Raw genomic sequence first — 56,589 nt, 5'->3', positions numbered from 1 at the left:
GCGGGACGCCGTAGTGAAGGGCTCCTGAAATTTCGACCACCTGGGCGTTCTTCAGGGTGCACTGTCATCGCACAGTACACGGACCTCTAGAAATCCGCCTCCATCGAAATTTGACCGCAGCGGCCAGGATCGAACCCGCGTCTTTCAGGTTAGCAGCTGAGCGCCATAACCACAGAGCCACTGCGGCGGACAACATTATTTATGTAACCGTGAACAGATACATTATGTAGAACTGCGATTGCACGAATTACACAGAGAACCCTTAAAGCTGAACCAAAGAATAGACCTTGCATACAAAGCAATCAGATTTTTTTCACAGGGTCACCTTCCATATACTTGAGACTGTTATCTTTGCATATGAAAAACCAGCAGGTCTAAGTATCCTGAAAGTATACCCTTGGAATGCCGAAATATATGGCAAGCATTCCATTGGTGTTTCGGTGAGGAAGTGATGAACATAGCGCCGATTTCAGATCATGAGCAGTGAGATGTCGCGTTTTACCCCTTATTGTTACCTGCCGGCCTGGGTGAAGAGACCGTTCGAACTTTGTTGTTGAAAATGTTTTGATATTGTTCCCCATGTCTAGACACTTTAAATGTCCCCCACCACTTGTAGTCGACGGATGTGACTGTAACTTCCGGCGGTTGGATGTGACTAAACCTTTCTGATGTGGCAGCTGCGTGCTACGGTGCAATGCACGCTTTGATCAGTTTTTTTTTCTTAGTAACGAGTGGAAAATAGGCGAGAGGGCTTCGAATGGCGTTAATATGCACTAGAGTTTCCAGCGAGTGCGCAGCTTATGTTGTAGCTTATTTTATGGGGACTTCAATAAAAACTAGGCGCATGTGCTCCGCTTTGAAAAGGTTGCGACCGCACGTGTACATGGTTACCTTGCGACGTGCCCCTGTTGCGGGCACAAGAACTAGATTCGTGACGCAGTCAAGCTTACCTCATTTGCCGGCAATGTTATTTTGTTCAGCACTGATGATCACTGACACCGGTGTCATCGCTGCGCTTACGCTGAGCACGGCTCTTTTCCAGTGGTCTCTGTCTAGATGTGCATGTACCAGGGCGCGTCGTCGTCGGTACGAGGCCCGCTTTATCTACTGTCGAGGCATCTGCGCCATTTACACGAAGAAAAGCGTGAATGCCGTCCGATGATATTGAGACTGGTGTTTGTAGCCCGACATTGTGCTGCGTAGCAGTGGCAACGCCTGAACGCCCAGCGGCGGTAAAGTTAACGTAAGTCAGAACTTCTAGCAGCAACATTCGGACGCAGCGACTTTTTGGTTGAAGATTACAGCGAAAACATTAGAGACAGAAAGCACAATTGGTCGATGAAGCAATTTGGAAGAGAATTGGAGCAGAACAGTGACAGTCATTGCTACGAAGACAACGCAAGTAAGGCCTGTTGCAAAAGGTGTTAGTGCCCGACACATTATCCTAGAAAGCTCATGCTCGGGCTGTGAAGAACAGGTGTGGTGGATTTACAGCATTCTTCACTTCTCGTTCGTTGTGACCATCGCCTTGTTCTCTGAAGAAAAAAAAACCATACGGGCGCACCCGGAATGAAGTTGTGAACAGCCAAGGGTCAGCCAAGCACAGAGGTGATAAGAAACGTTGTGGAGGTGTTAAAAAGGACTACAAGCTCCTGCAGCCCGCATATAATTGAACAAACTCTCATCGTGAAGAGGTCTAACCGGTTTTTGTGACAGATCAAAGAACTGAAGCTATTTTAACTCTCCGCTGACTGACAAACTTTAGCCGGACTGCCAAGGAAACGGGTATATATTCTAAAATTGTTAGCGGGCAGAGAATCCCTCCCACCAGCAATGTCAGATCAAGAAACTGGAGGAACCTTGTCTTCACCGCCCAAGAGCCTAGACTCCGTTGACTGCGCCGTGTTTGGGGTGCTCACCACACTTGGATACCTGGTCGGCCTCTATTTCTCCGTGGCTCGTCGGCGGCGGCGGGTATGTTCCGTAATGACCGCATCTATGTCAAGGACGTTATCGTTATGCTGATCGCAGGCCAGCGGTCCAAGCAGATAAAAGCTTACTGCGGCAAATCTTATTTATGTTTGCTGAAAGTTGCCTACCAAGGCGGGCGCAACTCGAAAGACTCACACTGACCGAAGCATGTTCAACAATAGGGCACCAACACAGGGCCAACCTGGTAGTCTTAAACCCATTGAGATAGTTTGAGTCAACACACAAGCAAAAAACAAGGTAAACAAAATCGATGTGGCCCTGTTTTCAACACTCCCACTCCATCACAACGTTATTACTGGAGAATCTGGGTCCAGAAAATACACTTAAGATATGGTCACATCTTCACACTGCGACCCGATGTGCAAATCAACCGCCATAAGACCATTAGTACTGCAGAATTGCATTTCAATCAGCAGTTTTAGCAGACCTGCTCGCGCTGCACAATGACAGTGAAGCTGGGCAAGCTGCTGTAGTATCATTCGTTTTCAACTCATTAGGATCCGAATACGGCTATATACGCAATGTTCATGGAAGACAATATGACACAAAATTGTAAATGTGCTATGACCCTTGAAAAGATCATGCATGAAGGAAGTGTTCTTTTAACACAATTTTTTCATGCTTAAAATAACACTGTATTAACGCATTCTCATGCTTCAATTGAAAATAAAAATATAGTTTACCTTCTTCATGGTACCATACTCATAGGCTTGTCGAATTTTATTCATTTAAAGAGCTGTTACTGCCAGGATATAATTCCGTGCTGAATAAAGTGTCTGAAAGCCGATACAAATGAATAACAACAAAGGCGCACTACGATTGCTTACATCGCATAAAATATTATTAAGAAATGTCTGTTGGCTTTAAGAACTTCTATTTAATACCGTATTAAAAGTGCTAAAGCAAACAATGTTACTGTTGTTGTTGAGAAGTTATTGTGCGGATAAGTGTTCTGGGCGTATCCCTAGCACTGCTTAAGGACGCCAGTCAGAAATATTAAAATCACCATTTAAGGTCCTCTTTCGTGAAGTGAAATGCTGTAATTATGAAACAAACTTGCTGCCACTGTAAAATAATGCAACTGCATCAGCGTGAGAATGGAAGAGGATCCGATTCAAAAATCATTTCAGTGGCGGAGCTTTATTTTATTTATCTATTGATACTTATAGCTTTTAGATTTTATCGCAGGAGTGGAAAGAATGACAATAAGTGCTCATTCATCACCAGTTAAATTCAGCAACCATAGTAATCGGACACAATATACAAAAAATTACACCGGAAAAAATGGAGCAGAAAACTATTAGAGATAAGCTTACCGGCTTTCCATAATAATCAGGGAAATGTGTTGACATTAGAGGTTGAGAAGTCTTGATGTTTCAGTTTTGATGTTTCACAGGTGATTGCTCTGTTGGGCGCCTCACAGGCCCGTTTGTGGCGACTATGCGCTCATTAGCATACTCAGCCTTTTTTCGCTTGCGCTTTTCGATTGCGTCATCAATAGGGACTCCAATGCCCCCTTGCACGAAATAGTGTACTTCCCAGTGTTGTCTTATTCGCGGCCTAAAGCCCCTGTTGGCTTTGAGAAAAGGAAAGGCACGTAACTAGATCCCTGGTTCAGTGGACGCATTAGTTACGTTTTGAGGTACGTGGCAGTAGTAGCCACTTAAAGCGTTACGCGTAACGCGTCACACGGCTGACGTACCCATTAATTTCTTCCTATTGAATGGCTTGTACAAAGCTATTATAGCTCTCGCTGTAAAAAGAACGGAACGCATAAGTTGAGGCATAATCCATACTAGTATTGAAGTGCGGTATGGTAGATACGAATTTCGGCTCTCAAGAAATATATCAGCGTAGACACTTTCCACACGAAATCAGGCAGCGCGTTCCAGTTTTTGATAACTTTAGGAAAAAAGCTGTATTTAAAACAATAATTATGAGAAGGTGGCACTGGAATGTACAGTCAGGGACAAAAGTCTGTGGACTGCGTGTTCCGTAAACAGAGTCGATAGTTCAAGTATTATACGCCAGCAGGAGAGCAAACTTGTGGAGGTTACAGTACATAATTTTGGCTTTCAGCTAGACAAGTGCAGTTTCCTGCCGCCTGCTAATATAAGGGCCATCGGCTTTATTTACGGAGCCCATGGTCCACAGACTTTTGTTCCCGACTGTACATGCTATAACGACGTGTTGATGGTCCATCGGGGAACTCCAAAATACTGTGATGTGTTAATTTTCAAGTGACCATGAATTGGTAGGAAAAGAAGCTTCAACCTTTCTACCTTTGTTCTGCTCAGTTGGTGTAAGTGATAGTACTCAGAACGATGCTGGGCACTTTTATGGCATCTCCATGCAGAGCCCTCCATTCCTCATACAGAGATAGCAGCGGCTCGCATTGGACTACATCGCTCTCCCACAGTGTTTACCATCTAGCTGGCAAGGAGCTTTCTAGCTAGCGCTTGCTGAATAGCCTCTCTGTATGCCCAACCTCTTTCTGAAAGTTAAAATAACGCTTATCTCTGAACCCCGCCGCGGTGGCTCAGTGGTTAGGGCGCTCGACTACTGATCCGGAGTTCCCGGGTTCGAACCCGACCGCGGCGGCTGCGTTTTTATGGAGGAAAAACGCAAAGGCGCCCGTGTGCTGTGCGATGTCAGCGCACGTTAAAGATCCCCAGGTGGTCGAAATTATTCCGGAGCCCTCCACTACGGCACCTATTCTTCCTTTTTTCTTTCACTCCCTCCTTTATCTCTCCCCTTACGGCGCGGTTCAGGTGTCCAAAGATATATGAGACAGATACTGCGCCATTTCCTTTCCTAAAAAAAAACCAATTATTATTATTATTATTATTATTATTATTATTATTATTATTATTATTATTATTATTATTATTATTATTATTATTATTATTATTATTATTATTATTATCTCTGAATGGCTTCGCGCACCACGCACCCTAAGAAAATTTCGCCCTCACAAGCTCGCCCATGCTTCGTGAGATGTTCTACATGTAAAGACCAAGGGGCACAACTGGCACTAGAAGAGCTCCTTTCTGCAGTGGCTGCGGAGGCCTGATAGTACTCAGCATTGGGTTTTTACAGCGTCACTGCTGCAAAGGCTTTCACCTTCAAAGACGTGCAAAGACTTTTCACAGAATGCAATGATATTTTAGCAACGTGGCAAACTATGAATTTCTCTCATAATCCCATTCATGAAAAAACTGACAAAAACTGCTCAGAGCTCCCTTCTACAGCAATTTCTGCAATGTTTCCTAGCTCTTCTTTCAAATTTCTGTGGACGTCAAATTTTTACTCTTTCCTGACTGATGCCGGAAAGTACTTCATGGGAGACAAAGTGTGTTAAAATGTTCCGGTCCACAACAAATTCTCTTGCCAGTTTACCAATGATTGACGTGGAAAGCAGAGCACCTTCCTAGCATGAAGTCTGATTTTATTTAGTTGAGACGATGCACATCGGCTCTCTCCTCTTCCGTTATATTTAGTAGAACACGTTCTGTGGCAAGTTCTGGGGCAGGATAAGAATACTAAACGCGCTAATTCACTTTTGTACCCTTCATTGCATTGTCCTTGTCCTCGGACGTGCCGTTTTTGTATGTTTTTGTATGTTTTTTTTCCTTTTGGCTATACAATAGACCACATCTGGATTCAATAAACAGCTCAAAGTAGCGCCTTTCTTCTGTTATTCTTTGTCTCCGTGCTGTATTTTGAGCGCTTTATCTACTTAGACCGTTCCATGTAAAATGACAGCAGTCTGAAATAAAATTTGGCAGCAGCCTGCAAGCTATGTCTGGAGCATCTGTGCCTCTGCACACAGAAAACTAGATGACCTGCAATGTAGACAAATGTCAGTTAAAGCAAGATCACTGCATTTGTCTTGAGTTCACAGCGAGTAGCCCCTGCAAGAACAAAGCCGCAACATATGGGGCCTCTTTCATTAGGAGAACATCTATTTGTACAGCGTAGGGTACCGTAATGGAAATAAATTTGTTTTGTTGTTTTCTTTGCTGGCACGAACATTGCCCACCGATTTAGACCGGTAATTGAGCGGAAATAATACGCTATATGTCGCGTCTCCGGAAACAGTCCGAGCGCGTGCAGCTCGTTTGAACAATCACTGGCTTTTTCATCAACCTGTTCACGGTCAGTTTTGCAGGTGTTGTACGGAAAAGTACGCTCAATAACTCCTTTACCTTTTCCGGTCCTCGCAAGCGCTGTGCATTGCTGATAAATGTTTTTTTTTTATGCACGCTACAACAGTTGGACCTGAAAGCGAAAAGAGAAAGAATGAGTCAATCGCTCTGTCAATGAACAATATTTCTTGCCTGAAGAGACCGGAAGCTGTATTTTTAGGGATGCTTGTACACTTGCACTCTTTTTTATCGCGGCGCTAGCCTTTGATAATGGACAGGAGAGTAGTCACAGGCGGCAGATAGAGAATGTGGAAGAGCCATAGACTGACTTAGCAAACGAACTTAACATACGGCTCCTGAAATCGACTGTCGTAATTGGCGAACATTGTTCATACAGAACTCTACATTTACTGCATTGATGACGTCGAAATGAACAAAAAAAGACCAGTAATACCCAGTATCTTGAAATGCCTTCCCCAAAACGTGTATTTTAGCTTTAGAGGAGCTTCAGGTGAGGTGGAACTACAAAACATTGCACTTAATACGTACATCTTGCTGCCGTTCACATTCCTGTAGTACATCAAGATGTGCTCTTGTCGTAGCACTCTATGAATGTGCCGGTGGAAAAATAATAGAAACACTGCTTAAGTGCTGAACTGACGTTTAAAGTTACGTTTTTTTTTCGCTCCTTGAGGAACCACTGTAAAAATAGAGCTAAGAATATATCTCCTTTTTATATTTAGGGGGCAGATGGTAGCGGTGGCAACGGTGCCGTGGTAGAAGCATTCCTCGGGGGCCGCAGTCTTCCCGAGTTCGCGCTCACAATCTCCGTCTTGGGTTCCGTGGTGAATGCGGTGTCTGTGGTGGGCTTCCTCGGCCACTACTACGCCTACGGGTTCCACGTGTTGTGGCCGCTAACCTCGATACCTTTGGCGGTGATCGTCACGTCGACTGTCCTGGTGCCCCTGCTGTAAGACCTGCGCGCGGCGTCTGTCTTCCAGGTAACTCCTTGAAGGCCGTAGTGGAATGTCAGTGATATACAACGGCACTATAAGATGCTATAAGTTCCAGGAGAGAAAGGCACACTGACTTTCATGAAGGGCTAACTCTTTAAGTGCATTTGTCTTGGGTAAACAACATCAGAGTGAAATATTCCTTGACCAAAGACTACCGCGGTCGCCGCCTGCTGGATAAAGAGCGTGTTGCCCAGGCGTTGTCTGAGCCATAAGGAACGTGTGGGTCGGACCGTGAGCGATCCCGAATCAATCAATCAATCAATCAATCAATCAGTCAATCAATCAATCAATCAATCAAATTTATTTCCACCAAATAGAGATACGCGTGGAAAAAATGCGAGAAAAGCTGCAAAATAGCAGCTCGACAAGAGTCCAACCACCCGGGCAATGATGAAAGCATTGTATTGATTTAAAGTTGCATTCTAATTACTATGCACAGTACGTAAAACGACAGAGGAAACCGGCATTCAAAACATAATAAAAAAAGCTGTATGTAGCCTCAACTAAAGGTCGTAGCAGAAATAACTCCATAATGCCGCTTTTGTTCAGTGCTATTGCATCTGTATTCTGCTTCACGAAATCATTATGTGTAGACAGGAGCATGTAATAAACGCGAAGGTGGTCAGATCTTGTGCGTGTGAAAGGAATTTTCCATGGCAGTTGAATTTGATGAGGGTAGATGTACTTTTTTTGCGGAGATTAGCAAGTAATACAATAGAATCTAACTACCCCTTATCGCTCCAGGGTAACATTTGATTAGTTTGTACTTGTATATATTAGCAGCGTTTATTTCGTATTTGTGAAAAAGACTTTCAGCATGCACATTAAATAGAACATTTCTTATTGCTCGAACTGCCTTCTGTTAAAGAATCCCAGGTGGTCTAAATTATTCCACAACCCTCCACTGCGGCATCCCCTTCTTCCTTTCTTCTTTAACTCTCTCCTTTATCCCTTTACTTACGGCGCGGTTCAGGTGTCCGCCGAGATGTGAGACATATACTGCGCCATTTCGTTTCCCCGAAATACTATTTTCATAATATTTTCAAGATCGGTTTATCTTTTGTGGACTAGTATTTGGTCGCACCAGTGCACAGTATTAGAACACTGAATGAAACAAAGAATTAAAAAATAGCTGTTTAGCTTCGGCAGGGAATGAATGGCGATTTGTATTGAGCATACCCACCACTTTTGACGCCTGTGATCAATATTAATGGACATTACCATCTTTATCCCCTGTGTCGATTTTCTCCACCTGGGGCAGGACGTTGGTGCATTGATTGGGGGAGATATGAACTGCGCGATTACTATTGTTATTTCTAAACCCAGAGGGTAGCGAAAATATTTCGATATCCTCGTGGTCGCAGCTGTATAAGGCAGACAATAGGCGAAAGAAAACGTGTACAATCCAAAAATAAGGTCCTACTTGGACTTCAGCACTGCTGTGATGGGCTTAATTTGTGCGGTCTGGTATGTACGGAGAATCAGGCAATTTTAAGATTAGAGGATTAGGTGCAACATTTATGCGGCATCGTTTACTTTCGAGGGAACTGCACAGTTCCCACGACGACAGCTAGGAGTGCCTGTGCTGACACATACGAGACAGAAGAGGTCGATGAGCGTGGCCGGCTTTTTTAAACTATCTGTTTTACCTTAAAGTAGGGCCAAGGTAAAGCAAATGCCGGAACTAATTGCAAGGGTAGCCCCACTTGTAAGCCAACACCAACCTAATCTAACGCTGTAATCATGGGAGTTTGCAAACGCAGATAATGGCAAAGCGCGATTGCAAAGTGACGTCAGAAGTGCGTAACTTCCAATTTACAGGTAGTACAGTAGACCCCGTCACTCGCACGTCGCAAAGCATTCTGTTTATGATTGTTCTCTTCTTTTTCATGACAAAGTACTTGCGTCTGCGCTTCGACAACAAGGTCGGAATCACAGCTTGCGTCGTCTACTTTGTACTCAGCGTAAGTGATTGACGTTTATGTGGATGAAACAATGGTGTGCGATACTGGTCGGGTAAACAGTTAACGGCTCTTTGCTCTTGGTGCCGCCAGTTCTTTAACAGGTGGGTAATAATTAACTTAAGTTGTTGCTTTCAATTAGATGCAGATGAGGTTATGGTTCAACAATAAACTAAATACTTATGTCGTGAAGTAGAAACACACTTCGATTAAGAGCAATACATCTCAACAAAAACAACTCTGGAGCGGGAACGAAATCCCAGATGCCTTGCCTATGCTGCACAGAGCAAGCTGCGGATGCCATTAGAAACTAGACATTCTTAAAAAAAATAACTCGGAGAGGTTCTGACCAATTCACTAGGAAACACAGCCTTTCTCATGGCTACTCGTAGGCCCCTGCTAAATGGTAGCAGCTTACTGTAGTCGTGATTCTGAGCTTCCCGGCATATGATAGCGACAGTGATGAGAAATAAATAAATAGGGTGTAAAAACGGGGCTTCTGAAATTTGCTGTCTTTGGAAGGACCCATGTCCATGTGTAGACTGCTTGAGTGTTGCCTCCGTCCTGTGAAAATGGTGCATGTTTGAAAATACGCACTGCCGCGTTATCTGTAACGCAATGCAGAAAGGTGTAACCTTGAAGACACTTGCTTCTTATTTTTGCTCTCTGAAGCCCACAAGCACCTAGTTAACGGCAAAAAAGTTGGCTAATGCGGCGCTATGGGGATATGCGCGGCTAATTAACATGCTCATGCCAAGCCCGTTATTTTTATATCTCTCTGAACTAATATAATTCGCAACTTTGCCCGTTTCTAAAGGTGACTGACCCAGTATTTGGCGCTTGTCAATGAAATTCGTTCCTAGGTCTTTTTCAGGAAAACGAAAGACAATCATTAACGCTATGAATCACATAAAGATAAGAATTATATTCGGTCCGCAGTGTTTTCCAGAAAGGCGAGAGACGATTATTACTTTTATCAACCAGATCAAACTGCTTCGGGCCCACCTGCGAACTCCGTTCTGAGCAATCAGCATTAAAATTGCCTTGAAAGTAGCTAGGAAAAGTTCTTCTTGGTCAATAAATTTCGGCTCACACATTTTCTTAGAAATGAAAGAAGAGCTATTTCGTTCACATAAAAATAGTGTGTTTCGTTGTTAACATCACAGAGCATGCTTCTGGACTTGGGTAACAAAAAATCGGAAAGCAGGACGTGTATGATGTCACGGCGGTCTATATAACAATGTCATCCTGGTATCTTGATTCACACCAACCATCTCAATATTTTTCTCTCATCGTATTAGCAACAATTGGATTCCGCTTGATGATTCTGAAGACAGTTAATGAATGCGTGTATATGGCAGGCAGCTTTTTATATATTTTTGGGGAATCGGTCGTCCGTACATTTCAAGAAAGAGGCAAGGGCAGAAATTGCAAAAAGCAATGAACAAATTTAAGTTAACAAAATTATGAGGAAAGAAAAGGAATAAAACAGACGCAAACGCATTCTTGTTAACAGTTCTGAAAATGCTTGTTGCAGATCAAGATTCCACGATTAAAAAAAAAAAGTGACGCTGCTGCAAAGAGGTATTAGTAGGCCTTACTGCCCATTAGGAGGGAGTACCTTGCTTTCTTGGGATCACGCAGGCGAATGCTCCTAGAATATTTGCCTGCGTGATCTCAGGAAAGTAGTATTTGCCAAACAGATCAGCAGTAGGGGAATATCAAACCACATATGTTTTGGGATCACTCGGGAGATCTACCAACAGCGTATGCAAAGCCTTGCCATGCCAGCAAGCCCGACAGCGACGTATGTGTCCTGCGGAGACATTCTTCAAATGATGTGCAATCGTTCGAAGTACGCAGAACTGTGCACAACTTTTTAACGTATTTCCAATTTGCTGACCGTTCTCAAATGCAGCAAACACTGGGGGCAGTGGGCATCTACAGCGCCGCCATTGGAATATCCACCTGTACGTATCTCTGTCAATCTATCTTCATACCTGTAGTTCGAAATATTATTGTATAAAATGAGAGGAGTTGGTTAACGATCATGGCTATACTGAGTATATTAAAGCAGTTCACTAGCTGTGAGCTCAGCGATCACCTCCTTTTACATAACATAAAAAATAAAGCGTGCTGTGGTAATTACGGACCGGGAAAACTGCATTTCAAGCATTTGCGGATATTCAAAAAGTATTTTTTTTCAAAGACAAGCTAATCAGTTCAGAATTAGGTTTCTGAAACAAAGCTTCTGTGTTTAAGCAACCCGTTCTGCGTCATTTTGCCATATAACCAGACATTGTGCAATGGCGAGACATTGTCATTGAATGTTTTCTACTTTTGCAGTCTTTCCAGTGCCTCTGGTGTACTCAAACATTGGCATCGGATTGGCAGGCACGATATACACAGCCATGGTAAATGAAATTTCCAACTTTTACCCATACCTAGACTATGCTCGATACGTTTAATGCCACCTCGAACATTATTTTCTGCGTAGTTAGGTGCATATTAGCCGCAATATCAACGAGACAGAGCACGAAATACGACATGCGTGAGAGAGGCGCTCGTAACTTCTTACATTCTTAATAACGAACTAGAGCTGCGGAACTTGCAAGCAAACTGGAAAGAAAGAAAAGCTGTCTCGTGTGTTGCCATCATGAACTGAGAGACACTGTAGATCTATAGATTTGGCCTGCGCCGACAGTGTGCAACGTTCTAATCACAAGAACACCAGTGTCCCCGAAAATGTAGCGTTTGCACTGTTATAAGCTAGAAAATATTAAAAAAAACTGTATACAGGTGTCGCCATCACCGGTATATTTCGCAAGTAAGATGTGTGTGCTGACATTTAATTTTTAAGCGCGGATCCCAGAAGCTATGCTACAAATCCATTTACGTCAAAACGGTAGAAACCCATCCGTTATCGGTAAGGACGTAAAGAATTTTAGGCGCTTGGCGGGAAGTATTTATAAACCCAGTTTTCTAGGCGATAACTCTGTCTACCGCTGCTGGACAAACGTCAGCGCAGGAAGAAAGAGCCTAAGAACGAATTTTTGCGCACAACAATAATTCAGTTGCTTTTTCCCTAGAGTCACTTTAATAATCTGAATAGTTTAATGCTCCAGTGAACACTGCTTAATTTCGCGCGTCTTTAGGTTGAAGTATAAGCCTTCTTCACGAAGAGTCTAATTCGCGACCGGCAACTTGCTCCCCGAAAACACTGAGGATCAGGAAGCAAGAAAAGCACATTTTAATTATCACGAGCGAAAGTAAAGGATTCAAGCGCGTTAGCTTGCGATTGACAATTAACATTCCTGGCGAAAAAGACATGAAAGATCAAAGGAAACCGCAATGCCAGAAAAGAACCAAAAACGACCGGCCTCAAAACAGCTAATCACGCCTTATTCAAGGAACGTCAAACCATTCGCAGACCACTCGTTCGCTGGCCTAGGGACGTCTGGCCGCGCACCTCGTTGTTTACCTTTTAATCACTCGTGGTCCCCTGGCGAGCGCGGCGCACAGTTGAGTTCGTGACACACAGGTGGCACAGGATATGCTTAACATGCTGCGCTGATCGTGAGTACATGCAGGTGGCGCTTACCGTGGTGTCATGAGCCGCGGGGCCCTACAAGATAAATGTGATAGCGTTAGTTATTTCGCATTCGTTAGTTATTTAGATATTTAAGTGTTTAATTACGAATCCAGAGAGGGACAGCGAACATCGTGCGCTGTGCAGTCCCGCGGCTTTCCTGTCGCAGGCACCTTTCTCTAGCAACCGAGAGTGCTCTAAAAAAACACTGAGGTCTCGCGAACATATAATTTTCTTGAGATGAGGAGCTACCGCAATTTCGGTGTAGTTATTGAGCTCTTCCCAGCCTGCCACTTCTAATTAAAAAGATAAATAAATGGTTTAGACAAATAAAATGCGCAGTAACTTCCTTATAGCTCAATCGGCGCCTCAACTGCGCCATGAGTCAATCGATGAATGAGGTAGTGAAAGAAGGACAAGAAAACTCAGTTCAGCAGCTGCGGACTTCTGAAAATTTTCGATCTTGGTTTCAATAATTAACGCACACTGGTGCCTTTTGTGTTTCACCTCCGGAAAGGAAGACCGCGGACATTGGTTTAACGCGAAAGTTGGTGAGATGAGGTTCCCGAAACAATGTGACAGTCATGACGAAGGTAAAGGTGCTTTTTGCCCGTGTCGGCTGGTGTCTCGAAAGCAGCGTTCAACACACTGCGTGGTTTAAATTCGCGCTGTCACATTCTCTTACTTTTGGGATCAAAGACGACAGTACGCAACGTAATCCCCACTCATTCTGGCAAACGGATGATTTCGAATAAAGAAACAAAGAAAGCAGCGGACGCCCTGTCGAAAGCAAGCCATATAACTTCAGGTGTGAACCAAAATCAGTTCAATGAACATACTTGGTTTATGGGGGCTTAAAGTCTCAAAGCAACTCAGGCTATGAGGGACGCCGTAGCGAGGGTCTCCCGAAATTTTGACCCCAACAGGGATTCTTTAACATGCAGTCACATCTCACAGTACACAGGCCTCTAGAATTTCACCTCCATCGAAATTTAACTGCCGCGGCCAGGATCAAACCCGATCGAGCCGAGCGCCATAACCACTGAGCCACCACGGCGGATCAATGGACATGTAGTGAGGACCACTCTTGGAAAGGACTGCAAAGCTGTCCTCCGTTTTCACGCGGTCACTCTGTGCACAGGCGCGTTTCCTTCTCTGCCCTCTTTTGAGCACCACTAGATGAAAACAAAACCACCAGGTTGCTATGCACATGCGCATTTGACGATGGTGACAGATGCTGGCGACAGATGGCGGAAGCTGTCAGGCACACTGTTGCGAATTCGCATGCACAGTTGGCGCCTAGTGGACGCGGACTGCGTTTTGGACGCCCTCATGCGCTGGTTTTCAACCAGTTCTTGTTGTCTTGCACATGAACGCGCGCAATGCCTCGTGCAAGGCGTTTCGGTCTACAAGTGGAACCCGTTAGTTACGGGAATAGACTGGTTCGGTCTGTATACTCACCGCGTGTCCTCTCTAATCTCTCGTCCATTGTGTATTCTTTGTGGGATGTCCTCTTTGAGAATGTTCTAGCTTACAGAGGATTTGCCCGCATACTAACAACGATTATTTTTGCGCCGGAGGGTTGGACTCCGCAGTGTCGTGTGGGCGGACTGCGTGCAAGCTCCTGTGATGCTGTCCTCGCCGGCAATAATAATCGGAAAAGTCATCTACGACTCAAGCAGTGCTTACCCACCTCTGAGACCTCTGACTGATTTCAACGTCACACAGTATATCCTGCGGTAAGATATTTTGGGAGAAAGTTTTGTTGTAAAATACACACTAGCGTCGCTGCTACACGGGCCTCCCCCCGAGAAAGAAAGATGAGCCGATAAGGTGTGACTGCGTAAATTTTCTGGTGCAATCAACACAAAGCCATTATGGAAACATTAAGACGCCAGGCTGCAGTGAAACGTTTTTCTGGACCGTGACAGCGCCGCGATTGCCAGGCACACAGCCTATCTGTTTAAAAAGTTAATTTGCCCGATCTGGAAGAGATTTTGCACATGCAATGACCATTTGTTAACGAGCTTCGCTGAGTAAACATGAAGAATGAAGTCAACATGAAGCACAAAAGAGTATTTCGAACGTTTGGAAACGTTTTGAAGAGAGAAATGTTTTATCTGTTTTATTCGAAGAACTAGCACGACTGGAATCCCCTTCCTCCCTTCATCGGTGCCACCTCCGCATTACAAACTTTAAGATTGTTGTATTAAGTACTGTTTTTGTAAACATATTGTCTTTTTTTATTGTGCAGAATGTTGGTTTGTGATTTGCCAGTCCTTTCTGTAATGGCTCCTGTATGACAGGTTAATGAAATGGATAATCAACTGATCCTCCATTGGCAAGTCTTATTACGGCATGCGTGTTTAGCGATATGGTGTTTTTGTCATCCAAAAAGGCGGGGCGTGATGTATTTAATCTGAAGTCCAGTTTAGTTTATTCTTTTCACAGTTCGTTATTACCCTGTACTCTCTCTGTCACTGCAATAAGTCAGTCAGGCGGGCGTATGAAAAGCGCCGTAGAGAATGTGATTAAAAAGAACTTTATGATAGCAGCCTTACGCTCATTACGTGAAATCGATCAACTGCTTATGAACAAACTGAGAATGGAAGGTTCTGATTATTTCTGCGAGAAAACAGCGCGCGCCGAAACCAGCACCCTCATTCTTTTCGCTGTTCACCGCAGCACACATTTAGAAATATAAATTAACAATAAGGAACTACGTGGTTCAGAAATCTATGCGCAGAAGAAAGGCAAAAGGGCGCGCCTTTATTGTTAGTTAAAACTCAGGCAACCAGCTCTGCAAGTTCGTTTTCTCTCTACGCAGCATTGCAATCAATAGGGCTTGCTTAACAACAACGCTCAATTCAAATGATTGCGCTGGTAGTTTTGTCATCTGAGCGGTGCACAAGTTTTCATCATGAAGGTCCCCGATTTTATCTCTCCAAAGTAAACGTTCAATATCTGCTTCGCCGTTTTCCCGCCGCCTATTTTCAACACCAGGCTGCAATTTCTTCCTTGTCTTTCGTTCATTCACTTCCAACCACACCAAAAGAGGCCAACTGGCTCATATTAGGCGGCCACCATCCACGGAAAAGCGCGTGTTTGTGATATTTCAGAATCAGAGCGAGTCTACCTTTGCTGACTCTAGCATAAGTGCTCCGTATGGCAGCCATGTTGGATCGATCGAGACACCCCCGATGAGCCACCAAAATTGCAAATTATCTTCGTCCACTTCCTTTACTTCATTTGAAGGCATTTAATGCATTTTGAGCTGCAGGATTGCCAGACACGACTTGAGTTTTGTAATCAGAGTGCATGAGACGGCTCGAAATTGTTTTGCGAGAGCTGGCCTTTTTGAACGGTATTGAATGTGCGTCTGCGATCCCCTTTTAACTTTTCTTTTTAAACAATTTTATCCACTTTCTTTAGAGGACAAAGCTATGGGCGAGTTGGTTGGAAAATCAGACCGCTACAGCCTGAAAGACGGAGACAAAGAGAGAGGAAAGACAAACACGGCCCTGTTTGTCTTGCCTCGCGGCCGGGTTTGTCCTGCTCCGTTCTTTGTCTCCGTCTTTCGCGCTGTCACAGTATGAATTCACGTCTTGGTGTCCCTCATGTAAAATGATTTCTATCAGCCTCACTTAGTTTTCTTTTTTAATAGGACGGGACTCATCTTTATCCCCTCGTGCAGGGTAAAAGCGCAAGATACTAGATGGCGTAGTTCTCTTTCTCTGAAATATCTCGAGCACTGTCACGCCATAAAGCGCTTGTCGCACCGCCGCGTGACTAATGTGAGAACAAGCGGAGTAATCCGAGAAATCTCAAAAGCTGCGTTAGATATGAATCACAACACAGCGCGAGCAATTTTTTATGTCCCTCCGTCACATTTTAAACGTCTGTCAATAGAATGTCAAAAGATACGTTGGCGCCTCTTCCTTCATCAGACTCTCGAACGAATCTTCAATTCCCATACGCAGGACTGACTTTGACCTTACCAGCGACGAGAACGTCTGGAGTGGTCTGATTGGAGGGCTGTCGTACACCATTGTGCGCATCGGATTCGACCAAATGGCTGTCCAGAGGTTCATTGCTGCGAGGAATCTGCGAGAAGCGAGAAGGTTTGCGCTGTACTCTTTTGCTCGTCAGCGAAAAGATTTTAAATAATTATGGAAACATATTTGTTCCTATCTCCGCAATTCCAGGATAGCGATCACTGGCGCTGTGTTCGTCGTGTTCTTCTTCGGACTGGGAGCATGCGGAGGGTTAGCCATCTTATACTGGTACAGGGACTGCGACCTAGTCCAGTCCGGAGCCATCAGCAGCTATGACCAGGTAACTTCAGCTGTTTGGTTTTTTTTTAACGCGAAGGCGTTACATGCCCTATTAACATAAAAGCCGGAGTCCACCGTCTATGGCACGCAATTCGGAAGATATCAGAACATTTTTTCGCGCGGCAGCAATTTTCATTTTGGCGTCGCGTCATCATGTTCAACGCACCCGAGCATACCCACCATCCATTGACTGACATGTGGATCAAGATTTTTGCCCGCCAGCGTTCGACAGCTGGCAGTGCCTGCATCATCACTCTACGTCAACTTGAGTAGAGTAGTGTGCACCAGGACTCCAGGGGGGACGCAGTGCAATCAAACATGATTATTTTCTTTTTGTCGCGAGGGAATCTGTGGCCAAAGAGCGCCATGGCACAAGGTTTTTTCTTCTACTCAAGCTACGGTAAAGTCGAAGAACATATATTTTCCCTGAAGGCTGGGAATTGTTACGCCAGGCAGTATTTGGAAACGTTTTCAGATTGACACAACTTTCAAGTCCGGTGGCTTTTAGCACACCCAGCATACACGAAGACATCGCGACAACACCAGAGAATATGAAGCAAGAAGTACAAATAAGAGACAACCACTAGAAAACACAAAAATGCATTCACCAGAAGCAATATAGCCACAATCGGCGGAAAGGGACAAATTGCAATATGGAACTATAAACATTTGACAGTACCAACCTCAAACCAGATATATGCGAGTTTAAAAACTACAAAAAGCTGGAACGAACGAAAAGATGAATTTCACGAAACGAGCAGATGTGCGAAAAGTAAGAAGGTGCGGAGAGAAGGGTCCGAGAGGTTTTTTTTTTTTTTAGTGCGTGTGTGCGTAAATAATTTTATTGCTACACAAAATACTGCTGGGGATTGGGGATGGGTACGCATTGATCCGGTTGGACGAAGGAAGATGGTTTTGTTTGCCACGGGTAGCAATTCGGCCGTGGTGGCTGCCTTCTTCCGGGCTATGACCTCTAGTTTGCATGGCGGGGTTAGAACTTGACAGCATGGCCTCCAGCAGCTCTTGTGTAACGTTTGTTCTGTACTCTGGTGGTTCTTTGGGACGTGCCCATAATATATAGAAAAGATTTGCTGGTTGATTTTACATCTTACAGTGCTTCGGCGTATATGTCATGATATAGAAGTGCTTTGAGATACGACTGGTGAAGATGTTAAGAAATTGTTGTGTGCTGCCTGGGATGTCGTTTCAAAGAGAGATACGGGGAGCAATGCAGGAGAGCTAAAACCGGGAGAATACACTGGTAATGCTATGGCACCCTGTTTGTCTTTACTTCTTTGTCCTGTGCTCGGTAGCACTGTTTTATTCATTAACTATGTAGAACTTGTAACTCGCCCAAACTGCCGTTGTGCTTCAGTTCATGGTATTACAATGATGGGTGGGGTAGGGGGGGGGGGTGAATAATATTGCATTAAAAGAAAAATTCATGAGGAGTGCTACGCACATTCAAGAGAATTCAAAAGATGGTGTTACCTTGGTGTACGGTGCGCAACATAAGAAAAATCTTCAACTTCACATTATTTCCCTGCTTTATTAATAAGCTTGTTACCAAATTAACCGGAAAGTAATGAGTGAGCAGGTTTGGAGGTAATTATAATTACATTTCCTTTCGATATGTTCAGGCAAAATCGCCATGGCTTTTTTCACCAGTGATTAATCAGATAAGCTTACTTTGCAACTTACAATATACATCAGTAGCGTTTGAAGGCCATTCCTGCAGGAAGACGTGCTATTGTTCAGGTCATTCACCAATATTAAACAAGAAAAGAGTTCAGCGGTGTGCGGTGCTGCATGGCTGACGAAGTCACGAAGTCAAGGAGGATAAATGTCACACTATAAGTTGATGATTTCAGATGTTAGGTCCGGTGCAATACCATCGCACACAACCTGAGTTTTCATTGCGAGTCTTATGTCATCCACTGACATTGAAGAAAATGGCCCATCCGAGGTGTTTCTTTAAGCTTGAGGGGAGTTTAATAGAGCCCTGTGTCTGGCTTTGGGTATTTATGCAAATTCCAGTCAGCTGTCGCTACCAGCGCGAGTTACCTTCGTCAATGGTTAAATAACGCAGCACTCTCTGGAGTCCATTGAAGCACGTACAAAAAAGATCGTCCAGAGAGAATGTAGAAAGTATGTGTGACGCTTGCTTTCTCAACTGCCGGGGCCATTGCAAGTTCCGTCTGTGTAAGGAGGTAAGTATTGTGAAGAGGGCAGGGAAAGAGAAACTGTAGCTGGTACGAAAGGAGATTTAATCAACGTCATCTTTAGTTGTTCACATACATCTGTTCACTGCTTACAACTTGTTTTGGAACACGTGGAATCAAGGCTGTGTTAACATAAACTGTAAGCTGCCGCTGGGATATCCGCCAACGGGATCATTGCTTTCAGAGCCTAGAAGGGCAAATTTCAAAAGGTGCATGCTTGCGAACAAAGCGTGGTGACCTAACATTAGGCAACAGTCGGCAAGGTTTGTATGGGACACTCTGCGTGGCGCTCTTTTCACGATCGCTTCTGTGGTACGTTGCACGTGATCCTGCACAATTTTTGCGTAGCCGCCGCGGTGGCTCACTGGTTATGGCGCTCGGCTGCTTACCCGAAAGACACGGGTTCGATCCCGGCCATGGTGGTCGAATTTCGATGGAGGCGAAATTCTAGAGGCCCGTGTACTGTGCGATGTCTGCGCACGTTAAAGAACCCCAGGTGGTCCAACTACGGCGTCCCTCATAGCCTGAGTCGCTTTGGGACGTTAAACTCCCATTAACCAAACTAAACCAAACCAATCTTCGCGTAGGCTTGCTGGCACACAATTTTCGATCATTTGTGTCAGCACCACTTCGTAACTACGCTTCGGGGGGTGAGAACAGCAGAGACAACAGAGACTGGAGCGGCCTTTTGTCTTGTATAGCAGAATAAGGGCTAGTCCGGACAGGACACTCTTGAATCGCCTTTCTTGTCCGGTTTGATGATGATTATAGATTTTTTATGGCGCCAGGGCATCCATGGCCAAAGAGTGCCATGACACAAGGTATTTTCGACTTCTCAAGGTGGGGTCGAAGACGCATTTTCCAAGCATCTCACCCTGAATAAGCCGAGCACTAGACCAGAGGAAAACTTGTGCCCATTGTATCGCCAGTGGGTACCGGCGACACTGGGGATCGAACCCCGCACCTCCCGCATGCGAAGCGGACGCTCAACCACTTGGCCACCGCAGCGGTACTGTCCGGTTTCTGTCCCGTGGTTCTGAGAACACAGCAAAGAAGTGATAACAGTAGTTACCGTTTTATCCCTGCATATATGACTGCATATGTGGCCTAGGGGATACAAAGTGTTAAATACCAACTAGCAAAATTTGTAGCCTATGAAAGTAGCTCAGGAGGAAGATCATTTAATTTTTTTGGTGAACGGAGCTTCACAGCTTTAAAGGGTGGTTTTGCGAACTAATGAATGTTTGCTTATGAGATGTTTGCACTGACTGCGCTCATTATACGCGGTTAGCGCTTGGCTGCCGTGAAGAAGAGGCACTAAACTAAGCCGGGAGGAGCAAAACGTGTTGACAGCGCGAGCACAACGGTCTCGTGAGCTGTTCCAAGTGTCTGGCTTAAAGTGAGGAAACGTTTGCGAATGATATCAAGCATTTATTTGTTTTGGCTGAAAAGGGCCCTAAATACAAAAACTGCACGATTACTTCAATTAACAGTTTAAATTATGCAGCTTTAAGAATATGACGAGAGCATGCATCACCTTTTCTAATCCCATCCAGGTCGTTCCATACTTCATGAAAGAAAGGTTGTCCGACGTTGCAGTTTTGAGGGGCTTGTTCCTGGCTGGGCTTCTTGGTGCTTCTACAAGGTGAGACTGATCTATGTTGTTGTAGTACACATTTCCTTCCTTCTGAACATGCAGTGTCTTGCAGAGCGCAACAAGGCGATAATGTTTCCAAACCTGTAGTCCACTCACTGCAGTAAAAATAACAAATGTTACTTCAAGATGACAGCTCATGAATTTTTATTTTTCGTTTCCTTCTGCTGTCAAGTATGCCATCAATGCAGATTTTTTTCAATTTGTTTGTGAATTTTTGTCTCTTCCTGCTGCCGCAACGTTCCGCAATGCTCGAGTACGCGAAAATAAGGGTAGAAAACAATTGGGGCCTCTTAAGCGAATTCTTAACGAATAAAACGCCAGAGGATTTATGTTGCCTTCTGTAGTGTGTACAATACGCGTCTAATGTTCTTCCTGCCAATTTGCAGCCAAAATTTCGCTAGAAACTAGTTCTCTTATATGGTATGCATGCGTCCACACTTTCTAGAATGCTCTAGTGCCTTCCACCGCATTATCGTATATAATTTGACTAATTCGAACCAATAACTCACCTTGATCCACCCACTAATCTCTACCGATCTGTACAACGTGTTTTCTGGCGTGGGCCTGCATCCAAAACATTGGGGGTCCTTTGGCGATTTTGGTCGTGTGCTATGTTTAAAATTTGAGGGTTCTCATGCTTTAAAACTTGGTGGTGCCCTATGATTGGGCCCCTAATCGTCATGTGGTGTTGTTCACAGCTGATGACGGATGATCGGTAAAGCGATGTGTGACTGCCGCGGTAGGTGGCTGTTTTAAACACAGCCATTGGTGCGGCTTGTGAGGTCTAGGTCTCTCTTTCCGAGCTCCCATAATGCTCAAGTACAGCGCCATGGTGGGAAGCTGGCAACTGCATTGAATTTGGCAAAGGTGCACAGTTTTCTCACAGTCCGTGGGCAGGTTGTGAGGACGCCAGAAGGTCGAACGACTTCTCTCGACCAATCAGAAAAGTTAGTTGCAGATAAGCCAGAAATTTTTGAGAGACACAAAACTAAAACGCTATCGTGTTAATAAAATCTGATTTTTTGCCAGCAACAAGGAATTAGAAATCTGGTCAGCCTCGACCACGTTGCCGATTTGAAAAATTCAGAACATGCTCATCTTCAATGTTGATGGCCTTTAATTTCGAAATTTATCTTGCCACTGAAGTGAAAGATAAAACGTTTATTAGTTTATTTTCGTTAATTAAAACTTTAATTATTGAGCTTGACGACATATATAATGTACTCCTGCTATACAATCCACCTGTCTCCTAAATGTCTCCCAGTTTTTAAAATAAATATCTGGAAGCTTAAGAATATTACCCTGTACAGCGCTATATCCTTCGTCATCATCCGTTCGGCTACGTCGACTGCAACACAAGGGCAACGATGACGAGTTAACTCTGTGCTGAGCCAGCGACGGCCAAGCTATTCCCGCTAACATTCTAGTCTCACCCTCTAATCTGATCATGTGTAGTTTCCTGCTGCATTGTGCCGCTCTTGAAGCACACTTCGCAACCATAGCGGACAGTGGGCTATCTGCTATGAGCACTACATGCCCCTCCCACGTTCACTATTCTCGATGTGACCTCAATGCCACCCTTACTTGAGCTGCTAGCGAGTGGAACGGGTAACCGATGGCCATTAACGATAACGGAGAATGGCGAAGCAGTGTTCTGAGATCAAGCGCAAAAAGGAATATGCCGTACATTTCTACTTTGCAGTGAGAGACGCTTGTTCTACCGAAACGCTTGCACGCCAACCAACATAAAGGGTTCAAATTAAATTGAGGACAACGCAGTGAGCTACGGTGTAACTTTAAGGAATAGGACGAAGGGTTCAAAGAACAAATGCGGGTTTATGAGAGGCTAGTCCAAACCAGAAAGAAGAACTTTCAATTAGGGGAGTTGGTACTGAAGCATCCTTGTAAAACAGCGCGAACAACGTCGGACAAGAACAGGAAGGACACGGGACGAGCGCTGTCTCGTGTCCTTCCTGTTCTTTTCTGTCGCAGTTCGCGCTGTTTCACAGGAAGAAGAAATGGGTTTGCACAGGGCATGTAATGCGATTGCAAGATGAGCGATGGCTGTTAAGGGTAATAGAATGGAGTCCAGAGAAGGCAAGCGTAGCAGGAGGCGGCAGAAAGTTACATGGAGGGATGAGATTAAGAAGCTAGCGGAAATAAGCTGGCCGCGGCTGGCACAGGGCAGGATTAAACGAAAAGGTATGGGAGAGGCCTTTGTCCTGCAGTGGGCGTAGTCTGGTTGATGATGATGACTATCAGCAAAAAATGAAAGGTGAACTTCAGCCACGAACATCCCACATTGATGAGACTGCACGTTGAAAAAATTACCCTCCTGAATCGTGCAGCACAGTCTCGTCTATCGTCAACTCCAACGCCGCCACCTTTTACATCGACATCGTCGCCCCGTACGTGAAGATGAGTGAGCGGACAGCCAACCATGTGGTGCGGATTCTAGGTAAATCAGCAAGAACTTGCTCTATTTCAAATGTAAACTTTTCTTCATAAAAGACACGTTCATAATGTTTCTGGCGCTTATTCGTTGGCGGAGAAAACACGATGAACCGGTGAATTGAAAACAAATGACGGTCGATTTTCGTTGTTAGGCCAAATGAGAATTAGGTGCGTGAGCAGTTCGCAATTGTTAGTACGGCAATAATCAGTTAACTGTCCAGCAATTTTGTCCTGCAATTCTAGACAAAAGCACTTTTGAACAGGAAAGAATCTATGGACGCAATTTTTTCATATATTGTAAGATTTCACTATAACAATCAATATATCTGCAGATATCCTGGCGTCACGATTGCACTATTTGGCTATTAACCGTTTTTGATATTGTCAAAAGCGTTCCCTATTGTTTTTCCACGGCACTCCTAGCTGCTCAACGCCAGCAATTAAGAAACTTCAAACGAAATTTTTGCTACTGATCAGAAGAATTAACTATTGGCTTCAATATTTTCATTACAGTATCTTGCAGTTTTCTAATAATAAATGTTTTGCCCAGAAATGTTGGGCATGGGAAGGCATGCAAATGAACACTTAAAAGGCTATAATACAAAGAGAAATCTTGAAACAGTAGTTCTTTAGTGCACATGAGAGGCAAACACAATAAACACAAGTCGTTCACATGCAACTGCGACAATCCGAAGACCGGAGGGTGATGATGACATCGTCCCGAAGACAACGCGTGTCCCCTCGCAGGTCCGCGGCTGGCCTTAACGGTGTTCCCCGGCAGTCGTGCCGGGGCGCTTCTTTTGATGTCAACTAGAGCCCGGGCGGACCAGCGGCGATAAGCGGCCGTTATTTTTAGGACATTCCGCGCCTGCTGGCCACTTGCCTCAAGGCAGGTCCAGACACACGTAGCACCAACAGTATAAGCGTTAGCTCACACTCCAACCGGCCCGCGCATCACCATCGGTCAGGAAGGGCCAGGTTCCAGAAGGTTCGAGACGTTTCTTCGCCGTCCTGGCGCCGCCGCTTCCGAGCGAAGTGGAGAAGGTGTCAGTTCCCAAGCAATGTTACGTACCATCCGGTGATGATGTGGACTTTTCTGCGTCGTTGTCTACGGCGCGTGCGGGCCAGAAAAATTGCGCTCTTGCACTACGTTCATCAGTAGTCCCACAGTTTAAAGCAGGTAGGCCGCAGGTATGGGGTTGATGTACTTTTTTCTGCACCTAATAAGCTTTGCAGAACTTGCGCCATGGTTGATAGGAAAACAAGAGAAGAAACACAAGACAAAAAAAGAGGTAAAAAAAGCGGGCCGAGTAACTCCTGGCTTGGAGTTCGTCCATTGTGCCGAGGGTGTGGTGTATAGTGTTCCCTTCACGTGTGGAAAGAGTTATATAGGCCAGACGGGAAGGTGCCTGAATACCCGCCTACGTGAGCACAACACTTCTTTGGGACGGGCCCCTTTCTCAAACCTACCCTTGCACTACACAGAATGTCGTCGTAACACCTCAATGCCTGCTGCAGAACCATTCACTCCACTTTTTAACGATACTAAGATCGTGTAGAATCACAAAGATAAACTAACTAGAGATTGATTGTAAAACATTTTATTCGCCAGAAAGAGCTTGGTAAGAGGTCACGTTGAGTGGTCGAGAGAACAATGCCCTTGTCGAATTTGTCAGCCCACTCCACCGCCAGAACGTTCGTTCTGGGGTCCGAGTTAGCCAGCACGGCCTTCAACCGTTCGAAAGAAGGAGCCGTAACTAGATCACCCGGAGGAGGCTCTATTTTACAATCCCACAGGATGTGATCGTAGTTGGCTCCTTGGCCACAGTGTTTACACTTCGATTTGCATAGATCCGGATAAATGTGTGGAAGGAGTGATGGGGTGCGCATCGATCTCGTCTGCAGACGACGCACGTAACTTCTTGTTTTTTAATCAGGCTTTTGTGCGGGGGGGGGGGGGGGGGAGTTCTCCACTCTAGTTTAAAATGATTGGTGAGATCATGATATGGGATCATAAAGTCCTCCGTGAAATTCGGAGAGCCAGACTCATCCACTGCACGGTCGACGAAACCTCGTACTTTATTGTTGGCTGCCTCGTTGCCCGGATTCCCCAAATGGGAGGGGACCCATCTCAGTTCCGAATAATTTGGTGGCGTTAAGGATTCTAAGGGAGGTGTTTGCAATTCGCCCTTTTGCGAAATTTATTGATAGCTATTTTGGAGTCGCTGAGAATGATGCTCTCTTGGGTATGCGCTAGGGCGAGGGCTATAGCCGCCTCTCCTGCCGTTTCAGAGGATTTCGTTTTGATTGTTGCCAAGACGATGTGGTCACCATTTTCGTTCACAGCCACAATTGCAAGTGCATTCGTATGTTTGTATTCTGCCACAACTACATAAATGTTTCCAGCATACTGCCCGTATTTATTATGTAAGGCTTTGGCTCGTGCCTGTCTTCTACGCTTATGGTGTATGGGGTGGATGTGTTTGGTTAGTGGTTGGATTAGTAGGGCTGTCTTATAGTCGCGGGGCAAGTCTACTTTAGCGTCTTTATTCGCCGGTTGAAAGTTAATGCCAAGCCTGGTAAGAATACTCGTGTCAGATCTGGAATTGGCTTATCTCGCTGTTAGAGCCATTAAATGGGATTCTTTCATTTCATTTTAAGTGTTGTGTACTCCTAAGCTCATAACACTTTCGGTTGAGGTATTTAGTGGGAGTCCTATGGCAGCTTTGTAGGCCTGCCGTATCATGCTATCCAATTTGTCCTTTTCCGCTTTAGTAAATTTGAGATAAGGGGTAGCATAGAGTGTCTTCCTTAGCGCAAAGGCGGGCACTAGTCGGCATAAATCTTTCTTTCGCCCCTTGTCTTCGATTAGCGATGCGGCGGATTAATCGCGCCATCGCTTCTACCGTGCAGTTTAGCTTAGTGAGTGTGTCATTATTCTTTCCATTTGTTTGTGAATACAACTCCATTGACATAGACGTTTATTTGCAGGGTGGGGGGGGGGGGGTGTTGTAGTTCTTCTACCTCTTTGTTTCTGGCGTATCACGAAGAGTTCAAATTTTTGCTCTGAACAAGTGAGGCCGGATTCCCATGCGCATGCCTCAATGATATCTATTGTTTCTCGGGGTGTGTCTTCTCGGTAGCCTTCGCATGCTTTGGTTACGCAAAGCGTGATGTCATCTGCATAGAATGTGTGATGTAGGTCCGGTATTTGTGCAAATTTGGGGGGGGGGTGTGGTTAATGAGGAAGAGGTTAAAAAGGAAAGGGGACCGGACAGAGCCCTGTCGTGTTCCTTCGGTTCCTAGTGTTATTGGGGCAGACTCTATTGTTCCGACCGTTATCACTGCACTTCTGTTAGTGAGGAAAGATCGGATGTAGTTGTACCTCCTTTCTCCGGTGTTCATTTCTGACAAGTTTGTCACAATGGCTTTGTGGGTCACGTTGTCGAAAGCTTTAATAAGGACTAAACCCAATATTGCTTTCGTTCCTGTTCCCTCGTCAGCTTCAATTGTCCTTTTTAAGCTGCAAGAGTATCTCCTGGGTAGATAGTTGGGCCCTGAATCCTAACATAGTTTCAGGTAGGAGGTTCATGTCCTCCGCATAGTTTTCGAGCCTGATGAGGATGACATGCTCCATTAGTTTGCCTAGGCATGATAATGATATTGGGCATAGATTCTCACTGCTGAGGTTTACACCCTTTAGGAAGAGAAGTGATTTTCGCGTGTTTACACTCTTGTGGTATGTTACTTGAGTGCCAGTATTTGTTCATAAAGTCTGTAATCGCCGCAATCGACGTTGTGTCTAAGTTCTTGAGAGTCTTATTTATTTCGTTGCCTGGTCCTGCAGCAGATGTTGTCCGCTAATTTCCAATTGCGTACCAGACCACCGTGTCTGTGGCGTTTGCGTCTAAATTTAGATTAGGAGTCCCCGGAAGTCTTGTTGTGTGGTGCCCTCATCCGTGTTTAGATAGCGTTCTGTTGGCTCTTTGATTAGGTCTTTAGTTGTAGCCTCATATTTATGTATGAGTCTGTACAGTTGGTTTCGTTGCACGGGACGTGTTTGTTCTGGGTCAAGCATGTGCCTCAGAAGATGCCGTCTTCTTATTTCCGAGCTGTCCGTTGATGCTTTCTCATATTTGGTTCTATTATTGCGTTTGTATTGTAAGTGTATGTTCCTCGATTCGCCTTTGAATTTGAGCTATCTTACATTGGAAGAAGCAAAAATACAAGAAGCGACTCCACTTGTATTTTTGCTTCTTCCATTGTTTGTGGAGGCCTTTTTGTGCCTGCCACAGGTGTAAGAGTTTGTGTTCTGCAATCTGCTCCGCTTTCTCGACTGGCACCACAACAACGCTAGTGGACCTGACATCTTGATTCAGGGAGATAACCCAGTCGCTAAGGTTAGAGATCTCCTTTGGAACTGTTTTGTTGCAAAGTTCCCTGAACTTGCCCCAATCCGTGGTTCGTGTGTTTTTACTTTTGTTTTTAAGTTTTGTCGCGTGGAAGGTGCGGTTAATGATGAAGTGATACCAAGATTTTGCCCGGTGTTGAACCACTTTGCGTCCTTGACATCTCTAGAGAGGGATAAGTCTGGAGATGTGTCCACACATACACTGTTACCCATTCGTGTGTGGCCGCTCGGGTTGTTTAGCGTTGTGAGCCCTAGTGATTGGATGGTTTGACAGAGCTCGTTTCCTTTCGTAGTTGCTTTGGTATCATCAACGAAGCATTTCATATTTTCATATTTAAAAAAAACCGCGGCACATGCGTAAGCGCCCCATCTGTCTTCGTCCATAACTGTGAACTCTTGTATCTCGATCACCATGACTGAGATTTATCAGTGTTGCTGATGCAGCTCATGTGCGCTCTCGGTTTTAGAGTATATTTTACGTGTTCCTTTTCAATGAACCTCCAGTTGCTAGTCAGCGCCTGTTCCGTCTTCTTTCTTGTCCCTATTGCTGTGCTGTTTTAGTTCAAGTATGTACCAACTCGCTCAACTCGCCATTAATGAAGTTTCCAACCATTGTGGGTGCTCCATACAAAGTTTTGTACATGACTGTAGCAGAACAACCGTTGGCGTTCTGCGTGAAATCCAGACTAATTACCTTTCTTTAGACCCGCGCAAACAGTTCAAGGAGGCAATAAAATTCTGACGAGATCTGACGAGCGACCCCTGCAAGGGCTATACTTCAACCAGACCTGCAAAAATAACCAGAAAACGTGGGAAGGGCATATACCAAACACCGCAGTTGTGAGTAACAAAGCTTTTTAACTTGTGAACGCTGGTTTCAGCTCTGGCAAGCGGTATCATCATGACCCTCTATGCCATTGCGGTACCATACATGGGCACAGCTACCAGAGTACGTATCGACTTTTTTAGTTCGTCAATGAATCAACCTGTGTGTATTTGTCTCTATGTGTCCTTGTGATCGAGCACCCACTATTCATTTGGGACGTGCTGGGTTCGCTCCCCATTGCCGTTGGGTACCCACCGGATTTCTAATTAGTACATGATCGAGCCTTCAACTGTTACTTTCCCATTCATTAAGATAATCTAAATCCTGCCTAACTGCATAAAATCAGAGCCTTAGAGGATATACTGTCATGACACTTATTCTGCTGCCGCGTAAGAATAAAGCGCCTAAACACAAACAGTGCTGTTCGCGGTATTCAACTTTGTTGCCACTGCATGCATGGCCTGCCCTTCAAGCCCACTGCGGCTTTGGTTCGCCTATCGTGTATAGCTGCTGCGGAAATCTTTTATTATTAAAGTTTATTGTTATTACTATTATTAATATATCTGCCTGCCCGCTTCCCCGCCTGCCCGTCCGCCTGCCCGCCTCTCCGCCTTCCTGTCCTCCTGCCCGCCTGCCTGCCCGCCTGCCTGCCCGCCTGCCTTCCTGCCTGCCATTTCAAGATCAAAGGCTGTTGTGGCCGTATGAGAGTTCTGGCTATAGAAAAAAATGCATATAAAAGTAGCGAAGGAGTAACGTCAACGCCGCTACATATTAATATTACCAATTATCAACTCAGATGCACTGGGGTTAGTTGATATGCACGCTGGTAAGCTCGTTCAGTCGACGACAGTGCGTGGTATGTATGAACAAATATGCAGATGAACGACACGCGATTTTTTTAAGTTTGTGAGGCCGGTCCAGGCACGGAATCAAGGCTGGTGACTGAAAAAATTATGGATTACAGACGGATGGGTCCAAGGTTTATGCAAGAGTGCTAGTCGTTAAGGTTCATGGCGCTGAGATAAGTCCTCTAAGTAGGCACTATTTCTCACAAAAACAAAGTAGTAAAGACCAATATTAGACTACCATAAACTGTTTTTATGCTCATAAGCTCTGTCGTTTGGCCATATTTTTGGTCACTCGAAATTATCACGGTAATTTAGCACATTTTAGTTCCTTACGTGGCGACATGGCAGTTAAGATTCAACAGCTTCAGCCTGTTTAGAATTATTTTAAAATATAATTTCTATAACGAATCTTGGCCTAGCTTCACGAGACGGTTCGGTCTGATCCGTCACAAGGTAAAGTGCCAGGCAGAACGGCTAGTACAGTCGGGGACAAAAGTATGTGGACCATGTGTTTCTCAAGAGAAGGCGATATCTTTATTATTGGCCGGCGGCTGGAGACTGCCCTTGCGGAAATGAAAGAACAAAATTTTGGCTTTCATCTCCACAAGTGCGGTCTCCAGCCGCCGGATAATAGCAGAGCTATCGGCTTCGTTTGAGGAGCGCGTGGTCCAAAGACTTTTGTCCTCGACTGTACAAACTATATGGTTTTGTTGTATGGTTTTATGGTGTGGTCCCTAAGCGACGCAGGCTATGAGGGACGCTGTAATGAAGGACTCCGAATATTCCGACCACCTGGGGTTCTTTTACGTGCACTGACATCGCACAGTACAAGGGTCTCTATCATTTAGCCTCCTTCTAAAATGCGACCGCCGCGGCCAGGATCGAACCAGCGTCTTTCGGGTCAGCAGCCGAGCGTCATAACCACTGAACCACCGCGGCGGCTTACATTATATGAATACTGCAAGGAGAAAAGTTATTGTGCAGCAAACGCGATGTACAGCGCCCAGTACACAATTCCAGCGTGAAATAAAAGCTTCGCCGTAAGGCCATGGAGGCCTGAGGGATTCTCAAGCCCGACGTGCCTAAGCCTAGCTGCTTAATAGTAAATCTGTGCTATCACTGCGTTTCCTGTCACGGGCTGCCATAAGTGCGAGTTTCAGCTAAATAACACCCCAAACTTTGACAACGCACAAAACACATAAAAACGAGGTGTCAACAACAGCGTACGCTTTGGGCCACAGCAGCCACGCATACTTTCCACCAAGCCCTCTTGGCAGGCTGGCGCATAATGGAGAGTGGCTCCGTTTCCTCACCAACCCTGTTTGCTATTTCTCCGCAGTTGTTCGTGTCACTCTACTCATCAGCTTCGGGGCCTTTCATCGGTCTCATCCTCCTCGCCGTCTCGTCACCGTGGGTCAACGCAAAGGTTGGCATGACATCGACCTTCTCTTAAATTCACGCAGTTGTCTGCTGGCCACGGCGCCGGGATTCCATTCTTGTTCGGCACTATGCTAAAAAGCGATTTTCTCCTGGAACGAAACGCGAGGTATTTCAAATTCTTGCGGAAAGGCGAGTAATGAGCAGGGATGCCCCCAGCGTCAGAAAAGACATCACGCCTACCACTCGCTCATTTCTCGATGGCCTAATGGGTATCTGTGCTTGTGAGCGGAGCTGCAAGGTTCGAATAAATCTAGTGCAGTGCACTAAAATACGAAGGCGAAAATTTGGCAACATGAAAACAAGAGTTGCGTTTAGATCGGCATTCAACATCAGAATATGCTGTGCGGCAAACATTTCGAAAACATTAGTACCGACATGGGGGATAAAGGCAGGCGGTATGCTAATGAGGCATTCGTACTTAAAGTAAAACAGGGTGTGGATTCTGGAGGACACTCTGCAAGCAGTCACCTAAAAAAGTCATGCCTAGGTGCATATAAGCCCGGTGTATTCGGGATAAACCCACAAATGTGGAGTAGGTTTCAATTAGGAACTAACTACATACTTATTAGCATTCACCTGAGCTCAGCCATAGCGAGAAAATGTAAAAGAAAATACCTTTTCCTGGTTCCACTTCGAAACGTCTTAGAAAGCTGAATAGCTTTCCTTCGTAGCCCTGTGGATGCGCTTTGTGTGATGCTAATTAGCAATTACTCCCTATGTGGATATACATTGCGTCTACGTGAGTGCGTGACAGTAGACTACATTTAAGATTATGCTCTCGATTGACCACAGAGAGCATTATGAGCACTGCATGACGCTCGCTTTCTAAATAACTCGTTCGCACAGTCCTGTCTGTCAGTCATCCTGGCACTATCAGTTAGGAAGCAAGCAAATTCTGTGACAGCAATGAAACCTTAGGGGCGTGACGATGCAGCCCCCGAACCCTATCTGGGCCACCCATGCTGACAACGGCACATGTTCTGAATGCTTCAGCAAGAAAAACGAGGGAAAGGCCAAGCCACTTGAGCCGATACTTGGCGCTAACACTTTAAAAACAGGAAACATTTAGTCTGATTCACAGAATCGACACGATATTTTTAACAAGTCAATCTTTTGACTTACGCGTTTTGCGTATCCCAGCCCCCTGATCATGCCACAAGCAAAAAGGTTTTTGTTAGGAGTATAACGCGCAGAAGTGGTCTTGTTCGCTGCTCCTAACCAAGATAAACCAAGATGGACGAAACGCTATTAAGCGGCATATATTTGGAGCATATTTCCCTACGGGCCCCATGACTGCTGCGTGTGCAGGGCGCTGCATGGGCCAGCCTGCTCGTATGCGCGATCCAACTGTGGCACGCGGTTGGTCGGGGACTGTCGGCAGTACCACCACCGCCTGTGATTCCGGGGACGCTCGACCGATGCCCGCCGAACACCAATGGCACTGTTGCAGATCTGGTGGGTCTGTCCGCTCGCCATAGGTAAGGACTTTGTTTCAATGCGAACATATGCTTTGTGCGCAAGTGCTCAAACGAGCATCCGCTTGACTTATATTATCGGCTGAAGTGCATGCATGAGGTTAGTTGCAGGGTCAGGGACGGCAGTTAACATGCTGGACGTGAACCTGACTTGAGAAATCTGTGAAGACCAGAACTATCCGAGATGCACTGCATGCAAGAGCAGTGAAGGTTATACACTTTTAAGTTTTGAAGGGCCAAAATAATGGTGGCATTACTAAATGAAAAAGTTGCGCGAAGTTGAGTGAACGATAAGTTTTGACAGCACTGTGAGCTCTCGGGAACTTAACTTGTACAAGAGAGCATGCCCGCTTCCTGAGAAAATAGCACCAAAAGTGTAATAGGCTGGGGTAAGCGACAAAAAGGCCGTTGCAAACCCTCATGATGCAACACAGCATCACAGAACGCAAGAGCTGAAAATTTAGGCGTTGTGAGCAGATAGCCTTGGTGCTTGATGTGTGGGCTTTTGCAGCATACCTTCATTTTACTGAGATAATAGTTTTCTTGATGCAGCTCAAGTCACAGAGTCAGGTTCCTACAAGTAACACGCCTACCATATGGATGTTTCTGAGCTCACTGAAAGCGACCGCGATTTGTGCTTCCAGAACAGTCGGCGCTAGATTCTCCTCCTCGCTCCGATTTACAAGCCGATTGAGAGGCTGGCGTGATATGCCTCAGTGGGCCTTAAGCACGAGACAGAAGCATTCAGGTGTATTATACAATTCTTCTCCATAGCCCACCGCAGCACACTATCCACTACTAGCGAAATTCACGTGATCAAAAGGGAAACGAAAATAAATATATAAACAAAAAGAAAAATTACAGTGCAGCCCTATGCTTCCTACGTGATAGTTTTATTTGCTTATGCGGTGGTAAACTCCAAGTACTGTGTATACCCTGTGCGATTTCATGGTGGAAAAGGGTGAGAAATAGAATAACCACCATAGTACGCCAGAAAACTGCTGCCAATAGCCGCCAAACAGACATATTGAGTTTCAAGGGGATGCCTGTTGCAGCACGGACCCTTGAGGCACCAAAGCTCAACCATTACCTGCACTGTGGCGATAAGTTGCAAGGTGAAGGGTAGAAACTACGAACTGTTGCGGTTGGGGTCTTGGTCTTTTCCCGCATAATGGGCTTCCGGTCTGTCTACCAGGTTGTGGCCTCTGGGACCTTCCCGATTGTATTCAGGTGAAGCACAGGGGAAATAATATGCACCCGTAGTCCATACATGCCCTATGGATTGAAATTTTTCGGCCCCAAAAATTAGCGCACTTGGAAACGGTTTCGCACCGAAGTATTCAGAGCATCACTTCACGAGTACTGTGAGAGCTTCCCTCAAGTTTTGATTGTACACTCTGTTGAGCACAACGCTCCAGTTGCCGCCAGAACAGTTTTTGTCATTGCAAATTGTTAGTGCGAAAGCACCATTCCGATGGGAAAAACCCGAGCAAAATCTTGCCATGTTTGTATGATTACGGGGTTGGTGTGTTTTTGTCGAGTGAAATAAATAAAATTCCACGACTGGGATTCGAACCCTTGTGGCGTGAGCAGATCTGCCTCGCAGGCCGCGGTTTAGCACTCAATGTATTATGCCACAACACACTTCCACGCTGTGCAGTGCACATCGTCTTGCTCATCAACTAATACTACTGTGAAAGTAATATTAATCAACAAATAGTACTATCAAAGTAATGTTCGAGCTTTGAGCTATGTGGCAGTAGTTACAGAGATGTACGCTTCATTATTTGGCGTGGACAACGCAGTGGCAGAAGCGCTGCTCTTAAGCATAGGCTGCCGGCGTATATGGGATAAATTGGCATTGATGATGAAAAAGCTGTAGACGTGCATAACTGGCTTCCTGGGTCTGCGACACCTCACTCGTGCTTTCAGGTACATGGAGCTAGTGTCCACTAGCAAAAAACTGCGCTTTCACAAAATAATTCGTATTTAGCAATGCTAAGTCGTCTGCCATTTTCGTCATTCCAAAATTATAGGGTAGGAATGTGATGCACAGGAACTTTGGGGATCTGCTTGTCCTAGCGAAGGCAGCACCGAAGCGACATTCCATTGAACCAACAGAACTCGTTTCGGTCGTACCGCACAGAGGTCTCAATAGTGTCCAGGGCGTACTATAGGAGCAGGTGTTGCTCAACGAAAGACGGTGAGATTGTTGAGCATTAAAGAGATCGAGGTGTGACTTCTCTTCGCGTACCACCTTACGGTGGAATTGTGAGGATCCAGATTGGAACAACACACAATATGTACCCGCATTCGGCAAGACTTCCTTGTCGGAGTCTCACCGTGTTGGGTTTATTCACTGTTCCTTTCGCCTATACAAACCCAACACGAGGAGGGCTTTCAAGTGCCACAAGTAGGACCATGTCGTACGAACTTATATAGGCAAGGAGACCTGTGGAAAGCGCGCCAGAAGTTACCGCCGCACGGACAACTGTAAAACATTATAAAGAAAACATGCAAACTGTCAAGGGCCACATGCTGCTTAATCACAGACATGCGCAATAATCAAAACAGAAAAGCAAATTATCCGCCTCAAAACATCTACGCTAATTCAAGACTAAAGTATGCAAAACAGATAATCTGGATCCTACGCTGAAACTGTGGAAAGTAGAGCCGAGTGGTTCCTGGTGACAGCAGGCAGAGATTGCAGCATTGTTGACGTGTGCCGTCTTTGTCTGTACGAAAAATGGTACCCAGGTGATGAAACTATTCACATTCCAATGTCCCCCTTACGGGAGCCTATGAGACTGCCAAGACAAGTGAGAGGGACAGTGTTTTTCCTTTCGTATCCGGGCCTCTCCCAGAGACGATGCAGCTCTCAGTGATTTAAGGGCAGCATGAGGCTCCTCTTGCTCCACGGGCTCCAAGGTGGCACATCTCTGCGGCCTCTGGATTCCAGACCATTCCTGAGAGACCGGGCCAGCCGAAACCGTTCATCAGCCTTTAGCCATCAGGCCCACCGGCGCCTAGAGTGCTGAAAGAGTCTCCTAAAGAGCAGTACGGTCTGCTATAACCTACAAAAGAGAAACATCCAAAAATTCCTGGGTCGGTTAAGCGTGGGAAAGTACAGTTCTTGCAGGTATAGTGTTCATCCTCTGCGATAATCATGACTCACAAGCGTCTCATCTGGTGGAATTGGAGAGGACTATTAAAAACCGGTATGGCAGATATAAATATTGAGAGAATACCAAATCAACATATTATATCTGGAAAAAACAGACTTAAGCTCAGCCAATACAGAAAAATAGGCAGGGCAGTGCTGTCTCATAACGTGGCTTTGCTCTAAAGACTCAGAAATCGATTCCATGGGAAGCCGATCGCTGATTGCCGATCTTGTGGCTGTGGCGATAAGAGCCCTAACGATTGGTCACTATTTGTTGTCATTCATTTGTTGTCATTTGTTGTCAAGCCAGGAATTCGAGGCGTTAATTGATCAAAAACCAGAGCCGTTAATTGAAAAAGGCCAGAGCCAGATCCGTGCTGATTCGAAACTCTAATGCACACTAACCGCCATGGGGATGCACGCGAACTTACTCCCGAGTTGTGCGTCTCGAAAAATTCGTGTTGGTCTCCATTCATGTCTTTATAACATGATTTACCATACTATATTATGCTATAATACACTATACTAAACTATACTATGCTCTATAAAAGAGCGAGCATGTTATAAAATAGCACACATGGGCACAGCAGCAGGCCTTGCTATCGTTGCTCAATTGGTCATGACGTCCATCAAACGGGCTGTTATTATAATGCGTATAGGTGCAAGCATTTCTCTGTGATTCTCAGTCACATAAAAAAATGCAAAGTAAATCTCCTTACGAAGTTTAACTAGCAAGCTGCTGATTGGAAGAAGTTAAGAGAACGCTCAGAGCTCAGTTCTACACCTAGGCATTGATCACTTTGAATAATTCATCGCATTCCACATAACGGGCGACACAGGACGCTGTATTTCACATACATCAGAAACAACACTAAACAGGCGTATATTGTTGTAGAATGCGCATTTAGAGGATGCCCGTGAGCGCCAGAGTAATGCATGGTTGAAATTTCGCAGATACGGGAAGTTCAAAACCTACTAGCCTTTAGGCTTGCTGAGGGATACGGAAGGCGTATTCGACGTGTGTCGAAGCGGGAACGCAGGGCATTCTTTCTCTCATCATTCAGCTTTTACACAAATATACACAAAATGTGGAACAGTCTTAGCGACCTTAGGGGGAATAGTGCTCATCCAACACATTTTGTGAGTGCTGTGGCAGCCTACTGAGTCTCCAAGACGACGCAGAAGGTAAATGTTTTGAATAAGTATTCAGACAGCATACTGTATGCATTTCTTTCTGCCCAGACGCTACCTCTGGAGTGGAAAGCTATTCATAAAAAGAGCTCATCCGCGGGAAGGTGCAATGTCCTTTTTGCAGTGCTGTAGCTGAATGTTGCGTTAGTCACGTGGTAACGCAGTGGTAAGATTACATACAGCATTCTGGAGCGTCTATGAACACCCTCATCCTATCTCTGTTCAATAAGATCCCCTGGGCGCTTTCACAAAACCGGGAAAGCGGTGATTATCAACCCAATACTTAAGCAAGACAAGGGAGCCACACCTGCGGCGAGCTATCAGCCAATTTCTTTATCGAGCTCATTATGTAAGAGTTCGATAGCGTTATGGACTAACGCCACGCTGTTATTAGGGCCGGCTGGTCATCAACAAAACACCTTGTTGCTTTAGTGTTATGTTATGGGTAGTTTGGTGCACAACTGCGCTATTTATCTGTTTGCTTTGCTCTGGAGAAAGCTTATGAGAAAGCGTAGTGCTATGGTACCCTATGTGAGCTCGCCTCTTAGATTATCAAGGGATACGTTCAATGCTAATCAGAGTTATCTGTACGAAGAGTCTTTAAAGCTTTTGTTTGAAAGTCTTTACCAAAACAGTCCAGGCATGGAAACGGTGATCATAAAGGCACCGCTCTCAGTTGCACACTTTTCATCCTCAAAATGCATGAACTGATTATCGCACTGCGTTGATACATCTATTACTCTGTTTGCTTGGATGATGCACAACTAAGCTTCGATTCATGTGATCTGTTTATCTTGAAACGGCAAACGCAGTTAGGAGTTTACCCTTTCTCCAAGTGCGCAAGCGAAAATGGCCTTAAAATTAACGAGGACAGTAAGTGCCCAACATCGAATGGAAGACAGAAGTAAGGAACAAACTGAGCACAATGAAACAAAGTACAGCGAGGTGTGTCTAAGAAAACTGAATCTAAAAAAGTATGCCTCTGCAGGGTTAGGGTACGACATACATACATGTCACACACACATCGTCTAAAGAAAACACCAGCACACCCTGCACGAGTTGTGGTTGCAACATCGCTGTTATCCACATCGTAATCATATGCACGCAAAGTTAAAAATAGAAAGGACAGGATTTTTCGCAGTTTTACGCAAAGAAAGTACCAGTGCTCCGAATCATCTTTCTAGGCGATGAACGAATTCTTACTTTAGATATGGTTTTTGTTTTTAATGTTGTAGGATTTTAGGCGGAATCTCTTATTCTGAGTGGCCTCGGCGCCTTACTTAGCTTGCTGCCTTATGTTCGAGGGGCCTCGCACTTTTTCCTCTGAGAAGGACTCTGGTTGAGTTTGCCTGACCATGTCTTTAAATTAAACGACGATTATTGAGCACTCTTACAGGCAACATATGCCTTTTCATTTTGGTCATTCCGCCGGACTCAGTTGGCTTCACGACAAAATACGAACATGCATATACCCATTGCATCCAGGTCTTTAACACGAGCGTTGGTTTTATGGCAGTTTAGAAATTTTCTATAATTGCGTGCGTTATTTATCCGAGATGGCCGACCATCCCGCATGTGACAATCTTTGCCCAAAAATGCCCTTGAGCCGTAGAAACTGATTATCATCATCTTCAAGAACAGGCGAGAATATTAAACTGCACTCATCCCTCAAGAGCGCCACTTTTATGCGCAGCTGGACCACACGGCCTTTTAGATGTCGCTCACAATCTTTAAGCACACCCAAACATATTACTGGGCAGCGCTAATTCACCTAGAGCAACATTATTGTAGGTAAGCTCGAGAGCGAGAGATTCAGTTACAGCTTACAAACGTGGATAGCACAAGATCAAGGAAAACAAGTTCCATCGTAATATTCGCCAGCTGTTTACACTCGCTAATTATTCTCATAAACATGATGAGAGAGAGAGAGAGATAAAACATTTATTATTTCATTGAAGTGCTCTACGAGTCAGGTAGGCGGACTCCTCTGTTCAGGACTCTGGTGGCTTGGGCGGATGCCTGGACCAGTCTGATGATGCGACACTGGTCCTCCAGACCATTGCTGTTCAGGGCTGCCTCCGACTGCTCGTATGATGTCTGTAATGTTTTTAGATGAGGTGGTTTTTGGGGACAATTCCAGGAAATGTGAAACAGCGTAGGCTTATCGCCGCACCATGGACAGAAGGGGCGGTATTTGGAAGGGTGGGCTAACATGATGAAAGAACATAGCTACGACTCGTACATGCAGGCGCTGGTTCTGAAAAACTGGTAAAGCAGCAGAGGCGCTGGTATCCCTTTCGACCACTGGCCGTGTAACGGTGGCTACTCCGCTTAGTAACTAAAAGGGCCGAGCTGCGCATATGCGCCAGACAACGTAGCGCAGTCACTTGGCCAAAAAGGTGCCAGAGCACCGTTCTAGAACACAAAGAGGCTTTCTGCAGAATACACGTTAAGGTGAAGCTCATGTGTGCGCAATAACTTTCCTATTACTTTTTTGTGCAGTCCTTACGTGTTCCCGCTGTACCGGCTCTCGTTCTTTTGGGTCGGCTTCTTTGGAACTGTTGTCACTCTTACATTGGGGACAGCCCTGAGTTTGGTCACAGGCAAGTATACGGAAAACGAGTTGTCTTCAATGCGTTCAGTAATGAGTGAACTCTTAAACAGAAGCTGGTGAGCACGCTAGTTGGCTGGCCGAGAGACGCTGATGAGAAAGTACGGTGTGCAAGTGATAAGTACAGGAATACGCAAGACATCCTGTGCAGTTTTGTTTGCACGAAGTGTGCGACGTTAGTAAAGCTAAGAAGCGCGAAATAAAACAGGCAAACTGAGTGTCTGTTATTTTTTAAATAAATTCTGATGGCACGTCACCGGAGACCCTAGATAGCACCAAGAAGATGCGCGCAGCAGATCTGTACTTGCTGTACCATTTCTTTATACGTGTAATATTTAGCTGATACTACTTCTCAAATAAACTAAGACATCCTGAAAACAAGCCTAAGGTATTAAAAAAACACCCGTTAAAACGTTTTAAGACATATAAAGGTTACATAAAAAGGTGCTCAGTTTTCTATATCCTGTTCTATTTTAACCAGCTTCTCTTTAAATACTCCGATTATAGTCTTTTTAAAACCCAGATCTAAAAATGTGTCTAATTATTTCTAGAACGCTGTAAGTACTTCATTGTCATGGCTGCTGAAGAACAATCTAAAAGTTTTGTTGACACGCCTTGTGAAACGCGATTGTCTTTACTTGTTTCATATCAACTTGTGTACTAAGAAACAATTTTCACAGTGTGCAAGTGTGATTGTTGTTCATATTTTCTCTTGTTGCTTTGTGTATTAGTACGCTGAGCTTTGCATTTTGTTTAATTTTCGTTTCTCCGTAAGTTACACATCATGCAATTTTGTCTCTGCTAGGTCTGCACTTCGCATGATTGCCATGGCCCGCACACTTGTGCTTTTTGTTGCGGTTCTGCGAGCACACGTATTTTCATGTATTTATGGTTTATGGGAGTTATGGTCCCAAACCGACTCAGGCTATGAGGGACGCCGTAGTGAAGGGCTCTGGAAATTTCGACCACCTGGGGTTCTTAAACGTGCACTTACATGGCACAGCACACGGGCCTCTTAGAATTCCGCCTCCATCGAAATTCGCCGGCCGATGCCGAGCTCGAACCTGCGACTTTCGTGTCAGCATCTAAGTGCCATAACCACTGCGCCACACCGGCGGCCTAAATTTTTTATGTGTAATTCTGACAAATAAATACATATGTGTAGCAAAAAGTATTATAGATTTCAAACAAGATCAGTTTTCTTCTTTCTTGCCTGTCTCATGCTGCAGCACTTATTTCACATACTTTATCACATGTATTTATAGAGCAGCAAGTCATTAGCTGTTTGCGTATATGCTGGGCTATTTTGTTTTCAGTTATTTTTCTTGCCCATTCTACTCGTAGTTTCTATTTATATGGCACGCTATATTTACCCTTCACCATTAGTAAAAAAATCGAAAAATACTACTAGTAGGGCAAGCTCCGTGAATTTCCCGGTGCAAACCATATATTACACGTCGGGTTTTAACACAAAAAATATTAAGTTCGTTGAGTTGCACTATGCCGGCAGTTGTGCAGCGCGTTGGCGCAGGACTGCTGAATGTGACGTCGCTCTCCTGATTGCTCTGCAATCTAAGTTCGCACGTGCATATAGGCGCGCATCTCGGTTCAGTTCAAATTTATTTCCATCATTTCGCAATGTTGACGGACTACCTGACAAAAAGCTGTAAGGAGCGCTTGACGCGGTCAGGGAGCCGGCGGAAGCAAACAGTGGCAGTAATAGCAAGATTTCTGACAAGCATCTGTTGGTAATCAAAAAATTTAGTACCTTTTATGACTTTGGTTTGGTTTGTGGGGTATAACGTCCCAAAGCGACTCAGGCTATGATGGACGCATTAGTGATCAATCTCTGAAATTTCTACCACCTGGGGTTCTTTAACGTGCACTCACATCGCACAGTACACGGGAATCTAGAATATCGCCTCCATCGAAATGCGGCCGCCGAGGCCGGGATTGAACCCGCGTCTTGCGGGTCAGCAGCCGAGCGCCATAACCACTGAACCACAGCGGCGGCGCCACTTTTATCACATGTTTACAAAAATCAGAGTTGAAGCAAAAATAACAACTGTACGGATGCAATACGCAGAAAATTTTGTTTCCATTTATAAAATATTGCTGCAGAAGTCATGATCGTGCAAAAGACTGACAAAAAACTCACATTTTAGTTCATTACACGTGGTATCATTCCGCGAGTAAACTGCAACAAAGGTCATTCTAGAAACAATGAGCGCAAAACATTAGGTATTATTGCAACTTGACTAAGATTGCAAAGAATCATATTCAATAGAATTGGCACTATATACGTTAAGGTCTCCAAAATGTAATTTGTTCGCTGGTGTGGAACCATCCATTTTTCAGAGCACGTGTTTTAGATATATGAGTGCATTATTATGAACAGTAGGCCTGTGGGGACGTTTTAGCACAAAAGCATCTGCAAGAAAAAAAATTAGGGCGTATTGGTTATTTTCGCAACCTGGAGGGGATGCCTTAATTGTTCGAACGGGACGGCGTTAGGGAAGATTGCTTACCGGGTAAACAAGAGTAGAATTGCGCATGTTTTATAATTACACAATAAACTCGCAGTTGTCTGTCCATGATTCCAAACTCGAGTGAGCCACAAGGCCTCTTTTCTCGAGGCGGTAAGAAAACGTGACCAGAGACAAGGAAGAAATCGCAATTTCTCATTTTAATAGAAGTTAAAATCAGTGACATCAGCCGTGAAGACTCTTGAAGAATGGGTCGATGACAGAACTATAAGCGAAGTCATTTCCATTTAGGATTACAGGTCAAAAACACTCAGGGATTGTCAATTTGTAGTACTGTCTCGAAAAAAAATCAAGTTACAAAAGACCCGGTTACTGTCGCGCAAGTCTGAAGCGATAAAGCAGCGCTCTGCTGCGCTTTTCCGCACTCAAACAGTTTCTACGCCATGTCCTGTCATACACGTGAACGTAAATTCTTAATCACTTGTTGACGCGGAAGCCGGAAACACTAAGATCGCCTTTTTCCGTCCACTATCTTCTCGGAGCAACTAACTGGGCCATAACCTGCCATGTTTCTCGATGCAGCAAAGGGAAGGCACACAATTATGCAGGCCACTATACTCGTATGATACAAATTTTTTCGTCTGGTTATTTTTGGGTCCTCATAATCCGCCTGTGCGTCTGCGTGGTTTCAACAACAGCGAGGGCATGGGTCAATGGAAGTGTGATAATAATCAGCATTAAAAAGTTCAAATGAGATTAATATATTCTCCTCTCCCCCTTATACGTAGACAACAATACTCGCATGCGCAATAAGGCCGGCAATATCATTAACAGTCAAGCACAATACTGTTCGAGCTTCAAGTATGCGCGTTACTCATGTGTGCCATGCAAAATTTGTAAAATAAAGAATGGCTGGAGTTGAACGTGGGTTAAACCTAGTAATCCGAACAAAAGCTGTGTTAAGCATGGTCTCCGGCCTCAAATCAATTTTAAAGGTCAAGGGTCAAGTCAAAGGTCAAGGTCAGGTACCCAATAATCAGTCATATTATCACGTTGTCATACTACCAAAGCTTGGGTTATACCACCGCGCCGTTAAGTTCGGCTTGACTTTGTGAGTCATTGAAGGCCATTGTTGATGTGATGCCCACTGTCTTAAATCAAGTGTCAAGGTCAAAGGTCAGGATCAGGTATCCAATGGTTATAGTCGTACGATCATGGGGTCATACTAACATAGCTTGGGCCACACCACCACGCAGTTAACTTCGGTTTGACGTTGTGAGGCATTGAAAGTAATTGTCGATGTGGCGCCCACTGTCAAAGCAAATATCGAGATTAAAGGTCGAGGTCAGGTACGCAATGTTCATAGTCACATGATCATGTGGCCATACTACCATTGCTTGGGCCATACCACCAAACAGAAAAGTTCGGTTTGGCCTTCTGAGGCGTTGAAGGTCATTGTCTCATCCACATTGAAATCGAAAGTTGTATCGCGGGGTGTAGAGCTAGCACTATAAAACGGCACCTCGTATTTGCATTGGCTGTTATAGTTCAGTCTAATCATCTTTTTAGAAATATAGGCTGAGTTCTTCAAAGAGATCCTAGGTAATCGTTCTGCAATAAAGCGTGGACACTTTTTGTTCCCACGTTCTCGCTGCATTGCTGGCATCAGAAATCTCTCGCCATGATGCTTAGCCGTTCTACTATCTCGTTAGCGTGCGAACATCACAGTAACATTGTTCCTAAAATATATATATTTTAAGCAAGACTGAGACAAATCATGCCAGAATATGGCGGTGAACAACTCAGGCTGGGGTATATGACGCGGTGTTCCAGGCGCCAATTTTTTAGACTAATTGCGGTGGTGCGGAAACGTCTCGTCGATTTCGTAAAAATCGTCAATAATTTTTTCGCTTTTCTTTAGGTGGAGTCCAGAGAGCTCCAAAATACATGCATCTCACCAGCCCTTTGTTTCTCAACTTCTGGAGGCGCTTCAAGTTTCTTCGCCAAGCCGTTCACGTAAGTCGGATGTTGAGACGGAAATATCGTGATCCGTCACAGGCAGTATCCCGAGATTGAACAAAAAAACTCACAGCACGATTACGATAGTCAGCAATGCGTTATTCCAGCAAAGCTAATGTGGGCGCTCTCTGCGTGTGAAGACAAGAGTTTTCTTATTTATGCCTGTGTAAGAATTAAAGTATTGAAGCGGCTTTCAGAGATGAATGTCGTCGGCGTTGCGCTCGTGCTTCAGCAGCTTGCAAAGCTGTATCTTGTAGCTACCCTGCTCCGAGGGCGGCGCGTTTGCAGCTGTGTAGTAATTACGGATTACATAATATCGTAATCGAGCTCCTTTGGCTTTCATCTTCCTTCAAAGTACTGTACAAGTGTCCAACTGCTGTATGACTGCCACCTCGCCTTTAGATAGAAATTCTTAAAACTTCTGTACAGAGTGCACTGAACTGCTATCTGTGTGGTGGTGTATTACGACCAGGGGCCCCACTCGATGGCAACGAACGTTGCACGATACGCGAAACACGGCACGCGTGCAGAAGGTAGTCAACCGATTGCGGTTAAGAACTACTCGTAGTCACGTCACCACCCAACCAGCGTAGCCAATCGGCCCCACATTGCAATTGGATGACTTTACTCTGGACATTTGCCAATATGTGTGCAATATTGGGCCGATTACCCATGCTGCTTGGACAGGTGATGCCCCGGCACAAGACGAGAAATACGGCGCGAGGCACATGTAGGAGGAGGGGGGGGGGGTCACATGATCTGCTACACCAACACCGACGCCAGTGAACCGGCAGATGGTTAACAGCTGCGCCGAAAAGGACGAAGAGGCAATGAGGATAACTCCATCGAGTTATAGTTTTCAGTAAACGCACACTGTCTACAGTTGGGTAGTCCAGGCATAGCACAGATTAGGCCGGCACTCATTTTGATGCGAAAGCATTACTAGTCCCAATACTAGAATACTAGTCCCAATACTAGTCCCAATACTAGGCGGCGTGCAAGTGTTACTTGCAGATGGTACAGAAAATTCCATCGATGGCAAGAAACACTAGGTGACATCACCAAGCGGCCGTATGACGCACACAGCAAGCCGAACGCCACCTCTTCAAACAGTCCTATGCATTTAGTTCGTCTAAATACCTACAGAATTCCTACAGAAATTCCTACAGAAGCCCCGAAGCCTACAAGCAGTGTATAAACGTGCTGTGTATATACGGTGTCCAGTGGTTATGGCACTCGTTCTCAAATCCATACCACCATGACTTGCCAGTGGCGACAAGTCCTCCACAACGCACAGCTGGTCAAGAGCTGCACGCGGCGCATTTAGCGCGTACCGCCGCATTTCCTGTTGGAACCTGCCGGTCAAACGAGAGCAGAAATCAGGTGATACAGCCGGACCATACGGATACACAAGCTCTCTTCCAATAAAGAAGTAATCCACGACGAGAGCGACTCTGTTCACTACGGCTTCGTAGACAAGTTCGGGTCTCAACATAACTGAAACAATATGGTTCATGCCATAACGGTTGAAGGATTGTCGAAGTCTGTTTAAGAGGAGCGCAAGCACATCAGGGTCGTTCGTGGAACCGCAGCCTGCCCTCGGCTTCTTCCAGTCAACAGCTACTCCGTTTAAGCGATAACGACTCATTGCGTCAGTTATGCTTAGCATCAAGCGGTTCATGGTAGCACTGTCCCGACCCAGCCTGGAAAAATGCGGCGCATCATATTCGAAGCCGCCCAAGGCCAAAAGTATCTTGATTCCTGGAAATCCAAGCCTGTCTGAAATGTTCCGCAGCTGGTATAGGCCTTGCCGGCGGTCAAATCTGGGCAGTCGGCTCGTCACCAATCCATTGTCGATTCCCACCGACCAGTAGATGACGTAAGAGCAGAGGGAAAACGGCAATGTTTCGAACAAGAAGTGCCACCGGGTGCTGCTTCTCATCACATCCTTGTTGTCGTAGGCGCAGAAAAAGGGCATGGTGTTCAGATTTGAGGCCGAGCCGTTGTAGTGAGGGCCTATTTGTAATATTGCAGGGGGTGAGTTGACGACGGGTGTTTGCAGACATATGCTTGGCACCCCGCTCCAGGCATCGGTGGAGGTCTGTGGTGACGTCGGGAGGTACGTTGTCGCGTTAGATGATGACACTGGAACCGTTGTTGAAGGTGATGTCACCGTTGTTGATGGCGAAAGAGACGTTGGCACCCGCGAGGATGGCACTATAAGCGTTGGCGCAAGTGTGGTCGCTGAAGAAGGGTAGCTTGGCACTGTAAACGCTGACGGTGGAAGGGATGGTGAAGAGTGGCTTGGAATCGTAAATGTTGTCGCCGGAAATGAAGCTGTGGGACTTGTCATGCTAAATGTTGGCGCTGGTACTGTCTGCGAGGGATATGTTGGCAACGTGTGCATTTGTCCACCCCCTGGCGGGATGGCTCCATGGACGAGGTAAGGGACCAGCAGCAGCCACGAACCACGAACCAGCAGCCACGACCAGCAGCAGCGTGCTAGCGCCGACCACTATGGTGCCTCACGTCAACCCCGTGTGCAGTACCACCACCTGCGAGCCCGCCGTCAAGAGCCCAGGGAGACGTACCAGGACCTCGCCGCCGCCATTGAGCGCCTGGCTCTGCAGTCGCTGCCGGGAGCGCCTCAGAACGCCGTGGCCCTGGTCGGCACGGAGGCGTTTGTCGACGCCATCCGACTCCCCGAGGTGCAGCGCTTGGTCCGCTCTGGCCGTCCTGATTCCGTCCGCGCCGCCATGGCGCTCGCCATCGAGGCGGAATTGACTTTGCTGGCCACGCGGGGGTCGCCACCGTCTGCCGAGCTCAGCGTCCGGGTGCAGGCTCCTCGGTCCGCAGCCCCAACTGCGGCCTCTATCCGACGCCTGTGTAACGACGTCCGCATGACCTGCTTCCGCTGCGGCCTGCGGGGACACTACGCGAGGGACTATGCCGGCCCTCCAACGTCGGGAAACGATTTGGCGGAACTCCGGGGGGCACCGTTCCGCCGAATAGAGTCCGTCCCCACACTCCTTCGTTCTCCGCGTCCCCTCCTTTCGTCGGCTCCGATTACCACTGATGCTCCTTACGTGCTCGTCGACGTCGCCCTGCTTGACCGGCACGTAAAGGCCTTGGTTGACACTGGAGCGGCTGTCAATGTACTGCACAAATCGTTTGTTGCTAACGCGCCCCACCTGCTTCTGCCAGCCGCCAAAACCCGGCTCTTAGCTTTTAACGGCACCCCTGTGGAGCAAGTCGGACGTGTCGTCGTCAACCTGACAGCACTCGGAAATACCATCTCCACCGAGTTTGTTGTCGCAGACAGCCCTATTTGGCCAGTGGTCCTCGGGTGCGGGTGGTGCCAGCAAGCCGGAGTCTTCCTTAATTTTACTAGAACCAAATCACGGGCGAGCCGAACTCTCTGTGGGCCGGGCTGGCTTGGCCGGGTTTCCAGCCTCGGTGTCGCCCTGTGGCAGTCCCTGGTGTCGGCGACCAAGCGTGCCTCAGCATCTCTGCGTGACCTCGCGACGAAGTGGCCGTGTCGAGTCAAGCCGTTCGACGTCACTACCGTGACTGTGGCGTCCGCCGTGACCCTGCCACCGGGTGCGGCAACGTGGGTGTATGCCAAGCTTGACAGTCCGGTCACAGCAGACGTGCTGTTCGAACCCATCCGGTGTTCAGCTCCAGCCCGTCAGATGACCTCCCCTCGAAGCCTTCTGCCGGTGCTCAAAGGAGAGGCCCACGTATTCATGCTCAACATCAGCAGCGTACCTCTCGCGCTGACTCCCGGCACGCAATTGGGTACAGCCTCAGTTTTGGACCCCGGGTCACCAGTGGCGTCTCTGCAACCAGAAGCCCCGCCTCGCCACCCTCCAGCGCCGGCGATCCTATCATGGGAAGAATTTAACTTTGGACCCAGCCTGACCTGCGCGGAGCTCGCCTCTCTGAAGACCTTGCTGCTCGAGCATCGCAGTTGCCTTGCTCTCAGCGCCGGTGAACTCGGGTGCACTTCCTGGGCTCAACACCGGATCAACACCGAAAACCGCGGGCCCGTTCATCACCAACCTCGCCGTGTAGCGCCAGCCGAACGGAGAGTCATCCAGCAGCACGTGTGCGACATGCTTGACCAGGGAATCATTGCCCCTTCTTGTAGCCCTTGGTCCTCCCCTGTCGTCCTTGTGCGCAAGAAGGATGGAACATTCCGCTTCTGCGTTGACTATCGGAAGCTAAATGTTATTACTAATTGCGACGTGTACCCGCTGCCTCGCCTCGACGATGCGCTTGACCGCCTGAAGGGGGCCCGTTATTTTTTCACGCTAGATCTGCTCTCGGGCTACTGGCAGGTGCCTGTTCACCCCGATGATGCGGAAAAGACGGCTTTCGTGACTCCCGACGGCCTTTACCAGTTCAACCGTATGCCCTTCGGTCTCTCGAACGCTCCAGCCACCTTCCAGCGTCTCATGGACCGAGTCTTAGGCCATTTGAAGTGGACTATGGCGTTGGTCTACCTGGATGGCGTAATTGTCTACGCGGCTACATTTGAAGAACACCAGAGACGCCTCAAACTCGTCCTCGAAGCCCTTACCTCTGCTGGGCTTCGCTTAAAACCAAAAAAATGTTTCTTCGGTTTCGCGGAGGTGACGTACTTGGGTCACGTTGTGAGCCGGCATGGCATTCGTCCCGACCCTGAAAAGCTAAAAGCGCTTACAGCTTACGAAGCTCCCACCACCGCCAAGGAGCTCAAAAGTTTACTTGGATTTGCTTCGTATTTCCGTCGTTTCATTCCGGACTTTGCCCAGCGCAGCGCTCCATTGACCGCCCTGCTGAAGAAGAATGCACCGTGGAGTTGGACGCAGGCCCAACAGCTCGCGTTTCTTGACGTCAAGTACGCCCTCCTCGAGCCTCCTACATTGGCCCATTACGACGAATCGGCCCCCATCGTCCTCCACACGGATGCCAGCCAAGATGGGCTCGGCGCTGTCCTCCTGCAAGAAGACGAGTCTGGTGACCACAAAGTCCTAGCTTATGCCAGCCGCCAGCTTTCCGACGTTGAGCGCCGCCGCCACTCTTCAGAACTCGAGTGCCTCGCCGTTGTCTGGGCCGTCGAGAAGTTCCGTCCCTACCTGTACGGCCGTCACTTCACCATAGTCACGGACAATAGCGCTCTCACTTGGCTGCAGTCCGCCAAACATTTGAATGCCAAGATTGCACGCTGGTCCCTGCAACTTCAAGAGTACAATTTCACAATAGTGCATCGGCGCGGCTCTGCCCATCAAGATGCCGATTTCCTTTCTCGCCACCCTTGTTCCGTGACGGCTTTGACGGACCTGAGGACTGCACAAACGCAAGATCCCGCCATTGCTGCCATAATCCACTCCCTTGGCACCGCTGCCGGCGCAGGCCTCCGCCAACTACGCCGGGTCTATCGAATGAAGGACGACCTCTTGTGTCATGTGAAGCGGCTCCGTGGTCGACCACCCGTCTGGTTGCCAGTTGTGCCGGCAACACTGCGGTCGCAAATCTTGCGGGGCTTACACGACGCTCCCACGGCTGGTCACCTTGGTCGCGGCAAGACCTACGCACGAGTGTCGGAGCGGTTTTGGTGGCCTAATATGTCCAGAGATGTCAAGGAACACGTGGCGTCCTGCCAGACATGCCAGTACAGAAAACCGTCCACAGGTGTAACCAAGCCACCCCCGCAGGCTTTTTCGCCACCAAGTTCACCTTTCGAGCTGGTTGGACTGGATCATTTGGGCCCGTTTCCGAAGACGCGTGCCGGCAACCGGTATGTTCTGGTTGCGATCGACTACTTCTCCAAGTGGGTCGAAGCACTGCCCGTTCCAGACACGTCGTCCGCTCATGCCGTCGCGTTTGTGGAACAGCATCTCGTTCTTCGGCACGGTGTTCCCCGGCGCCTCATCACGGACCGTGGGAGCTGCTTTATGTCCCATGAATTCGAGCGAGCCCTCCGCTCCTTCGGCATTGCGCATTCCACTACATCCGTCAATCATCCGCAGTGCAATGGCCTCGTGGAGCGTGTTAACCATACCCTCACGGATATACTCGCATCCTACGTCGCTCCGTCCCACACAAACTGGGATCGTTTTGTTTCTGCTGCAGCTTTTGCAGTCAACGCTGCAGCGCAAGAAACAACGCATGTGACGCCGTTCTCAGTCGTCTATGGCAGAACGCCCTCCATCCCTCTCGACGCGCAGTTGGGCCTTCCCCATCCTACTGCGTCACCAACTGAATCTGCTCAACGACTTCATTCCGCCCGCCTCGACGCCCAGCGCAACCTCCTCACGGCTCACGCGCGTGTGCAAGCGGCCAACGCGGCAGCACCACCACATCCCCCCTTCCGGCCCGGTGACTTGGTCCTCGTTCGCCGCACCATCCGTGCGACTGGCCGTGCCGCAAAGCTCTTGCCCCGATACCGCGGCCCTTACCGTGTCGTTGCCCGACTCGGCCCCGTGACATACCGCCTCGAAGACCTGCCAGAGCGTCGACCATGCGGTGTGCACCACATTTTCCCAGAGCATGTTTCAAACATGAAGCGATATGTCTACGGCGCCCGCGGTGACTCCGACTTAGCTACCGGGTCCTCATCAGTGCCGTCGTCGCCTGCTGGCTCCATGCCTTCCCCACGCAATGCAGTCCCATAAACAGATCGCCGCTCAATATGCATCAAACTCCCTGAAGTTAGCCTAACCGGTGTGGGACCGTCTTCGGCGACTGCAGACACCTTCGCCCAGCTCACACACTTCGAATTCAACGAACAGTGTGACCGTTTCCTATCTGCGAGCCCACATTGCATCGCCCCAGGAAACCCTGCATCAAAGCACGGCCTGACTTCTGCGCCCCCCCCCCCCCCCCGGTGGAAAGGTGATACGGGAATAAAAGAAGAGGCGGAGAGCGAGCGCGAGCGGCGAGCGCGCGGCGCTAGCACTAGGGAGATAGAACGAAAAAGCTTGGCCGCCGCCGGTCGTGCTTCGCCGGCTCTCTTCCGTACTGCTGCTATATTTCTCTGGGCGGGCCCGTGGCCACCCCGTGGCATCCCACACCGTAACAATATACTCGTCACTGGTCGACCTTTATGTTGCGCTAGTTCTCCCGACATTTGTTTCAAAATTTTAACGCAACCGTTGGTCGTACCGTGTTCCGTGTGGTTTCATACGACCTCTTGTTGAATGTAGCTTACATGTGCTGCAATTTGGAGGGTGGCTTGCCACAGGGATCCGAACCAACGACATATGCGCCTTCAATTTTATGCCTTCCCAGACTTTCGTATCAAAATTGTGATGCAAGTGTTTGTCGTACAGCTTTCCGGGTGGTGTCATACGCGTGTGCGCCTGTGTGCGTGTGTGCTCATTGTAATATATAGATGCACACAGGAATAGTTCTGCTTCCCCATTCCCACACGTAAGCAGTGATAAGCGTCTCTGCCGAATTTTTATTTTTTAACGCTTGTGTTTCCAACTGTTCAAAATCTTGTTTAAAAATCACTGGGGTATTACAAACAAATATATACAATATGGACTGGTTAAGATGGGTTAGAAAGAAGCATCATGTTTTTCCTCTACAAACCTCTCTTCCTGATTTCTTAGACAGAGTGATTGATCCTAATTTTTTTTGTCTCTGTCCCTCTCTTTTTCTCTGAACAGCTTGACGGGCGGGAAGCAGGCAATGGAACGAAAGTTGCGCCCGGGCAACATTACGAAGAGGAATGCGTGGCGCTCAGCTCGGAACTGGCTATGCACAATGAAGGGCATGAATCCATTCATCTCAAGGTTGACTACCGGGGAATGTCGGCTGCTTGACACTAGGAAGCATCCAAATATATTGAGTGGCAACAACGTGTCACCATATGTTGTGCAGCAAATGCACGGCAAGAAACAATTACCGGGTGGCAATAGCGATCTTTTTCGCAATATTTCTCGTACGGTATTTCTCTGAGTTAGTGCGTTTATTTCCATAACGCATATCCAGAAACAGACACTCCCCAAAGGATCCTCGAGACAAAATGCACAATCAAACGCCTGGAAAACGGCATTTATTGTTCCCAACAATTCCTGGTAGGCTCATTACCGCGGATTTCTTTGACGTTCTGCTGCGTCCCAACAGCGAGGCCTCCAAGAATCAAGAATTAAAACATATGGCTCAAAATTCCAAGTTCAAGCCGCTGTTGGGTAGCCCGCTTGAGGTCGGGAAAACAGCTGGTGTATGCAACCTATCTTCGCACACGCTTGACACGGATGAACACAGCGTACTTCACCGAGGCCTAAATTTCAATATGGCGCTCCTCCAAATGCTGCCCACATGACCTCCGCTGTTGAAGAGGCTATGCGCGAGGTCGCCCCAAGCTTACATCGCGAAGCATGCTCACGGGCCAATGGAGCTGTCTCTAAGCTTGCTAAAAGAAAATTCGCACTATCACACGCGCAGAGCAAACAGCATTGGGCAGGCTGCAGAAGAACAAAGATATCGTGATCTTGCCTTTTGACAAGGGTAACGCCACTGTCGTCTTAGACCGCACCGACTATGCGCGAAAAATAGACGCTCTCCTGGAAGATACAACCACATACGTCAAGCTGGCCCGAGACCCTACAAAGCAAATCGAAACGGAGCTGCAAAAGCTTCTTGTTGACGTTTTCGGGACTCAAGTTGTCGGGACACCTCCACCGGGCACTTGCGCCTTTGGCAGGAAATACGCCTACGCACATCAAAGACTCGGCACACTTTATTGACAAACTGAAGGCTGCGACTTTTGGCGACGATAATGTTATGGTGTCTGTGGAGTTCGCTGACCTTTCCGCGAACTCGTTGGCCTTGTGTTCGCAAGGAAGGCCGCTCAGCGGGGTCGGAAGTCCCCAACAAAGGGGCCCGTCCCGTCCCTGCCTCCCCTTTGTGCAGCGGACGTCCTCGTTTACGCCGCGCCGTCACGGGGATGACCCGCCGGGAAAAACGCGAACCAAGTACAGCTGACGACATGTGGTTGTTAAGGGGTGGACGAGGTTTCGAGGGCGCACGAGATACGGCTGAGTGTTAGTCGGGTGACCGGAAACCTACTATTCCTGTAACGACTGTCTACTTCCCTTAACGACTGTCTTCTCTTTGTTGCTGTCAACAACCTGAGTCATCGCCTCGTCGGCACATGTTTCTAGCGTCTGTGGTGCCGTGGGTGGCGTGGGGAACGGAAGTCGCATTTGTGTTGTTTGTCTATTTGATTGCAACCTCTCCTTTCCCAAATGTTTAATCAGTACTTTTTCCCCAATCTCTGATCAGTGGGCGGACCTTATTGTCCTTTCCCTAACCACTGATTGGCGAGATGGGTGGTTTGTTATCTTATTGGTTGCTGTCCCCGCTAAGGGCGGAGACAGAGGGTTTAAAACCAAGCGCTCTGGGTTGAGCGGGGGCTGAATTCGTCTGATCCACGATTTAGTCATGTAAATAGTTTTCTCCTTGCTTTGTTTCTTCTCGTTTTTTTACCTATGTTGTAAATAAATAGTTAACCTTTTCCTTTCCTTGAGTAATGTGAATGTTTGCGAGTAGAACCACCGGGTCATCAAGAAACCCCGATTTCATCAAGTAGTTTCCTCTCATCACCACAGGAAGGGGGAAACTCAACTGGCGCAGTCGACAGGATCGCAAATTCTTTCTACTCAAGGCATTGGACGGAAGGTGAGAAGAACAAGTCGGTGGACAAGCTGTTTGTCCTAAAGGAGAAAACGTGAAGCTGCGTCGCAAGACTGACATCGAAAGCTTCAGGATCACGGGTCGAGTTCGAGAGGACGCCGGAGGCTCAAGTCAGCTAGGAGCTGAAGGAGCCGGGCAACAACAAGGCATCGAGGGTTCGAGTCAGCGAGCTGCTGAAAAGTAACCAGGCGACCAAGTCAAGCCAGTCAAACGAGGCAGAAGTCAGCGAGCTGCTGAGAGATCCAGAGCTCAAGTCGTCCGCATCGAGGAGCCTGTCGTCATCACGGAGGACGACGAGATCACCGGGGCAGAGAGCAACCAGTAAGGTAGGAGACCTTTCTGCTTTCTCCGAATTCACCATGTCGGTGTAGTGTTTATGTGCTAGAAACGATAGCACGGAAAACGGAGATGGCTGCCGTACGGTATGATCAGGAGGGCAGGATGCGACGTGTTGAGCAGGAGGAGGCTGAACAGCTGAGTGAAATTGAAAATTTGAAACTCCAAATTGAACTAGAAAAGAAAAAACTTGCACAGATGCAATTGAAGTTAAGGCAGGGGGCGAAAGTTGATAGCGAGATCTTATTAGCAGCAGTTCAATGTTATACCTGCATGAAATTTGGACACTCGATGATTGACTGCCCGAATTCAAAGCAAAAAGAAGATGTTCCCGCGGTGAGGACCGATGTGTGCAAACTAGAAGCTCAGGTAGAGATACTGGCGCCTGATAAGCTACATTCCCGGTCGGAGATGACTGTTAATGAGGTCAGTCAACCAGATGGGACAGAGGATCTGGCATGCGGAGACTTGCATACCGAAGGTCAGAGTTCTGAAACCTGTGTGGATTCAGGGACTAAATAACGTTACCAGGGGAACAGATTCAGTCACTTTCTAGGGGTGAGTGCTCTGAAGAAACAAAACAGGAAGGTGCGGTTCCCCAGGTAGCGGACGCTAATCTGACGTGTGTGCCGATGACTACAGCTTTGACAGCTGAAGCGGTCAGACAGCAGGGCCTAATCTTGTGTGTCGCACCAGAAGAGATAGGCATAGGAACGTTAGTCACTCCTGTGACGAACATGTTGTCAGAGCAACCCAATATAGACCAGACCCAGGACACACATGAGTGTATTGCTCGCGAACAAGAGCTCAGCATCGTACCCCAGCCAGTGTGCGCTAACTCCGACGCAGCATTAAGGGTCGAGGACGAGGAGAAGGCGGATCTGATAGTGAGAACGCTCTTCGCTGTAGATAGTAATCCAGCCGCCAAAGATGAGTTGTTTTGCCAGCCGGTGCTGACACTGTGCGTGCTGACAGATCTGGCTGAAGGTGTAGGGCAGCTAGTAACATCGGAAACACACTCGGTACTAGAGCAGCCAGAAAGGAACCAGCCAGACGAAGAACATCAGAGCTCAGATTGCGATGAGCATTTCAGAAGCTCGGACGAATCTGTTCGAGACAGACTCGTGGCTTCAGTGGAGCTTCAGGCAGGTCCCGAAGCTGCAAATGTTTCTGCATCAGATTGGGAGCTAACAGGGACAGCTGCAAAGAATTTCGCAGTGGATAGGACACTGGTGGATGTAGGCAATGCCTCCATTACTGTAGGTTTCCACATGGAGCCACCTGCCCCATCATCAGAAGTGTGCAAGCTCGGCGGCGAAGGGGGTCGTAAAACGATAATGTGTGAGGGCAGGCTCTTCTCTGAGGAGAACACCGGCCGCCAACGCTGTAAACAGCTAGCACTGCCTGAAACACGATGTCAAACTGCAGGACAAGTTGACGATGACAGGCCTAACCCGACGGTAAAACTAAAAGTAAGGGTGTATGCAGACGCGATGGCAGCAGCAATCTTCTTATCCCGCGAGGAGCCGGTGAGCTCTACTGATCCGATAGCGGCGGCAGCCTTTGCAACCGGCGCTGTGCCGGACAATTTGAAATATTGGTCCAATCTTATGGACAAAGCTAAGAGGAAACATCTTCTTTTTCGAGATGTAGGTGGCTAGAAATCATTCGGCCAATTTGGTGCACCGATCCGACATGGTGGTTCTGGAACGTGCAGATTGGTGTCCTAACCTTGTGTGCACGGAACGAATTGAGGCTGCGTATGTGTGTGCGCAGTGCTGCTTGGAACCTTTTGGCCGGACTTTAATGTCACACTGACAGCAAGTGTCCGCGTGACATTCTTGGTTGGGAGGTGTGGAGTTCGCTGACCTTTCCGCGAACTCGTTGGCCTTGTGTTCGCAAGGAAGGCCGCTCAGCGGGGTCGGAAGTCCCCAACAAAGGGGCCCGTCCCGTCCCTGCCTCCCCTTTGTGCAGCGGACGTCCTCGTTTACGCCGCGCCGTCACGGGGATGACCCGCCGGGAAAAACGCGAACCAAGTACAGCTGACGACATGTGGTTGTTAAGGGGTGGACGAGGTTTCGAGGGCGCACGAGATACGGCTGAGTATTAGCCGGGTGACCGGAAACCCACTATTCCTGTAACGACTGTCTACTTCCCTTAACGACTGTCTTCTCTTTGTTGCTGTCAACAACCTGAGTCATCGCCTCGTCGGCACATGTTTCTAGCGTCTGTGGTGCCGTGGGTGGCGTGGGGAACGGAAGTCGCATTTGTGTTGTTTGTCTATTTGATTGCAACCTCTCCTTTCCCAAATGTTTAATCAGTACTTTTTCCCCAATCTCTGATCAGTGGGCGGACCTTATTGTCCTTTCCCTAACCACTGATTGGCGAGATGGGTGGTTTGTTATCTTATTGGTTGCTGTCCCCGCTAAGGGCGGAGACAGAGGGTTTAAAACCAAGCGCTCTGGGTTGAGCGGGGGCTGAATTCGTCTGATCCACGATTTAGTCATGTAAATAGTTTTCTCTTTGCTTTGTTTCTTCTCGTTTTTTTACCTATGTTGTAAATAAATAGTTAACCTTTTCCTTTCCTTGAGTAATGTGAATGTTTGCGAGTAGAACCACCGGGTCATCAAGAAACCCCGATTTCATCAAGTAGTTTCCTCTCATCACCACAGGATGGGGGAAACTCAACTGTGTCATTCGATCGACACGAGCTCCGTGTT

At 46.9% G+C, this 56,589-nt stretch overlaps 1 pseudogene across 1 annotated transcript; it reads left to right on the top strand.

Annotated features, from left to right (window-relative positions):
• Positions 1–1,833: 1,833 nt before the first annotated feature.
• LOC144102513 (sodium-coupled monocarboxylate transporter 1-like) lies at positions 1,834–40,077 on the top strand (annotated as a pseudogene). Its single transcript, XR_013308215.1, has 15 exons — positions 1,834–1,978; positions 6,891–7,141; positions 9,055–9,120; positions 11,036–11,087; positions 11,464–11,530; positions 14,287–14,445; positions 16,687–16,827; positions 16,912–17,041; positions 20,819–20,907; positions 23,268–23,377; positions 28,666–28,733; positions 30,798–30,884; positions 32,207–32,376; positions 39,230–39,330; positions 40,070–40,077. The product of XR_013308215.1 is annotated as a sodium-coupled monocarboxylate transporter 1-like (transcript).
• The last annotated feature ends 16,512 nt before the right edge of the window (positions 40,078–56,589 follow it).

Source organism: Amblyomma americanum, chromosome 8, assembly GCF_052857255.1.
Source record: "Amblyomma americanum isolate KBUSLIRL-KWMA chromosome 8, ASM5285725v1, whole genome shotgun sequence".
NCBI lineage: Eukaryota > Metazoa > Arthropoda > Arachnida > Ixodida > Ixodidae > Amblyomma > Amblyomma americanum.
Note: the sequence above shows the minus strand (reverse complement) of the source record. Positions and strands in the feature narration are given on the sequence as shown.